General features: G+C 48.7%; 3 protein-coding genes across 3 annotated transcripts in view; all 3 read right to left on the reverse strand.

Moving 5' to 3' along the window:
• Positions 1-206, reverse strand: part of LOC125410149 (keratin, type II cytoskeletal 71) — an 8566-nt gene extending 8360 nt beyond the window's left edge. Inside the window, exon 1 of the mRNA XM_087899329.1 lies at positions 1-206. This exon is cut by the window's left edge and continues 302 nt beyond it. Within this exon, the coding sequence (XP_087755455.1) occupies positions 1-142 (142 nt within the window). The 5' untranslated portion in view covers positions 143-206.
• A 26884-nt stretch (positions 207-27090) lies between these two features.
• LOC125410150 (keratin, type II cytoskeletal 72) lies at positions 27091-37317 on the reverse strand. Its single transcript, XM_048449540.3, has 9 exons — positions 36862-37317; positions 35493-35707; positions 33802-33862; positions 33336-33431; positions 32700-32864; positions 30954-31079; positions 28647-28867; positions 28180-28214; positions 27091-27651 (listed from the first exon to the last, which is right to left on the reverse strand). Exons 1-9 carry the CDS (start codon positions 37312-37314, stop codon positions 27461-27463), a joined length of 1563 nt encoding a protein of 520 aa, XP_048305497.2. The 5' UTR covers positions 37315-37317; the 3' UTR covers positions 27091-27460.
• A 9374-nt stretch (positions 37318-46691) lies between these two features.
• LOC125410152 (keratin, type II cytoskeletal 73) lies at positions 46692-55281 on the reverse strand. Its single transcript, XM_087899330.1, has 9 exons — positions 54749-55281; positions 53810-54024; positions 53019-53079; positions 52573-52668; positions 52016-52180; positions 49836-49961; positions 49154-49374; positions 48177-48211; positions 46692-47430 (listed from the first exon to the last, which is right to left on the reverse strand). Exons 1-9 carry the CDS (start codon positions 55190-55192, stop codon positions 47174-47176), a joined length of 1620 nt encoding a protein of 539 aa, XP_087755456.1. The 5' UTR covers positions 55193-55281; the 3' UTR covers positions 46692-47173.
• Between the last annotated feature and the right edge of the window lie 11466 nt (positions 55282-66747).

Here is a 66747-nt window from a genome sequence, read left to right on the forward strand (position 1 = left end):
AGAGACTCCGACTACCAAAGCTCCCACTGAGCCCTTTGCCTCCTGCCCGGTAAGAGGATGAACTGCCCCCAGACAACACAGCTGAGCAGCCGCTGAAGCCCCTGTTGCCAGCTCCAGACTTGCAGGTGAATTGGCGGCTCATGTTGCTTGCTGGTGGAGATGGAGTACAAGGGAAGAAGGCAAATCCCAGGAAGGTTGTACTGACTGTGGTGAGCACCAGCAGGTGCCCTTATATATGCGTGGCATTGGGCTTGCAGATGGGCAGTGGAGAGCTTAATTCGTGGGTTTGGCTTGCCTAGGAGCAAAAAGTCATTTTCTCTGTGCTGAGCCAGAGATCAGCCCTCCCCACCTCTGAAACAACATGAAACTGTCAAATTGCTAGGCTTGCAAACCTTGCTCAGGTAATTTGGGTCTTATCTAATTAACCCGCTGTTATAAGGTAATTTGCCCCAGGCCACAGCCTCCCCAGGGGAATGTCACTGGCACTCTACCATCCTTCACAGATTGTCTCTGTGGTTGGCGTCCTTGCAGGGGTTCAGGGGGCAGAGATGACACAGTCATTTTGGACAGAGTTGGCCATTCAGTACAGTATTCACAGATTCCCATAGCTTTACACCCTGTCCTAGAAAAACCCCATCTGGGAGCCATTCACCCCAAGCCTCTTGCAGACAAAAGCCTTAGAGAGAAGTGGCTCTCTTTGTTGGGGGACTGGCGTGACAGGATCCTGTCTTTAGCACTGAGCAGCCCAGGCCACAACAACTATGGGATCGTGACGAGCATGTGCGGATCACATTTTCTGGAGAACCGAATGTCCCATTGCACCTCTCAGACACCATCCATAGTCAGGCTGATGAGGGGCTGGAGGAGTGGAGGTTTTGGCCACTGAAGAAAATGAAAAGCCAAGAGCGCGGAGCTTCATGGGGACTCAGCTGGCAGTAGGTAGAGAGGACAGACACGATGGACATGGTTTGGGGAGTTAAAAGACATGCCATAGGAGTTCCACTTCATCACGCCCCTCTCCCCTGTCATGTGCATCAGCACGAATCAATCTGTCCTCAGCCACGAACACTAGCTCCAGCTACTCTGCCCAGGCCTGAGAACTCAGGAGCTGAGCCTGGCTGGTGCCATTTCTAGGGGTCTAGACTTCATACAGCTAACGTCAGAAAGCACTCAATGGGCGGATGACTGTACACCACACCAAACATGGTTTTGGTACCTGACTCCCAGAGGCTCCATCTGCGGTCCCCTCTGTCCTGGGTCACTGGTTCCAATGATGGGCCCCAGTTCTCTCCATTAATCACCCTAGTCAGCCCATGACTATCTCACCTCTGGAGAATGGACTCTCTCAAAGGTCCCTGCCAGTGTCCCATGGTGAGGTGGGGTTATCAATTTTATAGGGTCATGAAAGAAGAAAAATCTGTATACAGGCTAAACGGGGGCTCCATCTGGATTCACTGGTATGGAACCCACTCTCCCCTGCTTTCCTTTCCATTCCATTCCTTCCTCGCTGACATCAAAACAGCATCCTAACTTCTCTCCCTCCACCCTCTTTTCTCCCTGTCCCCCCTCCATCTTCCATCCATCCTTTGTTCCCCCATCTCTTACTTTCATGCTCTACCCAGACCTCCTCATGGGTCTTTCTGGACTAATACAGCTGGCGCCTGAGCCCTGCTCCCCACTCTCAGTCCTGGGGGTGCTCTTGGATGTGTGGCAAGACAATGACTGTGGACGCAGGGTCCTCAAGGCTTCTCTGAAGGTCACATCACACATCATCTCCTGTCCCTTTTGTAAACATAGCAGAGCTTCCCCAGATGTCCCCAGAACTTCCTCAGAGGCCACCTAGCATGCTTCTCTCCTTTCCTCCCACCTCTGTCCCCTTCATTCCATTACCCTTCGGACATCTGTGCGATGCTGGAGGGTTTTTCAGTGCTCTCAGAGTACAGCCCTGGCACAGCATCGCTGTTAACAGCATTGCCAGTTATACATTCCCTGATACATATGGCAGCACCCCAGCCCAGTCAGCAGTGTCCCCCATCCTCTGCCCCTCCCCACTCTCTGTTTCCTGGTTCTCCTGGCTGCCCATGGACATCTCATTCACTGGTCTCTTCTTCAGTGCCCTCCCTCACGTTGCCAAGCTGTTCCCACACATCCCTGCCCACTTTCCTCACCACCTTCTGACCCACATCCATATTGCTGAAACCCTGGTTTCTGGCTTGGCCTGTCTTTTCTGTGCTCTGGTCCTCTGTCAATGACATATGGGCAATGTGTATGGGAAATGGTGTCTTCCGGGTATGGTGGGGATCCCAGAAGCTACGATGCCTCCCTCTGTGGGCTCCTTGCATCCCAGGATCAGGCCCCTCCCAGTGGGCAGCCCCTTGCTGGAGACACACCAAACAGCAGAGATGGGATGTTGGACGGTTTGCTACCTAGAGAAGCACCAGATGGAAACCCAGACCCCAGAAACTCGATTTGTTCTCTACCACATTTGGCCTTTCTGGTCTCAGCTTCTCCCAGGGAGAATGGGACAATAGACTTTAATGCAAGAGTGGCAAGGATTGCACATGTTATTTGATGCAAAGCACTCCCTAAGGCCTGAAACATTCTTAATGTCCAATAACCGGTGTCAGTTACTAAAAGGCCAGAGGCTCGGCCTGCCTTCCCTCCTTCCTCTCCAGTGTGGCCTCCACATCAGCACATTCCCATACACTGTCATCAGATGCTGAGGACAGGGAAGGGGTGGTGACCCTACACACCCCAGGCTCTCCCAGACCACTGCTGCTGCTCCCAGAAAATTGACCATTACAAATAATAGACACAGACAATCAAGTGGTTGCCAAGTATAAAACTCAGTACGAAGCACTTTATAGGCATGATGTCACATCTATTGGTGTTGATTCATTTATCAAATGTTTGTTGGACTTATAACCAACTTTTGATGGGAATGGTCCAAAGTCCCCTGACTCCGAAGAGCTTATCTTGGTGTGTTTGCCCTACAAAAGCAAGTATCCCTGAGAGAAACAACTCAGTAGGTTATTACCAAGTCATTTACACAGTAGCATGAATGAGTTAATCAGATACTGGCCATGAGGAGTGACCCACCCCTGTTGTTGATGAGGATGATAAAGAAGAGGGGAAGCAAGAGTTCTGGACCACCCACAGGAAGGGTGGGCCCAGATCAGGTACCAGGATGTTCACATTTTGCTAGAGGGTAAAGGGAGGGAATGAAGGAAACCAGAATGGAGCCCCAGTTCACCAGTGCACAAAGGCTCTGTCCCTGCATTAGCTGAAATCTGGAAAGAGTTGGGGACCAGAGAAAACAGACCCCTGCTTTGAGAATCCCATGGCCTTGTGGTGAGGACCTTACACGCTTGTCCCCAAGCATAGACTCTCTGACAGAACTGACTTTTGAGTGGTCCTCAGATAGCCATGAGTGTCTAAGGGCCACAGCATTGTTCACCTGTAAAATGGGAAGACTATGAGGTCATAAGATAAAACCTGAATATACCAGGGAGATCTTTCCTTGATACCAGGGCATTAAAAGAAAAGGCAGATGGCTTATCAAATCAGCTTTCTCTCTCTCTCTCTCTCTCTCTCTCTCTCTCTCTCTCTCTCTCTCTGTGTGTGTGTGTGTGTGTGTGTGTGTGTGTGTGTGTGAGAGAGAGAGAGAGAGAGAGAGAGAGACAGAGAGAGAGAGAGGGAGAGAGAGGGAGAGAGCGAGACAGAGACAGAGACAGAGAGAGACAGAGGTGTATGTGGTTATGTTGTGGGTTTGGTATGTATGGTGCTGTATTTGTGTTTGTGTGTATGTGTGTGATGTGTGTGGTTATGTTGTGTTTGTATGTGTGTGTGATGTGTGTGGTTATGTTGTGTTTGGTGTGATGTGTGTGGATGTGTGTGTGGCTTATCAAATCAGGTTTATCTCTTTCTGTCGCATTTGTATGTGTATGTATATGTGTATGTGGTGTGTGGTTATGTGGTATTTGTTTGTGTGTGTGGTGTGTGGTTATGTTGTGTGCTTGGTGGTGATGGGGTGTGTGTGTGTGTGTGTGTGTATGTCTTATCAAATCAGCTTTATCTCTCTCGCATGTGTATGTGTGTGTGTGTATGTGTGGCATGTGGTTATGTGGTGTTTGTATGTGTGTGTGTGGCTTATCAAATCAGCTTTATCTGTGTATTATATTGATGCATACTCAGCTCTCCTATTTTGTTTATATGAGTAAACTGATGTTTTTCCTGCATCTGTGCTTCCATGTGTGTGGTGACAATTAGGATGCCACGTTCACTGGAGCCCCATGGCGTTGATTGGTGTATCTGCTGACCCTTTCCAGAGGTCTTGGGTCAGCAAGCATCTTAAGAGAAAACCTCTGAGGCTGAAGCTTTAGGGTTGGAGAAGGGAATGAACAAAGAGGAGAGGCTTGGGGAACTAAACACACGTGAACAGCCTGCGGGAGGGGCTTGGATTTCAATCTTTCAAGGGAAGAAGGGTTTACTGACCCTTAAGAAGTAGGGAAAGCATCCCAAGATGCTGAGGGTCAGGTCATTTGTGAAGGAACGACCCACTAGACTGAAGTGGTCATGAGCAGAGGGTGATCTTGGGTACAGGAACTCCAAGTCTCAGACTGTGTATACGTCAGGGAGTCATTGAAGGCGTTGCGTGTGGGAGAGTGTGGGTCAGACTGGGGATAGGAAAGGCTAGAGGCACCAGGAGAGGGGCAGGTGGCTCTCCAAGCAAAGTAATTATCCAAAATTAGAGAAAATGAGCTGGGCTATTTGGATGAGATCAGCTCGGGCCCTCCCAACCCTCCTCGGCAGAGCAACCAGGTCAGGAGTGTGTTATCTGTGAATCCCCAAGAGTGGTCTCCTTGCACTCTTGTACGGGTTCAGGTAGGCAGTGCCCTCACCCTGAGCCAGCTAGAGGGACTTCGGACCCCAGGATATGACCACAGTCAGACTACTTGAAGGGCAGGAGGGGTGTTCAGCCGATTTTTTACTTAAAAGGCCAAAGGTGAGCTCATCCGGGGAACTGGAGTATAAAGGATAGAGGACTGTAGTCATTGGTGAAGAGATGCTATTAAGGACAGCGTTGTCCCCTGCTATCACCCTTGGCTCTCTGGCTGGGGCACTTCCTTTGAGCATGGTTGGTCATCTTCTTTGCCCAGCTCCACACCTCTGACCTAGTGTGTAGACTTGGGACTCGGAGGACCTCATGCCACTGTCTCACTTGGGCCACTCATTACCTATGTAACAGCGGGCAGAGCGTCTACCTTCCTATGCCCCTCTTACTACATCTCTGAGGAGGGGAACACCACCACCTGGTCCACCTATTCCCCGAGGTGGATGGAAGGTGCCTTGTAAACAATAATAATGAAGATGGAATGCCTGGCTAACACTTAGTCAGGGTTCACTCTGCCAGCCACGGTTCTAAGCACCTCACATATATTAATTCATTTAACCCTCACAACCACCCTGAAGGCTACACTGTTGTTATCCCCACTTCGTAAATGAGATAGCAATGCCCAAGGAAGTTAGGCAATTTCCTCGAGGTTGCACAGCGGGTGAGTAGCTGCACCGTGACTCGGCTGCCAGAAGAGTGGCTGCAGTCTGTGACCTGGGTTTCTCATAGCCTGACTTCTGAAACATAGACACCTGGAGTAGATGCTTGTCCTCCAGAAAACCCCCACAGCCTCTGGGGAGGCTCTCTGTTTTAGGTCTGACTGACGAACCACATTGGTGAACACCGAGCTGTTCAGATCCTGTCCCTCTCATCCCCGAGTGCTTCTGTCTCTAACTCCAGTGGTCTCATTTCATGTCTCTTCCATGTATTCTTGCTCAATAATAGTCCTGGGAGAGGAGGCAGTGACTCCAGTCAGTGGCAAGGTAAGGGAATCATTCCTCCATCCAACTTCCCCGAGACTGTGACAGGATGCCCTCCCAAATGATTCACTCAGCATGTATCAGGCAGCCTCTCCGTGCTGGCATCCACCACACACAGGATAAGGGAAGACACAGCCTGCCTTGGAGGACTTCTCAGTCCAGGAAACCTTGGGTCTCCTCTACTGAATCCCAAATGGAAAGAAGGTTCTGACAGGGGTTGGATTGTGTGCTCACATTACCTGGCTGAACTTCAGCAAGACTGGGCCTTAAATACCTGATCTAAAGGGCTGGGAAGGTAGCTCAATTGTGAGCAGCTGAGTTCAGAACTGGAGCCCCAGCATGAAAAGCCAGACCTGGTGGGCAGACAAAGGAGCATCCGAGGAGCTTGCTGGCCAGTCAGTACAGCTAAATCCGATAGATAAACTCCAAGTTCAAGGAGAGGCCCTGCCTCAGTAATTAAATAGATAGATAAGGTGGATAGCTTAGACAAAGACACGTGCCATTGAAATCTCTGATTTCAGTTCCTTCGCCTGTAACCCCACACGACAGTCCTCATATTTATTTTATAACTTTGTGTGTATGAGCGTTTTCCCTGTGTGTGTATGATGGCGTGCCACACGAATGCCCAGTGCCCACTGAGGTCAGAGAGGGCATAGGATCCCTAGAACTGAAGCACACATGGTTGGGAGCCACCATGTGGGGGTAGGAATGGAACCTTGGTCCTCTGAAGAGCCGCAAGCGCTCTCAAGCACTGAGCCGACTCTAACCTCTCTGCCAGGCACATGCGCTTCGACAAAGTGCGTGGCAGACAGAGGCAGGAGGACCAACAGGGAGCGCTTCAGACCAGACAGGGCTGCATAGTGAGACCCTGTCTCAAAACAAAACAAAAGCACAAAACATTCCAACTCCTCTGCATCCTAACCAGTAGCTGTTACCTCCTGTTTTTTAATATTATAATTGTCTTAGAAGGTATAAATTACAGATTTTCTCCCCCTTTCCTAATAGCTAGTTATGTTGATCATATTTCCATGTGCTCATTGGTCATATGTATACTTTCTGTAAATGATAATTCATTAAACTCCTTTGCTCATTTCTTTTTAAAAAACTTTATTTGTGTGCGCACACATGTGAACACAGATGACTGAAGAGGCCAGAGGTGTTGGATCCCCTGGGACTGAAATTATAGGTGTTTATGAATTGTCTACTGTGGGTGCTGGAAATCAAGTTCTGGAAGAACTGAATGTGCTCTTAACTGCTGAGCCATGTCTGCGGTCCCTTTCCACGTTCTTAGCTAGGGTGTCCTTGTCTTGTGGAGTTGTAAGGATTCCTTTCATACTCTGAACACTGGAGCTACTAGAGAAATAATTTGTACAGTTTTTCTCCTCCTGTAGGTTGCTTTTTCACTTCATCTCTCACCTCCCCCTCACATTTTCATTTCTGGGGACGGGGTCTTACTTTGTACCCCATGGTGGCCTTGAACTCGGCTTCTTGAATGTGAGGCAGCAGCAGCACCACCGTGCCTGGCTCGCCCCACTTTCCTGGCAGTGTGAGTTATGTCCTGCACATCGAGGAGGAGGGAGAATGATAAGACTCGGGGAGCTCTTGAAATGTGTCAGACCCAAAGGCACAGAAATGAGGCCACCCCACAATTCTCCAGTCGTAAACTATCTCTGTGGAGTTGACTACAAACTGGTCAGATCAGAAAGCTTCAGAGACATAACTTTCCTGGTTCATTACCTCTGCTGGGATGGACTTTTTTTCCTTTTTTATTGACTTTTATTGAGCTCTACATTTTTCTCTGCTCCCCTCCCTGCCTATTCCCTCCCCCTTCAGCCCTCCCCCAAGGTCCCCATGCTCTTACTCAGGAGATCTTGTCTTTGTCTACATCCCATGTAGATTAGGTCTATGTAAGTCTCTCTTAGTGTCCTCTTTGTTGTCTAAGTTCTATGGGATTGGTGACATAGATGCCCTTGAGTTAGTCTTGCTTTTATATGTAACCCTCTTTCATCCTCCTTTTTTGTAACCCCAGCAAAGCCCCTGGTTCACTAAGTTAGACTCAGAGGAACTGCTTCTTTGGTCTGTCATCAGGCCCTATCTGAGGTGAGATGTTCATATGTCCCAAGGAAAAGCCTTGGCTTAAAGCCTTATGACATTGCTGGCCATCCTGGTTCATCTCTGTTATCCCAGGGCTTGAGAGAAGAGTGATGTGAGCTCAAGGCTAGCCTGGGCTATAGAGGACTCGCCTCAAACAAAACAGAATGAAACAAAGCAACATTTTTTAAAGATTTTTTAAATTTCTTTAATGTTCAGGAAGTCCAATAGTTTATCTGTTTTGCCTAATCCACTCCTGATCCTTGAGTTTTGCAAATTTACCTTTGTATTTTCTTCTAGAAGTTTAATACTTCTCGCTGTTGCATTTATGTGCTCTAATACGCTTGATTCATTTTGCAGATGATGCGAGAGGCCCAAGTGCATGACTTTGAGTGGTTCTATCTCTTCCAGCAACCCAAAGTGACCTCCTGAGCAGTCCCCTGAGTTGACCTCTAGCCTACACAATAGGGTTGTGCACACATCCAGGTGGGTCACGTTGTCGTTAGACAGTGGAGTGTTTGGAAAGATTGACAGACTGTCAGATGTGCACCTCTGACATTTCTCCAAAGCACTTTATTGAACATTCAGCAGAAATTTAGAGTCCTTAGGCCATGCAAAGGAGGGATGAGATGGTTCCATCCTTCACACAGTAAAGCTTGACTTCAGGATGAGTAGGACCATCCAGAGGCAAGATTAAGCCCACCCACTAACTCAGTTTATAGCCATAGCACTCCAGAGTCACAAGGTCCTGGAAGTCACTGGCCCAGACAGAAGTCCGAGGACTAAACATAGCCACCGTCTTCACAGAAGCCAACATAATCTACTGCCCTTGTCGAGTAGGAAATCCTACAGTCAGTAGTTACCCACCCACTGGGGCGTGGCCTCTTATACTATTTATGCCAATGTAGAGCATGAGTCAGGCCTCTTTCCCAGCTGCAGGATTCAGTTTCTCATCTCCGTTCCAGCAGAGGATTCTGATTTGTGAGTCTACCCCTAAATAAATAACCATCTATTTCTCAGTTCTGAGCTAGTGTTGAATTTCTTTTAAGCGTCCTTCTTCATTGTGACCTTGGCATTCCTTCTCTAAAAGCGGGTGTGATTGTGAGAAGCCAGCAAAACATCATGAACCCTGCTGTTTGCAAGGTTTGAGCTGGCTTGTAGGTGTGTGATGTGGGTTAGTTCAACCACTCTGAGAAAGAGCTTCCCTATGTGTACCAAAGATGTGGCTTGTGCATTCTCTGCAGAGTTAGGTGAGAACCAGAGGCAGCACACACCGGCTCCTGACAACCTGGTACATAGTAGGTGCTTGACAGGTGGGGCAGATATTATTGATAATAAAGCTGATGGTGCAAGGTGGTTAAAAAACTTTCTCTTCCACGTGGCTCTGTGGATAGGAGCTCATCAGGGGATCTGCAAACATGTATATCTTTTTCCTGAACAATCTAGTCACTCTACAATGGCCTGGCCAATGGAACAGAGAAAGACTGCCAAAAGTCCCACCCGTTCTGAGAAGGGCAGAAAATCTAGACAATTAAGAATATGACCTCGAGGGCTGGGGAAATGGCTCAGCGATTAAGAGCACTGACTGCTCTTCCAGAGGACCCAGGTTCAATTCCCAGCACCCACATGGCAGCTCACAACTGTCTGAAAACCCAGTTCCAGGGGACCTGACACCTTCACACCAATGCACATAAAATAAAAGATAAATAAATCATAAAAAAAAGAATATGACCTCAATGCCCCTTCCGTCCTCTCTCCACATCCTTCCTCTCCACTCTGTCTGGTTGATCATAGCCTCCTTAGCTTAAGAAGATGATGGTATCTTGAGTTTCCAAAGCCTCCTGCAAACTGAAGGCAAGAAAAGCTAGAAGCTCACATGGGACCTACTGATAAGGGAAGGTTGACTGTGTCACTTAGAATTTAAAGTAAATAATGGATGGTCAGGTGTACTAGAGACAGTCCTAAAACTCGGGGATGGAGGGTTCAAGTGTAATGGTTATCTCTGGGCAGAAGCACAGATATTCTTCTCCAGGCACTGAGGTGAGTGGGGCGGTGGGCGTATCAAATGGTCTTCTTGGCCAGGGTACCAACAGCGCTCTTGTCCTGGGAGTCCCTGAGGTCTCCTGCTCTTGCTCCTCTGGTCTTGGTCTGGCTGTTTCGAGGGCTATTGGGGCTGCCTGCTGCATTGCCAGTCCCCGAGTCAGAGAGCATGGAGCTTGAATGACAGTCCTAGGAACCATAGCTGCTGATGACAGCTGAGGAGAAGTGACAACAGCTAGAGTGACCGGCACCTCTGACGATGTCCTGCTCATCCCACAACAATCCCCAAAAGTCAATGTGCAAAGCCAATGCAGCGGGTGAGGCCTTGTCATGTGCCAAAATGCATGGTGGGGGAACCACATAGAATAGACATGGCGCCTGCCTTCTGGAATGTCCTGGGGAAGTGACCATCCGCAAGCCTTTCTCGAGACAGCAGTGTCCCAGGAGATGGAGAGCAAAAGAGAGATGGGTGTGAACTTCAGTCACTTTTTCCAGGGGCCAAAGATGGGAACAGTTTCTCTGATACCAGAGAACAGGAACAGAAACTTCTCGGTGAAGCAAGATGGCGATTGGAGGTGCGTCCCCGAGCCCCCTGACCCCTGGCTTCCTCAGCCCAACCCATCTCTAGGATACTCACAAATGCTCATGGAGGATGGGTTCTCACCAGATATCCTGCAATACAGAAAGTTAAGGTAAGACCACTCAGGAGGCTGAGTGGATCACTATAATTTTTATTATGGGAGGATCACCATAATTTTTGAGGCCAGCCTGGGCAACAGAGAAAGACCCTTCATTAAATGAACAAACCAAACAAAAATGAATAAAATTTCAGTGATTCAGCCGAGTCTCGTGGACTCCTGCTTTCCTATGAATGTTAGTCTACTTCGTTCTTTTAGCAACACATGGGGATTTAAATCTCCGTTCTATTGATGGGGAAATAGAGACATGTCATGATCTACTGGGACCATATTGCTAGCATGGGGCAATCTGTCTGTCTGCACAACTCCATTTCGTCACCACACAGCTAATCTCTGACACCCCCCTGTAGAGGCAAACCACAGCTGCCCTCACCTATGGTGTGGCCAGCACTGTCTGCCTCATCTTTTTTCCCTCATATGTCCCCTCAGCCAGAGAAACCTTATCTGTTTCTCCCTTGGCACCATGGCTTGCCCTCCAGCACCCCCACCTGCACTCCTCGCCCTCCAGCAGCTTGCGGTAGGTGGCGATCTCCATGTCCAGTGCCAGCTTCATACTCATCAGCTCCTAATACTCGCGCATCATCCGAGCCAGCTCCTCCTTGGCCTGGTGCAGGGCGCCCTCCAGCTCATTCAGCTTGGCCCGGGCATCCTTGAGGGCACAGTCGCCTCACTGCTCGGCATCAGCAATGGTCATCCAGATTGAAGCACTGGGGAGTGAAGAACAGAGACACCTGACTGTCAGAACATAAAATACAATCAGATTACACCAAGTGTGATTGTTAACATCAGTAACTTGATAGAACCACCCAGAAGACAAGGCTCTGGTTGTGCCTGAGGGATCATCTTGATTGGGTTGGTTCAAGTGAGATGACCCACCCTAAACGTGGGCAGTACCATTCCCTGGGCTTCGGTTCTGGATGGCCTATGAGCTCAGGCATTCATCATCTTAACATTCATCTTCTGGACTGCACACGGAGCTTGACAGCTGACATCATGCTGGACTGTGCTCTCCACTGTGCCACCATGTTGGACTATGTTGTCCCACAGTGCTGCCATGTTGGACTCTGTTGTCCCACCGTGCCACCATGTTGAACTATGCTCTCCCACAGCAGCCAAAATAAGCTCTTTCTCCCTTGAGTTGCTTATCACAAGAACAGGAAAAATAGCTAAGACAGTGGTAAGGTATCACAAGTAGCCTCGCTGTGCAGATGGGAGCACATGCAGGAAGCAGCTTCAAAGTCAGCCCTAGGGCCTGGGCCTGGGCCTGCGCTTTCCATTGCAGATGAATGTTTAAAGCTGTTGGCTGGGAGATAGCAGAGAAGGTAAAATCAATACTTTCCAAGCATGAGGACTTGTGTTCAAATCCCTAGAGCACACATCAAAAGCTAGGTTTGGCCATGCACCCACTTAAAACCCAAGAGCTGTGGTCCAGGCGAGGCAGGGAGGATCACTGAGGCTTACTGACAAACAGCTTAGCTACAAGTTCAGTGGGAGACTCTATCTCAAAACGGTAAGACAAAGTGATAAATCAGGATGTTGACTTTCATCAACAAAGGGATGTGGATGCCTGTCCACATGTGTATAGACACACTTACACACACTACATTCACACATATACATGCCCACATATTTTTTAGAAGTCAGAAAACTGAGGCATTACAACAGGACCCTTGGGAGCTGCAGCAAGTCAGCAGAGTAGGAAGAAATCCCAACCATGATGAAGTTGCCTAGAACCTGAAGGGAAGGCCATCGTGACTGCAGGACCAGAAGAATCATTCCTGAGATGCTCACCACAGTCAGGTTGCTGCTATAAGACACCTCCCCTCTGCACTTGCTAGTACCAAGGCAGTGCGTGGTGGAGCCCTGTACTCTGCAGGGAGCTTTATCTAGCTCCCCGAATGCTCCCCTGTACGACCTAGATAGGCAAGGTAGATGTTCCATAAAGTAGCCCTGACTTACAGTCACAGGCTGGGATGCTGGACTCTGAAGAAGTCCCCAGACTTCTGTGATTTCAAGGGCTACCAGGAGGGCATCTATAATGGAGTACGTAAGTCAGTCAATCATAGTTTAAAAGGTGCACCTGTGCCCTGCCCCTCCATGTCACATGAGGTCCTGGAAATGCAAGAAGAAGAGTCAATGACAACCTATTACTAACAGTGTTGATGTGGCTTCTCAGAGGGTCCCTGAAAGGAGCACACACACACACTGACACATATACACATATATTCACTGGCACACACTCATAGACACACATTCACATGCACACATATACATACTGACACACATACACACACTCATACATACGCTCATATATATACACACTCATACACACATACACTGACACATACACACATATATACTGGCACACCCATATACACACATTCACATAACACACTCACATATACACATACACACACACTCTTACACACACCCACATACATACACACTCATACACACATGCACTGACACATGCACACATATATACTGGCACACCTATATACACACATTCACATAACACACATATACACATACACACTGACACATATACACTTACACTCATATACATACACACTCACACATACACTGACACATGAACACATATATACACTGACACACACACATACATACACTCACATACACACACACACTCACACGGAATTTAGGAATTTCTGTCTTCAGGTGAGACCAGGGCAAAACAAAGGGTCCTGTGGCACAGGTGGGAGAATCCAGGGGACTTCACCAGAACCAAGTCCCTTCACGAGGACAGGAATGCAGGTTGGCCACAGAGGGCCCTGTCTTATCCTGTGTACCCAATCACTTGGGAGAAGGAGGCCCAAAGCCTGTTCTCGGAGGGTCACACACAACAGACATGGGACGAGTGTGTTGGACACAGAAAGAAAACAAAAAGACAACGCAAGGCTACCTAGAGCACCCAGGCTCCAGCCCTGTCCTGTAAATGAAGATCTAGGGGAGGGAAAGTCGCTATTCCTTTTCTGCCCTACTGTCCTGTCTGTACAGTGGGTAAGCCAGACATAGATCTTCCCAAAACTATGCTGGTGAGAAAGAGGGCCTATGGTTGTCCTGGGACTCTCAAACCCAAGAGGGAGACCTGCTTCTTCCTTGAGGGAGGGCAGCCCTGTGTCTTCATCACAGGAGTGGAACTGAGCCTCTCATTCTTCTCACCTGCTTCTTCACATTAGCGATATCACAGCGGACCCTCTGGATAAGCCGGTTCAGCTCCAACATCTCATTCCTGGTGTGCTTCAGATTGTCCCCACGGCAGCCAGCCGCAGCTGCAGCTCCTGGATCTAGTGTCCCAGAGCAGGAAGATGGGGATGAGATGGAGGAACTGACTGGTCCCGGGAGAACACACCTACTCCGGGAAGCTTGAGGTGACCCAGGGGCCCTTCCAGCTCTGACGTCTCCTGTCCTGAGTCTTTCCCAGGGTAAGCAGGGACAGGGTGAGAGTTCTGACCTCCTCTTTGTCATCCTGTATTCGGAGAGGCACCTCTGCCCTGGCATCACAGATACAGCCTCTTTCTAAGGCTAATCCTCTCCCGCAGAACTTTCCCAGGCACAGGTTAGAGGGGGTTACAGGTGGGACTGAGGTGTTTCGGGGAGACTAGTGACTTTCCTCTACCTATGCCTAGTTCTGTAGGAAAGAAGTGGAAGCCCTGTGGACAGGAACACGGGACAGGAGAGGACAGTGAGACTGAACTACACCTGCCATCCTTGCCTGGTGGTGCTATTGTTGAGATTGGGAGTATCCCCCGAAAGCCCACGTGTAACATCTTGCTTCATTCAGCTTGACACCATTGAGATGTAAGTCCTAGTAAGAAGGTTAGGCCACTGCAGACATGCTCTTGAAAGTGCTATTGGAAACTGAGGGAGTTTCCTCTCTCTGCTCAGAGCAACTCTCTCTGCTTCCTGGGTGCCCGGATGCCATGAAGTGAGCTGCTCCATGATGTACTATGCGTCCCTGGGCCAAGCATCCCCAGACAGAAACCTCTACAACCATGAACCAAACAAACCTCCACTGGCCGTAAGTTGATCTTTCTCACCATTTTGTTACAGAAATGAGAAGTTGGCACTTTAAAGGCTATGAAAATGGGCTAGAGAGAAACACCTAGAGGGTCTCACCCATCGCCTAAGCGCCTAGAGGGTCTCACCCTTCACCTAAGCACCTAGAGGGTCTCACCCGTCACCTAAGCACCTAGAGGGTCTCACCCGTCGCCTAAGCACCTAGAGAGTCTTACCCGTCACCTAAGCACCTAGAGGGTCTTACCCATCACCTAAGCTGTTAGTCGGGGATCCTCCAATACCCGCATGTGTAGCAGAAAGGAACTCAGGGCTTTCACTCCTCCCCACCTGGCCCCAGCTCACCCACTGGGATTCTGTTCCAATGCATGTGTGCTCCTTCCCTGTGCCACTATTCCCCCATTCTATTAAATCCATCTGTTTTACAATGGGAGTGTCGCAGTCCATGCTTCCCCAAGAACTAGCTGTCTCTCCCTGTTGGATTTGTGCATCCATACTAATTTGGTAGCACTGCTCAGGACTTCTGGATAGAATGCCATTGGTCCCAACTCTCAGCATTTCTATGATGTTGGTGGAGAGACCCTTCCTAGGAAGGAAAGAGGGTCCCCTTCTCCACCAGTACTCACCTTAGTCTGATGCAGCGCCTCAGCTTCAGCCTTGCTCTTCAGGGCAATCTCCTCATAGTGGGCACGGACCTCAACAATGATGCTGTCCAGGTCCAGATCCCGATTGTTGTCCTTGGACAGGATGACAGAGGTGTCACTGGTGTGAGTCTGCAGCTGGGCAAGCTCCTGGATTGGGGTTAGAAACAGAGTTACGGTCCCCAGATCCTCACCTCTTCTCTGTCAGGCTTCTAGGTCTGTGGTCTCTGGCAGAGCCGGCCATGCTAGTCTCTGCCTGCAACTGTGTGTGAGGTGGTCTCGAGTCCCTCCCGCTGGTGTTCCTTTGGGAAGGTCAGGGGCTTTCAGCTAGAGAGGCAGAAATGTGGAGAATAGGTGTGCACTCACTGCGTCATACAGACGCTTGAGAAATTCCATGTCTTTGCCCAGAGAGTCCACTTTGGCTTGAAGTTCCACTTTGACTATGTAGGCTGCATCTGCATCCTGCCGAGAGGCCCCATAGACATCATCAATACATCCCTTACCCCTTATCCCTTATCCCTCCAAGCGCCCAGCCTCTGCTGCTGCCCTGTCCTGTAGCCATCTGACTTTCAGCATGTTGAGGTGGTCACTCAACATCAGTATTTCTCAGACTGTCCTTTGGGAAGAGAGGAGAGAACAGGGCCAGTCTTCCTTTGTTTCACCTGGAGAACAGGCAATCTAGAGAGTCACTTGCAGGAAGTGCCACACAGGAAGACCAGTCTGAGCCATGTTCTCCCAGTATCCTCACCAGGACTTCCTCCTGTCTCTTTCTATCCAGTTCCTTTCTCTCCAACTTGCTGGAAGCCATAACTCTAGTCCCACTCAAATTCAACCCCTAGACCTTCTCCAGGCATCCTGGATGATCCCAAGCAGAACTACTTAGCATACAGGTGTAAAAGAGACCAAAAACCTGTGGTTGCTTCTGAGTTTGCCTTCTTGGAGCAGTCCAGTAGCACGACACTGGAGCACAATACCAGAGCACAAGAAGGCTGTCTTCTTTTATCCCCACAGACGCCCGGAAAGGGATGTCCCTCCACTATCTCCTTCCCCTGCTGAAGGGCTGGGGCAGTTTGCAGAGCACAGATCTCCAAGCCTTTGAGCAACAAAACCTTTAGATAGAAAGTGGAATATGCTGCCCTTGCATGCTGCAGTGGTCTAATTTGGAGTTTATCTGTTCCCTAATTAGGGACCTGCAGAGTTATCCCCCTCAGCAGTCTCCTAGCTTTACCTTTCCAGTGACGTCTCCTTCCCGCTTATCTGTCAACAAGGCACAGGGAAATGGCTGCCTTCATCCAAGGAGGGGTCCCTAACATCCCAGGTTTCTCTTGCCCCCTGTCTCCTGCCACCTGATCTTTTTGAGGAACAGGGTGCTTAGAAAGGAGGGGGCATTGTTCTCACAGATCTAGCTAGATCAACAAGGGGGTCCACGGTATCATCGTTTGGCTTATGCTGAACATCCCATCAGTAGGACAGGGTAGAGGTGGGAGCCAGTGTCATTCTCACCCCTGCCTGCACGAGCACTCTGTGGACTTCCTCTGTTGGGCAGGAAGTGCCTGCTTATGTTGACTTCAAAGATACAGCAGCAGAAGCCTCTCAGGCAGCTGCAGTGCTGGGGTTATCTGTCCATCCTGCGTTCAGGCAGGAGGTGGACAGCAGCCAGCCTCTAATTGTGTAGAACACATCCTGATAAAGTTAGTCAGGGGTATAAATTTCTACAATTTCACTCCTGGGCCCCCAATTCTGCCAATTCTCTGACCACTTCTAGGAGTTGCTCCATTTTAGAATAGAGAACATTGGCCCTTGAGAAGCCAGGGAGTCCTGGTGAGTGCAAACTTTTTGGGAGTATCTCAGAGTAAGGCATCTGGGTGCTGTCCCAGCCCAGGGCACTGTCCCCTACCTGTGAGTGAGTGCACTGGGGAGGTCTGACAAGCTCTGACTGGGCAGAGGGTGGTAGAGTAGCTTCCTCTGATGAGAAGGCCATGGAGAGGGGAGGAGGGACAAACCAGGGGAGAGGAAAGAGGAGAGAGGCAAGAGCCACCTCAGAGGAGCGCCCCCAGGAATGGTTCTCACATCAACCCTGAAGCAGAGGTAAGTGCTCCCTCTCAGGGGCCCTGTATCCTAGAGCTCCTAGCAGAACCCCACCTGGAAGCTCAGGGAATCTAACAGACAGGATGGCTTTGCCTGGAGATTTCTAAGCCAGATTCCTTTTCTGATATGGAAATGTCAATAAACCGTGTGAGGTCCTTGACCTGGAATGACCAGTGTATACCGGGACTAGGAAGCAGAGTCTGCACCAGGAACTGATGAGAAAACTAGACGTCTTACTGGGCCCTCAAAATGGGGCACTGACAAAACAGTCCATGCAGAGAAGACTTGGGGTACACAGCAGCAGGTTTCCGGGTGCCAGTGAACATACTGTAGAAGAGATGTGAGTTCTCAAACACAAATCCACATGACACCCTCTTCAGAGGCTCAGGGACCATCGTGGGAGAGGAGAGCAGGAAGACTATAACAGTGAGAGGTCAGAGAGGTCAGAGCAGAACAGTGCCTCCTGGATATGACAGGATGGCCGCATTCAGGAACTCAGCAGCTGGGGCTGCTGGCTGAAGATCAAGTCTTTCAACATTCTGGCTTGGGGTGGGAAGGGATCATGAGCTCAAACTCCTGACTACGAGTTGTAGACAGTTGAGTTTCTGGGGCCTGTCTAGAGGTATTTGGGTTTCTTCAAGGGTGTGGCTCCTAAGAGGTCCACCCTGCTCTAGTGAATGACTCCACGCCCACAGGTGTATTGGTAGTCAATTGTTATAAAAAATGGAGTTGATTTTTATTTTAAAAATATGGCATGAAGTTACAGGGTAAGAGTGTGAGGCTAGATTAGGGAGGAGTTAAGGGTGGTATAATCAAAATACATTGTATAAAGATCTCAAAGAATTGATTTTTAAAAATAACGAGTGATGTCCACCCACACTCCTCAGAGCAGCAGCAGGCTAGGGGGTCTAGGAAGGGGATCTGGGTCCTGGCACCCTTCATGTTCCTTCCCAAAGAAGTCCTGAGTGTGCCCCATGCAGTCTCCACCTGGGATGGTCAACTGTGGTGACGTGAAGTTAGGGGGAGGCAGAAGACACAGCAGGGCTGTGATTGGTGGATCTTGGTTGGGGCCACTGGCTCCTTCCCTGCCAGGATAAATAGATCTTGGCTGTCATTGCCATTGGCGTGTGTGTGTGTGTGTGTGTGTGTGAGAGAGAGAGAGAGAGAGAGAGAGAGAGAGAGAGAGAGACCAGAATAGACACATTTTGTCTGAGTAGAGACAAAGGTGCCCCCCTGACTCCTAGGAGATGCAGTGCTGGAATCGGCTTTGGACTAAGGATCTCCTCTAGCCCCCCACCCCCGACGTAACACTGCCCCTCCCCCACACATGTGCACCACATGGGCTATCCTTCAGTTGCTCACAGTCATCTTCATCCCCCCGTAAGTGCACTGGAGTAGTAAGACGCTAAAGCCTGGAGACACTAAGTCCGTCGATGGGTATGGGATCGAGAGCCTACTGTGTGTGCACTGTATATTAGACTCCAAAGGGGAGCTGTCCAAGCTGGAGGCCACAGAAGAGACGTAAGCGGAATGTGTTCTGTGATAGTTGTTACAGTTTTATCTCCACCTGCCTGTGTTAATGAGTGACTCAGACAAACTGTGTCTGTCCCGAAGACCACACACACACGCACACGCATACACACTCACACGCACGCACACACACACACACACACACACACACACACACACACGCACGCAACAATAACAATTATGATGACAAACAAGATCTATTTGTCCCAGACAGGGAAGAAGCCAACAGCCTAAAATGAGAGTCTGTCAAGTCTAGCTGAGCAAATGTAAATGTTTTGGGGTTACTATGGGAGCACAGATAACTCGAGGGCACATGTACCACTGGAAAAAAACCCAGCTCAGTCTTTTGCTCCCTCTTATGCTGTAGCAGTTGGAATGCCAGGCGGGGGGGGAGGGGGGAAGAGGACAAGATAATGACTTCATGAGGCTGTCAATGTATTTTGAGTGTCTTTTGTCATGGGTTTTGTGACCTCCCTCTCTCGCTGAGAAAATGTCAACAGTCCTGATCTCCTGAGGGTTTGTGTCGGTACTCAGAGCTGCTCTGTGTCTGGTGGCGAAGGTCATGTTCTGCTGGGAGGAAACAGTCCACCAGACAGCTATTGCTGAAATTGGGATTCTTCAAGTAATTACTTTCAAGTGCGCTTTTTGTAGGAAGCTGGGCTTTCTGGTGAGAGTCGGGATCTAGAAGGCTGGGTAGCCTGTAAGGTGCAGCGGGTCCTCCTCTCCCTGGAGGCAGTGGAGAGTCACACGAGAACCTCCAGGGACAGCCTCACAGAGCCTGTGCTGTCAGGAGGCTCGGCATTGTCCGAGAACTTCAGGAGATGCAGGGACCCTAGAAAGTTTCAAAGAAACTGAGTCCATTGAGTTCTAATCTGTCACCATGTTGATACAGAATATTCTGGGAAAACAAAAATCCAATCCTGGAAGTGCGTCCCAGCAGAGAACAGCAGAAAGGAGGACCCAATGGGATAGCACATCAGCCCCAAGGGAGTGAAGCTGAGGTCAGGTCTGTCTGCTTTGCAGGGGATAATGAAGGTCATCTTCCTCTAACCCTTTGATCTATTGACTGTCATTGTACCCAAACAGCCACCCTGGGCAGATTCTGAGAGAGGGTCTGGCGCTCAGTCTCTCATTGCCCCATACCAGGCGAGTGCAGTGCCGAAACCCAGCCCCACTGCCTAGCCTCAACATGGAGAACCCCGTTTCTGCCCTCTTGACCCCAAATCGGGCATCTTTCCCCCGTTGTTGCCTTGCTCCCTCTCCAAGCTCATCACCTTCTTAACACAAGCGTCTTTAGCTGCTGTAGGATTCAATCCCATGGGCAAAGGTGCATGCACCTAGAGGCACGTGATCTGGGCTCGGGACCCAGGTGGTAAGTCAGAGAGGGAGTGGCCGAGGGGGCAGTGAGTGGGAACTCTGGGTACAGATCAGACAAGAGGACGGGACTGTTCTGTAAAGTAAAACTACCTAGTTGAGCCAAGAGCAAGGCACGGTTCAGGAGACTGGACTTCAGGCCTGTCTCCTGGGAATGCCTCGGTGCTAACCATCTGAACATCCCCGCTCTGCTGCAGAGAAAGGCCTTTGACTCTTGGTGGGAGTGTGTGGAAAGAAAGGTGTCTTTCCCACGCTTCCCAGCAAGGGCACTGTAGGAAGTTCTGAGAGACCAGCTATGGAAAAGGAGTGGCTGCTAGGTTTCAGGTCACAACCACACTTCCTGGGTGCACTAAGTGGGAACACACCACACAATGTGTTGACACATGGCCATGAGAAATAGGAATCTTGACCATGATGACCACTTGACTTGAATGTCACTCAGCACGGTGACTACACCAGAATGCACATCCAAGCTCACTAGGGCTCTGGCTCAGGAGCCTTGCCCCCGCTCAGCATCTATGGAATTATTTTTATTTTCCCAGTCTGGATATCCTTTAGCTTCAAAAAATCCTGCCCTTGGTCTCACTAAGGTCCTCCTAGTTGTTTCTTCCTCCCACGCGTGCTCCTACATCCACAGCCTTAACTACTGGTGCACAGACCCTTGGTCTCTGCTAAAGATGAAGCGCTCTTCCCCGCTCTAAAAGCAAAGTTCTCTGAGGCCTGCGCAGCCCCACCCACCACCTGCCCGGCCATCACAGGCATTTTCTCCCAGCTCACATGCTCTCAGGTATGTCCAGGGCAAGTGTAGTCTTGCTCTGAGAAAGAGGAGATTTCTTCCCCTCTCTTGTTCCAAAATACCACGGGGGCCCCACTCAGGTACTGGCTCATCCGTCTCTTTGTCCCACAATCCCTCCACCCTCAGTCCCTCCGAGAGATGTGTGTAAGATCCCTTCTTACTCTGGCCTTCATAGAGAAACTTTGGTATGATTCTTTCTCAAAGAACAAAAGGGCGGGGGGAGGGAGCAGCCTTGATCTTTTGATCATGTCTGGGAAGTCTGATGCCTGATCCACCTCTTCCTTTGCCCATTTGCAGAGTAAACAAGCCCAGCTCTGCTGCGGGCTGTAATTAAGCCAAGTCATCACTAATGACATGCTCTCTATCTCCCACCATCCCTGTCCAAACAGGAAGAAGAAGTTCTGCCCCATCTCATCCCTAGGGAGGTGCTGGGGTGGTGGGCCAGGCCTGTGGGGACACGTGCTTCAGGTGTGGAGGGAATGGCCGGCCCCCTCTCTGGACCAACATTGTAATGGAGCCTGCCAGACTTGGAGATAGAATCGGGAAGTGGATGGGAGCTGGGGAGACATCCCCGGTTAGGCCCAAGGTACAGGGCACCAGATAATACATGACAAGGTGAGAACTGGGAGGAAAATCACAAAAGTAAGATATCAAGGAAAAACTAAGAGTGTTGCAGGGGAGCGGGTCTGAAAAGGCCTGCTCAGGGAAGCTGAGACTGAAGACGGGGGCTGCACGCCAAGGCTGGCAACAGAAGGTGAACCAAGCCCTCAGAGTTCATAAACACGGGGACAGTCCACCTGCTGACTTCAGGAAATCCCATCTCTGTACAGTGAGAGACCCGAGCCCCACCCCCACAGAAGAAAACTGGTCATAGAATTAGAGGCCGGAGCAGGTAGTGCTTGAGATCACTAGATGCTGGCAACTGGAACCCGGGGCCACATCAACTCCTCCCACTGTAACCTGAAAAATCCTACCCACTCTTCCAACAGCAGTGGCAGAGGAGACAGATAACCAGGGAACTAAGTCTTCCCTTCCCTGGTGATCCAGGGTCCCAAGGAGGCAAGTGGAGATTTGTGACTGGCTGAGAGTCGGGACGCCCACTGCCAGATCAGAAAGAAGCTTATAAAATGAGCCAGGAGGTGCTGAGCTGAGCAGGGGGAACGGCACCCGCCAGAGACTGGGGAGTGAGAGTCAGTGAACCCCAGGACCGTCCACACCAGTTGTTTCCCGAATAGTGAGGAGCATAGGAAGGACAGTGCCTAGGGGAGCCAGGAGCCCTGGGAAGAAACTTCTGGGGCCGAGGAGAATGCAGTAGGACTGGAACAGATAGAGCGGGGACTGGAATGAAACTTGCCTGCTGGGCACACCTTGGTGAAACACGGAACTACCGCTTGCCCGAAGCTTGCGAGGCACTAGCTACCGGAGTCAGCTCTTTGAACATTTGAACTCATCTCACTCTCTCACCAATCCTTTCTCTTTTTCCCACTGCAAAAGTGAAGAAACAAGCAAACAAAAAGCCGGCATACTGAGTTGCCCATGTCAGTCATTAGTAGCCAAAGTAACAAATGCCAGGCGTCAGATTCACTGCTGGCTGCAGTGTGGCCTTTCCACCTGAATGACACTCCTGCCCCCTCTAGCCCAGAACGCTGCAGTTCAGGTCCTCGGCTGGCTTTCTTCTGGCACTTGGTGCCTCATCTGTAGTTCCAGCTAGAAGGACCTGGAACCCCAAAAATCTGGATCTAAAAATCCCACACCTTGGGGGAATGGATGGTGGGGGGTAAAAAGAAGGGTTTGGGCCATGAGTCTCCTAGGGGAGGTCCACCTCAACACAGGACATGGTGTGGATGTTTCAGCAGGCAGGAGGGGTTAGGGAGCACCCTCAGCCCTATGGCGGTGCTGGAAACAGCTGCCAAGTCAGAGTGTGACAATGACAGGCAGTGCAAAGGAATTGTCTTTCACCCGGGCATCATGGCAGGTAGTTGAAGTGATTGAGTCCTGGAGACCTACAAAATCTTTACAAAGCTCCCTCATAACGTTCTACACACCCCTCCAGGAAGCCTTCTAAGATCGTCTATGTGCACCTCTGCTGTGCACTGACTGTGCCTTGTTAGTGCTGTTATTCCCGATTTATCTGCTTTGAGAAGCAGTTGTTCAAAGACTGCCCTTGTAGCCAGGGCTGGGGCTGGCATGCAGTGCCAGAGGGGCTTGGAGGAGGGAATGCTGCTGAGTGACAGGCCTCCCAAACTCCCAGGACCTCTGACACAGCACCAAGATTCTCAGGCACCTGTTGATGAGAAGCTGTGTGAAGGAATAGCTTAAGGTGAGGAGGTTCGGAAAGAGGGAACTGCCTCCTTTCCCCTTCTGTGAGAGGAGAGGGAGGGAGGAGGAGGGGAGACAGGAGACAGGGCCCTGGCAACTCAGAGTTTGGGACCAGTCTAGGCAGGCCAGGGAGCCAAGCAGCACCTCCTCCAGAGAGGCACTGGCCTGATCCAGAATTATCCCCCAGCTTCGCTGTAGTCTTTTCTCAGGGACACAGTTGGTGCAGTACCAGGATCTGCTGGCAGAGGGCAGTGTGTGCACAGATAAGAGATACCAGAAGTGTTTGTACCTCCTTGATGGATGCGAATGAATGCTCTTGAGACAGACACAATGTTTCACAGCCCACAGTCCAGATCCGCCAGGTTCAGCTGCGGCCATACTCCCGGGGCCTGAACCAACCAATACACATCTGACAAACACAGAGAGCCCCACAAACTCAAGTATAGTCCTGTGGACAGGGTGTGGTGCTGAGAACCTGGAATCGCAGCATTCTGGGGACAGAGACAGGAGGATCATGGCAAGCCAGCTACATAGGATGTTCCAAACTGGACAGTGTCACTCAGCAAAACTCTTTCCAAACGAAGTTACCAACCAACCAGATCCTGCGATGACACATTGCATGTTCAGGTCAGCAAGCAGCAAGACTGTATGTCCAGGTCCCACAGTGGGGAAACAAGGCTGAAAAACTCCTGCCACTTTATAATGGTCTAGCTACCAAAGCACAGGGTAGGACTGAGAGTTGACAATAAGGCTGCCACACACACCTGCAGCACTGTCACGTGTAAAATGCTGCAGCTCACACACACTTACGAGCCACAGCAATGCTTGACAAGACGGCAGATGAATGTCTCTGGTTTCTGTGTGGCTACACTGTGTGCTGGGGCACCCCAGAAACACCTTGTGCAGCTGTGTCTAGCACAACTCTTTGTGGGGTCAACTGGCCACGTAACAAGGGTTGAGCTGCACTGTCCAGAGGTACCCCAGAAACAGCTGTGTGCAGCTGTGTCTAGCACAACTCTTTGTGGGGTCAGCTGGCCACATTACAAGGGTTGAGCTGCACTGTCCAGGTGGGTGTAAGCACACTCTGATGTTTGCACAGTGACACAGACACCTAGCAACACTTTTCTCTAAAGAGTGTCTTCATTACACAAAAAAGTAGTGGGGTGTCCTCCACGGCGAGATCTCTGACAAGTATGGCTGTGTATGAACTAGAAGCACAGACTTCAGAACCTCACTGGGCTTCGATGTCCATTGATGCCCCTCCTCGTTATGTGATTCCTGGTGAGCTACTTAACTTCCCTAGAAAATGCTCCGGTAGGGCTGAAATGAGTTACTGGTACATAGAAAGCAAAAGGCCAGTTAAGGGTAAACCCGTTTTACAAGGACATAGTTTTGCACTGGACCACAACTGACAATTAAGAGGAGTGAAATTCAAAGGCAGAGTGCTAGATCCGAAAGGACCATTAGCCTGAAAGTCTTTGATTTGCCTCTTTCCCAAGGATCAGGTTAGCATTTGATGATATCAAAAGGCCCCAACTTGAAGAATAAATTATGTAAGTTGTGTCTATGTGGATATGTAAGAAACATAAACCTATTAACCCCGGTGTTTTATCACTTGTGTGCCAGGCATTGAGACATTTGTGTTATATTGGCTTCTTTCTCCCCAGTCATGAGGACTCCACTAAGTAGCACATTCATGCAGAATATGTATCCTGAGTTGAGTCACACTTTAGGGCCCCTGGAATAAGGGGGTGTTGAGGGGTTGAGGAGGAGCAAGCATGAACTGCAACATAGGTCCAGAGGAGTGTCAGAGCGGTGCAGATTCCACCTAGGCCCTGCTGCTCCCCAGGACTGTGAGCAGACCACCCATCCCCTTCCCTTCAGCGTGCTCCTCCTAAACATGGGGCGGGGGGAGGGGGCAGGGAGCTTGCAGGGCTAGCAGCTGGAATGTTACTTCTCTTTTCAGGCTGGGTGGCTTGATGGGTTCTGCTTGAGGAACTGAGCACCGCAGGCACTGAGAGGGAATGGAATTTCATCAAACTTCAGACAAATGGAAACTAGGCAATGCCCCCTGGGCATGAAGAGCCTGGTCTGCTAAGTGACGGCTGATGGACAAGGGAGGGTGGGGCACACAGGAGAAGACAGGTCATAGGGAACCTGAATGCCACCCTTCAACAAGACAGGCCTGTCCATTAGAACTGTGTTCAAATCAGTTGGCTAACCACCCGAGAAACAAGCGTTCTTGTAGAAGTACAGGTGCCTATGAAGATCACACGCCATGATGGCATGTTACACGCTGCCTTGTTGGTGCTGGATTTTCCTGTCCCCAGTAGACTGTGAGCCCTGCTGGTCTCTGCTTATGCTATTTGCCTTGGTATCCCCAGTGCCAGGACAATGGCTCACTCAATACTTGTTACACAAGCCACTACGGTTTTGTGCACACAATGGGATCAGATACATCCAGAAGCTCCCATATGCATGAGCTTCCTTGCGTGTGCTAGAAGAAAGTGGGGCCACTTTGGGGGAGAAAGGAAGGGCCACTGTGACACCTCTAGACAGAGCAAGGGAAGCATCAGGGTATTAAAGATGCTGAGTGACAAGCCTCGCTAAGGCTCTGGTGGTCCTACGTGGGGTGGGGGGTGGGGTGATATCACACATCTCATACGTGACAACATGGGAAATGTTGAGCCCTCCCTGCAGCTGCAGCAGTGATAAGTCTCAGCTGTTTAAAGGATCAGCTCCTCCCTGATGCCCACCTGACTAGAACCAGATGGCAAAGACCATGTGTGGTTGATTGCCCAGAGTAGAGCAAGAGTCAGATACCCCCAAAAGTTAGGCCAATGTAAGATTGACATTCGGGCAACACATAGACAGTGAAACCAAAGGGACATGTTTGTACATGCTTGCTCCCACTTATTTCATACTGAAATTTGATTCTACAGTGGGAACTTTGGAATTTGACTGAGTCTTGGAGACACTGCCCTATCCTTGGATTAATGGCTTTCTTTGGAGACTAGATTAAGTGTATCTAGAACAGGTTAGAAAGTGGGCCTGACATCTCCCCTTGCTTGTCCTTGAACACAGGCTCCCTCTGTATACTACCACTTCCCCTGTCTGCATTTTCATGATGCTGTGATCCAGCACAAGGCCATCACCAGAAGATGGACAGATGCTGGTACCATGCTCTCAGTTACCCAAGTTACCTCCAGACCTGTGAGCCAAAATAAGCTACTTGACAGAAGGTCCTTTTGTGTGTGTGGGGGGGGGGGTATTTGACTTATGGGTCGAGAGGGTTACAGTCCATCAGACTTGCTCATGGCATTGGAGCCTGTTGCGTAGACTCCTCAGATGGTGTCTGAACGCAACGTAGAGAGAAGGCTGGTGCCCAAGGTAGGTAAAATCTTTAAGGCCTATGTGACCTACCTCTACCAACCAGGTCCCATCTCTACAGAATCCACAGACCTCAAAACGATGCCACAAGCTGGGGACCAGTTATTCACAGCATGAGCTTATGGGGTGGCAAACCATAATACCCAATCTCAAATATTCCATTATAGCAACATAAAGTAGACTAGAATGATGTCATCAGTCAATCATTTATTGCAGGAGATGTAGAAAATTAGACAGAATCCTCATCAAAGGACAAAGAGGGATGGTCCCTTGACAGCAAAGGCTGAAGAAGACACAGAACAGAGGGGCTTGGAGTAGGCTGCAGGGAACATCTTGGGTCTGTGCTTCATTTCTGCATGTGAGTCAGCCACACAATAAAAGGGAGTGGGAGAAAGGCCACTGAGAGAGCCCATGACAGGCCTTCCTGCACCAGACAGTTCCTGCACTGAGGAAAACAGGGCTGAGGAACAGGTTGGGATTTCAGTGATAGAGAAAACACTTCCCAACTTGGAAAGGGACCCAAGGAAAAAGAAGGAGAAGAATGAGGCCCACAGCCTCCTCACGGCATGGCCCCCTGTCTGTCATCTGGAGGCCTTTTTGGTTGCACAGTTGCTGCCTGAGGCTTTGGCTGAGGGATCTTTGAGTTCACTGCCACAGCTGCCTTTGGTCTTGACCTCCAGGGCCAGAGGTCTGTAGTTGTAACTGCTCGAGGAACCAAAGTCCACACTGAAGCCAGCACCTCCTGGTCCCGCATTGGTACTGCTAATGACAGCTGAGACAGAAGACAGAAGGCCCAGCCCCTGTTAGTCCACACCCTGGTCAGAGCCCTTCACGATGGAGACACTCTGGCCACTCCCTTAGCTTGCTCCCTTTCTCTTAGTTTACCAATGTATCTTTGTAAGCACCAATCATAGCTGTTGCTTCATCTTATCTGCACGTAACCCCGAATATCCAATCTTTTTGGCAAGTGGTCTGGGTCTCTATAACAGCAGAAGATGAGAAGTATGCAAAGGAGGATGGCCACGCATCCTGGGCTCAGGGGAAGAGCTGCCTCAAGCATCATTTGCAGCCCACTTTCGGAACGTTGCTGTTGGGAACCATCGGACTGCTTTCTTTCCTGTTCCAGCATCGTTCTCCAGCCACTGCTTCTCTCACTGAAGCAGACCCCTCTCCCTTTCTATCCTTACCCCATCCTCACCCACTCCCTGGGATTCCAATCTATCTTTTGTGCCATGGAATCGGAGCTACCTAGGCCCCTGATAAGGTAACCAAAAACAGACCAAGACATGCTGATACTTACAAAGGCTCACAAAATTTGGGTATTCACCAGCCATCCTACAGAGAGAGAACAAACAGGTAAGCCCACCATATAACAATCACCCCATCTACTCACGGGGTCACCTCTAAGATTAAGCCCCAGAGCAAGCCCCAGCCCCCAGTCCATTCCCGAGCTGTCTCTGAGGGGCACTCTGCTTCGAACTTGGATGGCCCTGGGAGTTCTTCTCCCTCTCCCATCCGAGAGCCACGAAGAGTCAGGGGACTTTCTAATATTAGTGGCATTGACACTTGCTCTCCCATGGCCTTTTAGGGATTTTACAAGTCAGTCCTTCTTGCTGTATAATTTGTGTCTTCCCTACCACAAGGCAAGCATGTTTGTCGTGTGTTGTCACTTCTGTAGGACACAAACACAGCCCAGTTGTCTTTGGCTTCCTTCTAAAGCCACGTTTCCCTGACAAGGTGAGTGCTGCTCAGAGCTGCTCCCCTCACCAGCTCTCCTCGCCCTCCAGCAGCTTGCGGTAGGTAGCGATCTCCAAGTCCAGGGCCAGCTTGACGTTCATGAGATCCTGGTGTTCCCGCATCATCCGGGCCAGCTCTTCCTTGGCCTGCTGCAGGGCGCCCTCCAGCTGGTCTAGCTTGGCTCGGGCATCCTTGAGGGCACAGTCGCCTCTCTGTTCAGCGTCAGCAATGGCCGTCTCCAGGTTGGAGCACTGAAGAACAGACAGATTCAGCACTTTGGATCAGCCTTCCTCTCCTGATGCTGACTGGTAACAAATGTTTTGGGATCTCGCTGGATGGTCACTGGAGGTTGAGTCTATCTTGCTGTGACCCCAGGCGCCATCCACCTTACCCCCTCTACCACCACCACCCATGCCTCAGTCTCTAAACGTAATCATCTTTCCCTGAGAGGAGGACATAGAGAAGATGGGCTCTCTAGGTATGTGCCCCTGGCTCTGCCCTACTTGATTTGAAACCATCAGCTGTCAGATTTTAAAGACAGTCTGAATGAAAGTCTTCCCGTGGCTACAGTTCAGCAGTGCCCATAAATCCCGAGGGAGAAATGGTATCTAGTAAGTTACTCTAAGTAAAGTACCTGCCTACTAAATCTACCACAATTTCAGCCTACCCCACCCACTCTGCAGAGACTCTTAAGAAGGGACAAGAACAGGCTTTGAAGAGGCCTTTGCGTTAGGAATCTTGCAATCTGCTGGGGTCGGGGCTGGATGTTTACATGTGTAAGGGCTCTGGGGGGCTTCTTGAGTCTTTTAGTTTGAGGACGTTTGGGTCATTCTGCTAAGGCTTTGGTAGAGTCTAAATTCAGCCTACTCTTTTTGGGGTACCACCTTCCTATCAAAGTTTGCTTTATAGTGAAGAAATGGCAGTTACTGACTCCAAAAGGACTTCTAGATTTTTCCTTAGCTGTCACCTCCTCTGATTAGCAGCCCACAGATCTGCTGACACCCACAGAATTTTGGATGAGTGGCTCAGCCTGGAGGAGACTCCCAGGACCAAGCGGCCTCACCATAGGAAATCATAGCTCATCCTCAGGACCAGAGGGGCCTAGTCATGCAGGAGGGTGACATGAATTTGGCCAAACTGTCCTTTGCTCTTTGGCAGGGTAATTTGGGGAATGTCAAAAGTCTGGGCCTTGTGAAGGGCTGAGTCGAAGGACATGAGATCGGCAGACTACAAACACTGAGAGACTCAGTGGGCTTCTTCCTCAGTGGAAGGGAGAGAAGGGGAGATGAGCCCCTCGGCTAGGAGCCTCAGAGGATACAACATGAAATGGGTGTCACAGAGATCTGCACAGAGACATCTTCCCTGACAGCCAGAACACAGTGCCATTCGAATCTAAAAGGTGACGGTAGGAAGGACAATCCCACACCCTCACTGGAGCCCAGGCTTCTCCACAGTGGCTTTGAACTAAGATAGCTCTGTTATTCTTGCCCAATTGTGAACATACAGAATTGCATCAAGTAGACGCCAGTCTGTTACTGAAAGTACCTTTAATATTGCATTTTTTGTGCATGTCTATCAGTCTTAAATTAAAAAATCCATAAGTTCTTATTTCATCCAGAGATCATAAACACAATGAACACAGATATTGTGTGTGTGTGTGTGTGTGTGTGTGTGTGTGTGTGTGTGTGCTCACACTCATGTGCAGACTGAAGAGGTGGAGGATGGGGAAAATCTGACCTGCCTGAGAGGCTCTCAATTGCTTGACTGGTTTCCGTACCCACAAATGATGGCTTCAGAATCACAGGCATGGCACCAGTGAGATTTCCATCAAATGCTCGCAGAAAGGAGGATAGTGGGCGCAGTTCACACCTCACGACACCGTGAGGAAGGCCGCAGCTATGCAGAGCGCTGGGCTAAGGCCAGGGCAGAAGGCCGCTGCCTCCCTCCCCATTCCATCTACAGCTGACCACAGGTTACACTTCCTCTAGCAATGCCGAAACCAAGTTGACCGCCATCTCCTACCTGATGGTGTCTCTGCTCCAAACTACCCTTGCCTGTTGCTCCAGGTAGGCAGGCCCCTCCCTATACTAGAGGCAACACCTTTTCCTTGACTTCCCCTCTCCCTCTGCCCTTCACCCTGGAGAGATCTCACTTCCTCATAGAACTTCCCTTGGGACCTCACCTGACCCTAGTCCAGTGGCTCCCACATCACTTACAGCATGTGCTATGCGTGTAGAATGCTGTGCCTGTCCACACAGCCCAGTCTGTCCCACCTGATGATGACTCCAAGACTGGTGCTGAGCAAACCCGTGTGCTGCCTCTTTGCATAGAACCCACCTGTTTCTTCACGTTCCCTATCTCTGAGTGGATCCTCTGGATCAGCCTGTTGATCTCTGTGATATCAGCCTTGATGAGTTTGAGGTCATCCCCATGCTGGCCTGCTGTGGCCTGCAGCTCTTGGATCTGAGGTAGTATCAGAAGGGAAGAGTGCAAGGTGGTTAAGGACTTACCAACTTAGGAGCACTCAGCACGAGGTGGGGTGCCCAGTACAGAGGGAGTGCTCCTTAGCATAGGGTGGGGTGCTCAGCAAGAGGGGAGTGCTCCTCTGCATGGAGTGGGGTGCTCAGCAGAGGGGAGTGCTCCTCAGCATGGGGTGAGATGCTCAGCACAGAGGGGAGTGCTCCTCAGCATGGGATGGGATGCTCAGCACAAGGGGAGTGCTCCTCAGCACGAGGTGGGGTGCTCAGTACAGAGAAGCATGCTCCTCAGCATATGGTGGGGTGCTCAGCACAGAACTGAGTGCTCCTCAGCATGGGGTGGGGTGCTCAGCACAGAGGGGAGTGCTCCTCAGCATGGGCTGGGGTGCTCAGCACAGAGGGGAGTGCTCCTCAGCATGGGGTGGGGTGCTCAGCACAGAGACGAATGCTCCTCAGCATGGGCTGGGGTGCTCAGCACAGAGGGGAGTGCTTCTCAGCATGGGGTGGGGTGTTCAGCATAGAGAGGCATGCTCCTCAGCTTATGGTGGGGTGCTCAGCACATAGGGGAGTGCTCCTCAGCATGGGGTGGGGTGCTCAGCACAGAGGGGAGTGCTCTTCAGCATGTAGTAGGATACTCAGTGCCTGCAGTTTCCTTGCTGAGTCAGCATAAGCACCAGCCAAGAAGGGCGGGAGAGTGGCAGGAAGTGGAAAAGCAGCTACTCCTTCTACCTAAAGGAAGATCCTGCTCTAGTTTGATGTGGGATTCCCCTCTGTGTGCTATGAATATGTTTTATTACCATTGGTTATTAAAGAAGCTGTTTTGACCAATGGCTTAGTAGAGTAAAGCCAGGCGGCAAATCTGAACAGAGATATAGAGAGAAAATAGATGGAGTCAGAGACGTAGCTGCCGAAGGAGAAGGATGCCAGTCGCCACGTAAAACCTTACCAGTAGATCACAGCCTAGTGGTGATACACATATTAATAGAAATGGGTTTATTTATGATATGAGTTAGCTAAAAATATGCATAAGCTATTAGCCAAACAGTGTTGTAATTATTATAGTTTCTGTGTGATTATTCGGGTCTGAGCAGCTGGGAAACAAACAAGCAGCCTCTGCCTACACCAGCTCAGCAGGGCCCTTGAGTTTTCTGTCCTTGTTTCACCAAAGTGGGAAACAAGAAGCAAAGCTGGGGTGTGTGGATTATTCACAGACTTATGAGGGCTGTAACTGGCACAGCTTCATCTGCCACACAGGGTCATGGTGAGGGAAGGGACTGTGGTTGTCCCTAAGGTATACTAAGACCTTCTGACTTCCCAGGCCACATACCTATGTGGCCCAGTTCCCAAAACTAAGCTCATATATACGTTCAGGCCCTCGTGTGCACATACACACTCACAAACATATACACACGTGCACACAAAGAACACAATGGGTGTGCTCAGAGGTCTCTGCTCACTGCACACAAGGCTCACCTTACAAAGGTACATGTTCTCTATACATCCAGGCCCACATGTGCACACACACAATCACAAGCACATGTATACATGCGCACTGAGAACACAATGATTGTGCTCAGAGGTCTCTGCACACTGCGACCAGGCTCACCTTACACTGGTACATGTTCTCTGTCTCAGTCTTGCTCTTCACAGCAATCTCCTCATACTGGGCTCGAACCTCAGTGAGGATGCTGTCCAGGTCCAGCTGCCGGTTGTTGTCCATGGACAGGATGACGGATGTATCGCTGATATGGGACTGCATCTGAGCAATCTCCTGGTGACCAGTGGAGGGGTGTTAGAGCTCCCCAAGAGGATAGCACTTCCCCTGACCCTCCCTGGCTACCTTCAGCTTCAGTCCCAGGTGATTGGCACCTTGTTTGTATCCCACTTGTACTCAGCTCCCCCCCCATTCTTCTTCAAAGCCAGCAACGCTAACCATGGCACTCAATGCCACAAGGGAGTCACGTGCCACTTTTCCCTTCCCAGATTTCCTTTCTCCAGAGACGTTCCCTGCAGGCCCAGGCAGGGTTCGCAAGCCTCCCTCTACTCTCCCAAAGTTCCTTCATGTGATGCTTCCATGCCAAGCCATGGCCATGCCAAGGGACAGTGGTCTCTGTCATCACAGTCTCCTCAGAGCTGATCTGGCTCCATGACAGCCCTCAGTATTGCCTCAGAGAATGTCAGCCACGCCAAGACAAAGGCTTTCCCATTCCAGCCCCCTGAGGAAGGCCAGTGAAGTCCTTACCCCTTCATACAGGACCTTGAAGAATTTGATGTCATTTGTCAAGGTATCCACCTTGACCTGGAGCTCCACCTTGTTCATGTAAGCAGCGTCCACATCCTGAGGACACAGACGATGATCAGGCTGCCTTCTCGAGCCTGTCCACCCCTTCCTCGACGCCCTCCCTGCTATTTGGAGTGGAGTTTCTTTAACCCTTCATTTTCTTCACCTTGTGCTTCAAGATACTAACTCATATGAATTCCAAGGCCGCAGTAGAAATGCAGCAGAATGTCTGGGATGTACGCTGGATGCTAGGTTTGCAGGTTCTAAGCACCCAAGGCTCTTCCCTTAGCAGAAGGAATGGAGACGACAGAGTCCCTAGGAACTGAGCTGCCCCAAGGGTCCCTGCCCTTGCCCTGTGCACATCCCTATGGCAGACGGTTGGAAAGGCTCTAACTTTCTTCCTACCCCAGCTGCACCCTACCCTCACCTTCTTCAGTACCACGAACTCATTCTCAGCAGCAGTACGCCTGTTAATCTCCACCTCGTACCTGTTAGAGAAAACAGCCTTGCTCTTGGGACAGTTCAGGTCTGCAGACTTCCACCTCTGCGTGGCTACAGTGTTTATTTACTCCAGGGCAAACAGCCTCCCCAGGAAGGAATACTGCTTCAGAGAGTATTGTTTTTTTCTAGCTCCTTTGTCCATATACAGTCTACCCTGACATGATTTGCCCGAGACAGCACTGGCTTGGGGACATGAGGATCCACTGCTCTTCCCTTCACAAGTGGTCTCCTCCATGTTGCAGGAGAAAAGTTCGCCCACCCACACGCCCATCCCCATTAACGTGAAGTGACACCAGTTTACCAAGTCGAAGCACGACTCTCACTTTGAAACTATGCCACCAGGTTCAGACTTCCATTTCAGGCAAAGCAAGGTCTTAGAAAAGTGTTTGGATGAGCCCAGGATGTTTTTTATGTGGATATATTGTAGACTGAGAAAGTAGCATTGTTAACTTTTTTATTTAAAAAGCTCAAAATGGTAAAATTTTGTTATACATTAAAAGGAGGGGATCTAATGCTTGAAAATAGCTCCATCTGTGTATTTAAATATAAGTAACACTTTGCAGCTCTTCATACATGCCTAAGATATGTCACTGCCAGCCCCTCCACCCAGATCGATGTGAGTTAGAAAGCTGAGTGATTTAAGGTGTAAATGGGGGCTGGGGCTGTAGCCCAGTGGTCGCACATTGGACTAGCGTGTAGGGGCACTTGGCTCCATCCCCTAATATAACTAAACAAACAAACAAAGTTAATATGCCTGGGATGCTGAGACTGCCCCGTTTGTCTAATGATGTTGGATAGACATAAAGAAAGCAGTTCATACAACATATCCCAGATTCCAAGCTGTGCTCCCTGCCCCGCCTCTGCAGGCTCTGCTCAGATCTCCACCTGAGACCCAGCCCCATCCGGATTCCATTGCTCTCAGTTAACCTGTACTCATTGCAACCATTTGGAAGCATTTCTGTAAGCCTGAGCCTATAGTCTCTCTGTGGTCAGGGCAATCGCCAGCTCTCCATGGGGGTCTCTGTGCAGAGCTCGGGCCAGGCTTCTGGCTGAGGGGACTGCAGAAAAGGGTGGTCAGGACGTTCAGATGTGGAACAAGAAAAATATTTCAACACTGACCATCTCCACCCCTTGAAATTAGGGCAGCTGGTGCCTGACCCTACAAACCTGGCACCTCGAAGCAAACTTTCCAAATACCAAGTTCGTGTCCCTCCTTGCTCTCAGTCTGGCTTCAAAGACATTCTCAATTTTCCTTAAAGATGAGATTGCATGGGATATGTCCACTTCAAGATGAACTAAGTTTTAAAATTCCGTATTGCTTAGTTTTAAATTTTGTTCCAGGGAAGAACTGTCATAGAAAACCTTAGTTAGGGGAACTCAAAAAGCCATTTGGGCTAAGCAGAGGAGTTTCAGCCAGTGCTCTTTGTTCTAGTCTTCCACTTCCCAGGCTAGAAACTGGACAGACTTCCTGAACAACACAATGGATCTACAATTTTCCAACCCCATTTATGCGTCTCTTCCTTAGGATATGAGAGAAATACCCATGGTCCCAACGAAGGAGCTAAAGCTTGGGGAGCCATCTTGGCCGCTCCCAGCCGCACCTCCACCCCCACTCACCTCTTCTTGCAGTCCTCCACCACTTCCCGCATGTTCCTCAGCTCCGAGTCCAGCCTCACCCTGTCCCCGGACAGCGTCTCCAGCTGCTTCTGCAGATTGCTGATGTAGCTCTCATGAACCGGCTCCAGGCTCCTCTTGGAGTTGTTCAGATCCAGCTGCTGCAGCAGCTCCCACTTGGTCTCCAGCACCTGGTTCTGCTGCTCCAGGAAGCGCACCTGCAACCCAGAGGCGGTCATGGCCCACAGTTCCCTATGCTACTGCCTTCTGAGAGTGGAACAGAGCAAATAATGGTTTATCCGAGGGACCCTTCAGCCAGGGGCACATGGGATCTGAAAGGTCAAGGGAAGACCGTCTATGAGAGTGCAAGAGCCAAGCTTGAGCAATGGTGTCATCTGCCTGGCAAGTGGCCATGTGACTGGCTCAGTTTCTCTTGCTAAAGATGCTGAGAGCCGGGGAGTGGGGAAGGACAATGCTCCCTTTCTCTTAGATCTTGGATGCTATTGGTTGATTTTTCAGTTTGTTCAAAGCCAGTTCTCACATATTTCAGTATTCCTCCTATTTGCTCTGCTGCTGAGCTCTGCTGGTGAGCCATTCCCTTTTACCTGCCTCTGAGCTTAGGGTAGAGGGAAAGACGCTTGAGTAGGGAGTTAGGAGCGAAAAGTCATTGACTGTTCCACCAATGTGGGTTTAGTTCTCATCATTCCAGGCCTTAATTCCTTCGTGTGAAACCAAAAGAGAAGCAGAGGTCTCAAGCTGATAAGTTAATGCGGAAACCCAGGAGTACAATAATCTCTCCACAATGCCAACTGTCACTATGTCCCTAACACCCTCATGGCCGAGCCCTCTTATAGGGGTCCAGGTGAGAGAAACCCATTTCTTGTCCCTTTCCCATCCACTAGGCTCCCTGCCACTGACCCCCAACAATGACACTTTCCGGGTTACCCATTGCTGAACACTTTGTTATGTCTTCTCTGTAAATATCCCTAAGCCTGACTTGAATTTTTTGACCTTTTTCTCTCCCCTCTTCTGGAAATCTGCCCTCCCTCCTTTTACTTCCGTGTCTTATGACACTCCCTAGTCTTCGTCCCTCTAGTGCCCCTCTTCTGGATGTGGATCCCCAGGTGTCTTGTCCCACATGAAAGGATAAGGTTCCCCTTCACTGGGTGAGTGTGCCAGGCCCTGTCCTAAGCACACTAATCCTTCGGTCCCAGTGATTTCTCACTGGGGTAAGATACATTATTGAGCCCCTTTGACAGATGCTGGAAAGGAGACTAGCCCAGTTCTCAGGCATCAGCGGCAGAGCGAATACACTGTGGTGCTCGCCAATGTCAATGCAGGCCTAGCAGATGCCGAAGCACGAAGCACGCACCTTGTCGATGAAGGAGGCGAACTTGTTATTCAGGGCCTTGATCTGCTCTCGCTCCTGCGCGCGCACCTTCTGGATCTCTGGGTCCAGATCCAAATTGAGTGGGGTCAGCAGGCTCTTGTTGACGATGACCTGGGGGATGCCGCCGGGTGGGCACACGGATGGAAACGTGGGCCCCAGTCCTGCGCTGCCGAAGATGGTGCCCACGAAGCCTCCAGGACGCCCACCGCTCGCCCCTCCATGGCCCAGAGCAAAGCCGCCGCTCCGCCCGGCAGAGCTCAACGCCAGCCGCCGGCCGCCCCCCATGCAGAACAGGCTCCTGCTGCCAAAAGCTGCACCCTTAACCCCGGCCCGGACTGAGGCATGGCTGCCGCTGAACCGGCCCGAGATGACAGCAGAGCAGCCACTGAAGCCCAGGCGCTCGGTTCCAGGATAGAGGGTCAACTGGCGGCTCATAGTTGGCAGTGGACAAGGACCGGCACAGCGGCAGCAGACAGGCCTTGGGGCACGGATGCAGCTGCACTTCTGGTCCAGCTCGCCCCTTAAATAGTCCTGCTTGGTCTGGCAGGATGGAGACAGATAATTTGTATGTCGAAAACCTCTTTTGGATCACTGGATGGGGGGAGGACTCTTGGGTCCTTCATTTAGGAAATTACCATTCACTTGCAAAGATTTCCGACTCTTCCACTTCACCTGTCCATGAATCCCCCTATAAAACGACCCAGAACCCTGAATTTCCTGTGCTCATCTCCTGCATTATAATAATTTCACCACCTTATCTCCAGAGGCTTCTCTGCAATTATATAGGTCATCACTACCAAGATCTTCGGTAGAAAATTCCAGAGGATCTGGCTTGTGGAGGGAGAGCTGGGGAAAGAGCACTGAGTGGAGCAGATGTCCAGGTTGGCTCTGCTGCAGAAACTTCCCATATGATTGACAGCCAACCTGGTTTAATTCTTCCCTCCCCGACTTCTGGGACTCAGAGCAGGCCTTGGTACCAGGAGCGCTGAGGATGACTTTGGAAGAAACAGGTGCCTCAAATCCAGCTCTTAGTTATGCCTCAGAGCCTGTGTTCCCCTTGGGGCATCCTGGGGTGACCAGGCAGTCCCTGGGGGAAACTGACACGGCCTCCAGTGAGTGAGTCTATCAGAGGGCATAATAACAGCCAAGCTGTTTGCCCACGTTGTGCAGTGTGATGTGGTTATTGGGAGGTGTGAAGATGGCGGCGCCAGGCAAAGATGGACAGATAGAGAAAGCCAGGGTGTCCTCCTGGGGAAGAAGTGGAATAGAGAAAGCCAGGGTGTCCTCCTGGGGAAGAAGTGGGATGGGGAAAGCCGAGGTGCCCTCCTGGGGATGAAGTGGGCTTTCTGTGTTGTCAGAGGAGGGGCTGGGATCCAATTGGCCCTTAAAAAACTCCAGGCTGTGCTTCTCAAAGTTTTGTTATTTCAGTTTCACTCCCGATTAAATTTTTGCCTGTTTTCCCCACAACAAGAACAAGAGTTTATCAGTTCCAGCATCAAGAACAGAAAAGTGGGAAAGATGTTTAAAGCCAATTGGTGTAAGCCATTGGCTCACAAAAGTCACCTTTGTGGTCACTCTTTTTTCTGAAAACTAAGACAGAGACATGCATCCCTCTTGGGCTAGGTCTCCTCTTCCCCAGATAGGGAACAGGTAAAATGACCTTTGCCTGCCTCCCCCTGGGGGTTCCACTGATGGATGAATCAGGAACTCCCCACCCCTGCTCTACCTTCATTACAGATGGTGGAGAGACACAGGTGACACATGTGGCTTCAGAGACATCTGATGTGTGGGGATGTGGGCAGATCAAAGGAGGCTGAGGCCCAGGCTGGGGGGAGGGCGGTTCTGGCACCTGCCTCTGATAGCAGGCTGCTGTGTCACCTCGGGCCCTGGAGGCAACACGTGGTGTTCATTTTTTGGTCGAGTTTCCCCTAGAGGTTGGTGTGTACCAAGGAAGAAATGTCTCCCTCCAAGACCAGGTCCACAACAAAAGGTGAATGGAGCCATTCTGGAATGATGCTTACAAACGGACTGTGTAAACTGGCTCTCCAATGCCCGGAACACCGTTCTTGAGAAATTAACAAGTACCATGTGAGAAAAGTGTCAGGGTGGAGGATTTTAGGTTTAGCAAAAGGTTAGGCAGATAGATGTCTTGTGCAAGACTCGCTAGTTTATTACCGCACTTAGTGACAGAGGATTTTCAAGGCAGTGAGAACGCTCAGCGGGTATAGCAAGAGGACCTCAGTTCGGATCTCCAGTAATCACACAAATGCCAGTGGATTCACCATGTGTGGTATGCAGAGACAAGAGATTCCTAGGGCAGGCTGGCTAGTTAGCCTAACCTAATCAGGGGATCTGGAGTAAAGTAAGAGACCCTCCCTCAACATATGCAGTAGAGTTATCAGGTAAAAACATGTGACATCAACCTCTGGACTCCATTCACACACATGTACATGCAAAACACAAGCAAACAAACAAAACCAAAATATCCAACCCTAATAGTGAACTCTGGACTCCGATGGCAATTATATATAAACCATATCAAGCGCATCACTCTGGTGGGGGTGCTGATGGTGGGGAGGCTGTGAATGTAGAGGACATGTGGGAAATTGCTGTACCCGCCTCTCCATGAACCTTACAGTTTTCTTTAAAAAAAATCAAACCCAAGAGAGGCATGGTAGCGCATGCCTTCAATCCCAGCACTTAAGAGGCAGAGGCAGGCTGAGGCAGGTGGATCCATGTAAGCTCAAGGCCAGTAGGGTCTACACAGTGAGTTCCAGGATAGTCAAGGCTACACAGAGAGAACCTGTCTCAAAAAAAGAAATCAAACCCAGCGTGAGTAAATAAAAGGATGGGTGGCATCAGCGGCGTTAACGGCAGCAAACGTACCCGTGCTTTCGGCAGCCAAAGGGCACGACAAGCCTGGAACTTTTCCACATGCAGTGAGGTTATGAAGGGTTGACTTTTTCAACTTTTTAATATTTATGACTTGTCAAATATAAGCAGAAAATATTTTTATAAATGGAGTACTTTTAAATAAAACCAGAGAATAGAAAGAGAAAAAGTTGATCTTTATATCAGACATAAAATACTCCCCTTATTCACAAAAGAAAGTCTCAGGGTTTCCAGAGCCTTTTTATCCAAAGAATTCACTCTGGCTAAATATGTTATGGAAACCAGAGCTTCAAGGTTCCCCACATGAAGTGATGAACATTAAATGTATTTAAATGACCCAAATCCAGAATGATTGGCATTGCCTCCTTGTAGTGTTGATCGTATTGGTAAATTGTCTTGTGCTACTCGAGTTCACCGGGAAGTTGGGTCTAGAAAGGGTCCCTCCTCATTTCAGATCCAAGCGTGTTCATCTCAAATTGTCCCCCCTCCTTGTCCAGGGATGGGCCACTCAAATGGATGAGCAAAACAGCTGAGTCTCCCAGAGAATAACTAAAAGGTCAGCCATTTCCACCTGAGGGTTACTGTGGTTTGTTCCAGGATATAAAAATCCCTGGAGTGGGAATGGGAAGCCGGGAGTTGAGCCATGCAATGCTCATCCACGGTGGAAAAGTTCAGTCAGGAACTCCAGCTGGCTGCCTCAACTTCCCCAGTCATTTCTGCTGGATGTTGTTGAGTGCCCAATTTGATATTATCTATCTGCCCCTTTCTATGTAAGTACTTAAAAGCCTTTCTTGATCACTGTTACACCTGAGGCTCTACCCTGGGAACCCCAGCTGATTGTCTGTTTCCCAGTTGACTTCTGCTGCATGTGTTTAAGCCGGTTTGATGACGTCATCTTCTGTTTGCACTCTCAGTTTGGGGCTATTCTAGTCAACCGTGCTGGATGCTGTAAGTGCCTGATTTGGTAATGTTTGTTATCTACCTGCTGCATTCTCTATCAGCTACTTGCTATGTGTTCTTTTGTTTGATATACATAATGAATTTACACATTCAATTGAAAAATGTAGCTACCATATAGATAATTCTCCAAGCTGCAGAAAATTCCTCTTAGCAGCCATTAAAAAGACCTATAACATAAGCCTCAGTAGCTTATGGTAATGTGCCCAGGGTTACTGTTGAAACCAAAAGGAAAGAATGCATGGATTCTGCAGCGTGTGCCCAGCGTCTCCCAGCTCTGGACAAAGACAAAGGAACTCTCAGACTGGTAATGGATATGTCAACTGAGGCAGCTTGTTTCAGAGACTCTCGGGCAATGCCAGATAACCTCAATTTCCTCTTTATCTCCCAGCATCCTTTGGGGTTCCAGTGGTGTTTGGAATCATGGGCTAGGATTTGCCATTGAGAAGTGAGTTTGAAAAGAGCCACATCTCGGGTGATAAAGCCTTTAGGAGCCTTGGTGCCCTTTTCTTCTATCTCAGTGACCTTGGAAGCCATGTATCCCATGTGCCCCAGCTGAGAGAAGCCTAAGTGAGAGCCATCACTGAAAGAGTCATGGAGATAGTTCCCCTAGCCTGCTGCAGACGGTGGGTGAGAGATTAAACCTTTCGGATTAAGCTGAGATGTTCAGATTCCAGAGTTTGTCTACTGAGGCTGTCAGCATTGATTTTTTTGCATTTAAGCAAAGAAGACAGATAGCAAAAATTTTTCCATGATGGGGGGTGGGAGAATTCAAGACAGGGTTTCTTTGCATAGCCCTGGCTGTCCTAGAATTTGCTCTGTAGACCAGGTTGGCCTCTGCCTCCTGAATGCTGGGATTAAAGGCGTGTGCCACCACTGCCCAGCAGAATTATCTTTTACTCTTCTTTATCCTAAATTCGTGCTCATTGTATAATCTGATTTCTGCTAGATCTCCTCCACTTCCCTCTTCACCTAAGCCTCTTGGAATAGAGGCTCATGATTCCCAGAGCCACTGTTTGTGGGGCATTCTAAGCACAGGCACTGAGAGAAACGACTCTCAAACACTACCCCTGTTAAATTTAATTCTCAAGGCAACTTCAGATGGTAACTACTGTTACTAACCACATATCAGACAAGGAATCTGAGACCATGGAGCAAAAGTACCCTGAGTTACAGTCAGGGACCAGGTCCTACTGATCCAGGCTCATCTGGCAGCCGAGAGGTTGATTCTCTCTCACACTTTGCAGGAGAAAATCATGGCTCTCCACAGAAAAGAAAGGCTCCCTCTAATCCCTGCTGCTGCCTCCTGGCTTCAGGGGTTGTCACACCCCTCAGCTGAGCCCCTTCTGTCTCACTGGCCACGGTCCAGCAACAAGAAACAAATTTGCCCCCTCACCCAAGTGCCTCTGCTCGCATATTCACTCCTCCCTGTCTCCCACCCAGGAAACCTGTGGAAGCCTGCCCTGCCTCCCCTCAGTGGCTCCTCACTGCCAGGGTGGCCACTGGGTCTTGTTGTTTCCTCACTGGGGTGTGGCTACCTTTCCTCGTGGTCATATCTCTCTACAGGACAGACACAGTGTTTCTTCATCCCTGTATTTCATGTGTTAACACATGTAGTAAGCAAATGTCTTGTCTCAAGACTTGCTATGGTCCATTAGCTTGCTGAAGGATTTGTAGAGCAGTGAAATAACTCTGTGTTTTGCCATGATGGTAGACACATGTCATTATGTGTTTGTTCAAATCCATAAAATGCCCAATATGAAGAATGAACTGTGTGTCAACTCTGGTCTAAACTATCAGACTGCCCATTTTTGCTGCCCTGGAGAATTTATTCCTGGGACTAGCTATTGGAAAATTCAGTTGTATTATCCTGGTGATGTTTAATCTTTGTTATCAATCTGAAAAGATTTAATCACCACGGAAACGTATCACTGTGTGCCTTTAAGAATGTTTCCAGAAAGGTTTGACTGAAGGTAGAAGAGAACGCCAAATGCAGGCGGAGTCACCCTATTGGCTGAGGTCTCAGGCTGTATAAAGGGAGAAAAGAGCTAAATGACAGCATCTTCCCCTTCTCTCTTCTCTCTGCTTCCTGACTACAGTGGCAATGTGACCACCCACCTTCCGCCATCACACCTGCCCTGCCATAGTAGCCTGTGCCCCTTCTTTCTGCTTCCATTCTTTCTTCTTCCCTCTTTCCTTTTCTCCTTTCTTCCTCCTCCTTCCCTTCTTCCCTCCTTCCTTTCCCCTTACCTTCCTTCTCCTTCCCTCCTTCCTCTTCCTTTCCTCCTTCACTTCCTCCTCCTTCCCTCCTTCTCTCCTCCCCTTCTTCCCTTCAATTGCTTCTTGCCAGGAATACAGTCAGAGCAATCAGAAAAGGTATCTAACACAATTCCTAATGAGATGGTCTCACCCAGGCATTGATTTTGTGAATTGTTTTCCTAGTTCCCACACACCGTTCATAAGTCAAGCTTTTGAAGCAAGGAGATGGCAGGCTTCTGCTGCCACTTGCATCAACTTACGATGTCTTGACACAATATGCCATGAATTTCACATGATCTCTTCTTACTGTCTCATTCCAGCTAATATCAGAAGTATCATTCTGCCTCCTTTAGAGACAAAGAAACAAAGCTCATGTGAGCTGAGAGTTTTGCTCAGGATCACCAATTAGTTGCAGAATCAGAATTCAAAATTCCTAGCTCTGTTCTTGAAGTCTGTTTTCTCCCTGTATGGTGGTTTGAAAGAAAATGGCCCCCAAAGGGATCGACACTATTAGGAGGCGTGGCCTTGTTGGGGGAAATGTGTCACTGTGGGTGCAGGCTTTGAGATCTCTTTTGCTCAAACTTGTCTCAGTGTGGCAGTCAGTCAACTTGCTATTGCCTGCAAGATGTAGGACTCTCAGCTCCAGCACCACATCTGCCTGCAGGTTGCCATGCTCCCTGCCATGATGATAATGGACTGGACCTCTGAAACTGTAAGCGAGCCACTCCAATTAAATGTTTTCTTTTTAAGAGTTGCCATGGTCATGGTGTCTCTTCAGAGCAATGGAAAATCCTAACTAAGACAACAGTTGGTACCAGTGATTGGAGTATTGCCGTGATAGGCCTGACTACGCTTTCACATGGAGTGATATGGACTTTGGCACTTCGGGTTAGGATAGCAGTAGAATGTTTTAATCACTGCCTAACAGGACATACTAGTAGGAGCATGGAAAACAATGGTGCTGATAATGATTTGAAATGTAGGGAGCTGGCTCAGGGGTCTTGAGAGAAGAATTTTATAATATTGTCTAGAAATCATTCTTGTGATAGTTTGGTGAAGAAAGTGGTTGCCTTTTGCCCTCTTGTTAAAAGAGTGAACTTGAGGCTAAATCGCAGAGTTTCAGACTAATTCTATTGGCAGAGGAAATCTCAAAACAGCCTTGCATAGATGCTTTCATGTGGATACTAGGGGTAACTCCAATGAAGATATATAACAAGGAGAAAGTCGAGCAAGGAAAAATATTTGAGGAGAAAAGGGCACCAGAAAGTGGAGTAGAGCTAAATTCTTTATTCAAGGAAATAAATGAATTAACAAGTGGAATAAAGGGAGTAGTGACCTCAGGGCAAGAATCCTCCCAGCTAAATTTCCCACTTGTGAAAAGGAACTAAAGGAAAGCATAGAGCCTAATGTGGGAGGGCGTATCTTTAATCCCAACACTGGGAAGGCAGAGGCTAGCAAATCTCTGGTTTTGAGACCAGTCTGGTCTGCAGAGCAAGTTTCAGGACAGCTGAGCTTAGGCAGTGAAAGACAGAAATCTGGTGAAGATGTAACTGAGTGAGGGGGCCATGTTCCCACCCCAATAGGCAGCAAAACTTGGCAGCTTTGGCCACGTGGTTCTGGCTTTAGAGTTAAAGATAAAAGAAAGGAGTTATATAATAAAGCTGCTGAGGTCAGGCGTGCAGGGTGTCCCTCAATGGAGGCCCAGAGAGGCCATTGCATGAAGCTGTGAAGTTGAAGCATGAATTGCCTTGGAGACCCCAAGATATTAAAGACACCAGAGCTGTGGGATACCTGCCGAGAGAGCTGCTAACAGGGAGTGAAACCAGCCCAAGAGAAAGAAGTGTGTGGCAGTCAAAAAAGCTGAACAGAGTTGGAGATGTGGAGAGTGTTTTGCTATCAGACATGGAGATGCAGAGTTTGGAGTTTGCCCAGTTGTTTGGTCTTGCTTTGGTCCAGTACTTCCTACTTCCTTGCTATTCTCCCCTCCCTGTGTTTTGGAATGGTAATGTATATCCTGTGCCATTTTATGTTGGAAGTATGTGATCTGTTTTTTGATTTTGATTTTTTTTCAGGTGATTACAGTTGAGAGATTGCCATACATTTCAGAAGACTTTGAACTTGGAAATAAGTTAGAGACTATAGACTTTTGAAGTTTGACTAAATGTATTTTTGCACTTTGGGGACCAAGGAGTATAATGTGGTGGTTTGAAAGAAGGTGGCCCCCAAAGGGAGTGGTGGTATTAGAAGGAGTGACCTTGCAGAGGAAGTGTGTCACTGTGGGGGCGGGCTTTGCTCCAGCTTCCCTCGGTGTGACAGTTGACTTCTTGCTGCCTTCTGGTCATGATGTAGCAGTCTCAGCTCCAGCATGTCTGCCTGCACACCACCATGCTCCCATCATGCATCCATCATGATAATGGGCTGAACCTCTGAAACTGTTAAGGAAGCCACCCCAATTAAATGTTTTTATTAGAGTTGCTGTGGTCATGGTGTCTCTTCACAGCAATAGAAACCCTAACTAAACACCTGAACCTGCAGGGCTCCTGTTCAGATGCCACCATGAGCCTCCACCTGAATGTCACCAGTCTTGTATTTGCATTTGTATTCTCGTTCATCTGACAATATTCCTGCTCCCTAAGGACCTAGGAGACATCTCTGAGCACACAGTGATCTGTAAACAAAGTGATGTGTGTATAGTGTGAATTCTAATTGGTCTTCATAATAAAAACCCAGAGTCAGAGACAGGGGTTAATGCTGAAAGGTCAGAGAAGCAGAGAAACCACTCACTAGTCCTCACCTCTACTGAATTCTCAGAACCAAGGGGGGCAAGATCCTGTCTCTATGAATCCTCATACTGAATGCCTTGAGCTCCTGTCTCCTCCTGCCTTATATTCCTCTCTCCACTCAGTCAAACCCTTCGTGTCTCTGCCTTCCAAGTGCTGGGAGAAAAGGCATGTGACTCCCAAGTACTAGGATTAAAAGTGTGAGCCACCACTGCTTGGCTCTGTTTCTGTTAGTGGTCTTGAACTAACAGAGATTCTTCTGCCTCTGTCTCCCAAGTGCTGGGATTAAAGGTCTACCTGGCCTCTATGGCTAACTAGTGTGGGTAGCTCCCCACTCTGATCTTCAGGAAAGCTTTATTTGCTACAGCCCAAACAAAATATCACCATACACATGTAATTGAGATGACCATTTACTTAAGCACAAACACACACACACACACATGCCCATCCTTGACTTGGTGCAAATTTTTACTAAGGACCACCAGGACCTGGGTCATTTCTTCAAAGAGGAATCTACCTTTGGGGTTTTTAATCAGAAAACATAACAAATCTTAGGCTTTCCAGAATTGGCTGTGCCTCTTGAACAACTTTAAGTCCTGCTGCCAGACATTGACTCCTCCTGTGAGTCTGTATGCTGCTAAACATTATATACCTGACTGTTGCCTGAGAAAAGGAGGCTCAGAATACACACCTGTGGGGTGTGGACAACGCTGGGTACCAGTGCAGGTGCTGGGGTCCAGGCAGGTTAGTGGGGACCCAGCCTGTGCAGGGTCTAATTCATGCAAACCAAACAATACTTAGGATTCATGAAATGGAGGAAGCTCAGATGCCAGAGGTTTTCTTTCATTCAGCAAGCACTCCGCATACAGAAGGGAGGGGTCTGAAATGAGGATTTCTTCAGGAAAGAGGCAATGTGGCCATACATGAGTTTTATAAGTTTATTAGTGGAACTCAGGAACAGAGAGATGGGGCCTAAATAAGGGACTCCTGGGCCTAAAACAGACAGAGATCATGCCAGATGCAACTATGGCCAGGTGTTTGCTCTAGGCTGGGCTTGTTCCTGCAGGACGTCCATCAGCACATTCCAAGTCTCGTGTGCCTAGATTGTCGGCCTAGAGAGAACCTTCATCTGCAAGGGGAAATGCAGGCAGAGGGGTCAGGGCCTCATGAAGTATGGAAGGCTAAGAGAAGTGGTTTCTTTGCACTTGGGCAGAAAGATGCATGAGCAACTTCCTCAAATCCTGACGCTGGTTAATAAAGACTAAGCGGGATTACTAGAGAGGAGAAGGCGATGTTGGTAATAAAGAAAAGCAAGAACTGAGTGATGGTGAATAGAACAGAAGGGTTTCCCAGAAGAGAATACAGAGAAAACCAAGGCTGGGCAGATGCGAGGATTAAGTGTCGGCTTATCGCATGGTTTTCTTTGTAGGTGAGCCCAAAGCCAAGTTCTTCCCTGAAACATCCTTAAATTCACTTGCGCTACCCAGTCTGGCCTTGGTCTCTCCACGGGGGCTGCAAGTTCCACCACCAGTGACACAGCCCCCAGACAGTATGCTGTAGCCCCCTCCAACAGAGCTGGTCCGGTAGCCATAGTTGCCAGTGCTACTGAATCCAAAACTGGCCCCTGCACCGACGGCCCCAGGATTGGAGCTGCTGATAACAGCTGTAAAAGAACGGGAGGAAAGGGATCAGTGGGCATTTCAGGACAGAAGCGGCCTGAAGTCCCTTCCAGCTTCCAGCCCACCCAGCTCAAAGATCTCCAACCTAACTAAAGCCCTCACGTGGACCCCAAGTTTACGTTTAGTGACACATAACTCAATCCTGAACAAATCAAGCTCTGAGGAAAACAGCTCAGATGGTACAGAATCCCCGGTCAGGCACCTGCTCTTTCTCGGATGAATAAGAAATAACAAGGTTGCCCCAAAAGGATAGGGATGCCCAAGCATAAGCCGTGTTCTTGCATTAACCTGAGAAGGCACACTTAAATTCTTCCACTGTACTTCCAGTGGCTTGAGTTAGGGTGCTTGCGCTGCCGCTCCTTATGAAGAGAGCGACTGAGTCTTGGGGGCCAGTGATAGCACTGCTCTGTGCTCCATGACTGCATAGGAGTGGACAGGTGACCCTGGACTCAGTTTCCCCTCATGCATAACAGTGTGGGCGTGGGTAGCAGGAGAGGGTAGGTATCTACAGAGTTCTATCCCAGCAGAGACAGAATTTCTGGAGAAAGTGGTGATTGTGCAAAGCAGGGTTGTGAAAAGCTAACTCTACTGGTGAAGCAGTAGCTCAGGGTGGTGGAGGCGGGAGGGAGAGCCCAGGATGCTCTCAGTGGTCACGGTGGCAAGCACCCCCTCGTTCACTTTGTGCTTGCTGACTGCCTGGAGCTATCCCCCAGAGACGTGAAATACTCACAGATGCTCACGGCACTGGTGTGCTCCCCAGACATCCTGCACAGAGAAAACACAGGGAGTCTCCATCACAATTAGAATCCTGAGCTGAGCTCCCATTCACTGGACACGGGCCAGAGCCACCAGTTGACTGGGCTCCACCTCCACCAGCCACCAGGCGGTCAGAAAGTGTTAACAACCTCTGTCTCAAGACTTGAACCTCGGAATCTTGCCCTCCTGCCCTCCCCAGTCTACCTTCCCCACTTCAGACATATGAGGGCTGCAGTCTTGGGGCTCCCATGTTAACACCACCGCCGGGGCCCCTCTCCACGTGTGGAGTTTTTCTTGAGCCCATTCTTGACTGCTAGGTAGCTGAGGTCTGAGTAAGTAGAGGCATGGAATACAGACCAAATAAAGTAGCAATGAATGAAACTCTCGTGTGGCTTTAGACTAGTCTCAGGATTTCCAAACACCAATGTCCTGTGTCCCCCTAACTGGACTGGACCAGCCCACATTGTACAGCCCACATTGTTATCAATGTATTTTTAGCTGGCTGCCTTTTATAGGAAAAAATGCATTTCTCTTAAAAGAAGGTTTTATACCACAATGGACAAAACTAGAATTATATAACCAAATAAGAAAAGAAATGCCACTAAAGAATAAATACAGTGAAAAATAAAGCAAGTTAGCTGGAGGAGGGGAGCGAGATGGTGCTATCTGCTCAGAGGCTGAAGTTAGGACCCACCAAGAACACAAGGTATTTGTAAGGGCCACCAAGGGAGGCCTTGAAGCTGGCAACACTAAGCTGAAACACTCTGAGGAGCTGAAGGGAAATTTAAAGGACACTGCTGTCACACTGTGTGGCTGGAAATCGCTCTGGGACTTGTTTGTGGTTGAACTGGAAAGCATCCATCTACAGCCCCTCCTGTGTCCACACCCCGTGGTCTAGGAACCGGATTGGGGTGGCGGTTGTAAAGGTTCTCTCGGCGCCTCTGCTGTCACCTGCACTCCTCGCCCTCCAGCAGCTTGCGGTAGGTGGCGATCTCAATGTCCAGGGCCAGCTTCACACTCATCAGCTCCTGGTACTCGCGCATCATCCGAGCCAGCTCCTCCTTGGCCTGGTGCAGGGCGCCCTCCAGCTCATCCAGCTTGGCCCGGGCATCCTTGAGGGCACTGTCTCCTCGCTGCTCAGCATCAGCAATGGCCATCTCCAGATTGGAGCACTGAGAGACAGGAGGTGGCATTCCCCTTGAGTTCTGAGGTACCTGGGTCCTACTTTATTCCCATATGCATGTGCTAATGGCGACGGCAGGAGCGTGGGGGGTGCTATTCTGTCCTGCTCCACTTCCTGGAATGTAGGAATGTATCTGGCAGTGAGGACCTTCACCTGTCCCCAGGAAGTGTGCTTTCTCAGTCTTGTAACTTTGGGGGAAACCCTACAATGGTTCTAGACTTTAGAAGGGGAACAAAATGGGGGAGGAGATCAGGCTTCCCTGAGGAAGAAGGGATTTCTAGGACAGAGTACAAAGAGAAGGAGACAGGGCAGGAAAAGCCTCCCAACCTTCCCTGGGGTGTGTAGGAGCCCATCAGGACTCCCAGCCTTCCCTGGGGTGTGTAGGAGCCCATCAGGACTCCCAGCCTTCCCTGGGGTGTGTAGGAGCCCATCAGGGTCCCTGTTACTCACTTGCTTCTTCACATTCTCAATTTCTGATCGCAGTCTCTGGATGAGCCGGGTCAGCTCAGAGATCTCATTCCTGGTGTGCTTGAGGTCATCCCCATGGCGGCCGGCTGCCAGCTGCAGCTCCTGGAACTGTCGGGGGAGGTAGTAAGGCATACACATGTGTACATATGACTTGGGATTGTCTGTGCTTACTCTGGAACAGAAACCGCACCTGCGCTTGGGGCCGCGTGGCAGAGGAGAGAAGGGACACCCTCCCCATCCCCAGCTTCATAGCCTCCCTGTCTTTAATCATCTGTCCCTGGAAGTATTCATTTCCCTTAAGCCTGGCCGATCTTCCTGAGGGTTGGATTTGGCACAGGACTCTTGGAAGCCCCACCTCTCCGCACTGCGTCTTTGTGAGATGCCTCCCCAGCTACGGCCCTCTCGGCCTGTAGCCCCTTCAAAGTGAAGATTCAAGGCATCAGGGCGCTCACTTCATGACCCTGCCTTCATTCATCTGCTCGGCTTTGCCAAACAGTCCTTTAATATCCGCTCTTAAACACTCTCATGCTCTTGTGCCTCTGAGGGAGTAGGAGCGTCTCTCTCCTCCAGAACCCTTCCCCACATGCTCTCTTCCTTAAGTAGCTGTAACTAGGCCAGGTCAGGAGGCCTTCCCTAGTCCTCTGATTAGGCGCAGTTCTATTCCTGTGATCCTAGGCTTTAGCAGTCAGACCTCACTGACACGTTTTCGTACCTTCCTCAGTGGTTGGGTTTTAGTGTGTATAGCACAATGTCCCTCCAGTGCCCAAGAGAAAGATCTGATGAGTGAGTAGGCGGCTGGATGGCTGAGGAGCCAGTCAGTGGGGTTTTCCCACTTCCCCTTCTCCCTGTCAGCATAGGCTATACGGACCATCTTATGGTTCGAGGAAGGAGGGTGAACTTAGCATTGAATATCAGCCATGAATCTCTGTCACCTTGTGCCATTTGGGTTTTCCATTGAATAGTCAGCAGAGAGTATCCTAGCTCAATCTCATAATTCAACTTGAAGGGAAAACAGAGCAGGTGTGGTCTTTGGCACTTCAGGGTGGTGTATTTATTGCCTTGCCTCCTTTCCTGAATGTTCAGCCCTGATGTGGTTTAGCACCATCAGAAGTGACAGCACCATCACCTCTTACCTACCGAGTGCTCTTGGTGAGTCTCCTGCACCTGTAGCGCTCACTTACTCATCTCACAATGGTGATGGTGAAAACCAGTCTCACAACACTGGTCAGCACCCAGCCCTCTCGCTAAGCCCATGGTGAAGTGGAGGTACCAATAACCCAAGCTGCAAATGGTCTCTAAACCCATCTGTGAGACTCGTCTTATTCTTCCAGGAAGGACTGTGGAGTTGAAGACTGTGTTTGGGTGCTGGATCCTGATCACCCAAGGGGGTTAAATCATGTGGCCATTCTTAACCCTGACTTAAGAGAGTAGATGGAGAAGGAACTGGGACCAGGTCACTAGTCTGAGACTTCATCAAAAAGTCTAGGCCTGTGTTGTCCCTTAGGCCCTGAAGGCTAACCCTTCCCCAACAGGCTAAACCTCTCCATCCGAGGCTGGGAAAGAGATGGGGAAGGAGAGATAAGGTCTCCTGGGGGTGATTTATCAAGAGAAAGAGCCCAGAGAAGAGCAAGGAACAATTAGAAAGTTACCATCATGATCAGAGAAACCAGATTATCCAAGAGTCACCTCCCACCCACACCCACGGGGAAGCTAAGATGTGAAGGATAGCAACGCCCTCTTCATCCTTGGAGGTGGACTTGAACGAAAAAGTGGGGGTTGCCTGATCGCAGATCGCACTGAAGAGGCCTGTGATTCACTGTAATAACAGAGCTGAGATGCTGACATCTACACGCCCCTCCCCCAAGGGTACTTCCGAGCTCTCTGCCTCCAGAAAGCAGGTCCTGCCCTATCCCGCCTAGTCTTGCATTAGGATGCCTCATTTGCTTCTTGCACTTTGTACCCTGAAATGAATGCTGCTGGTTTAAGAGAAGCCTAGGGACAGAGCTGTCTTCTCCTGTCTCACTTCCCACAATGCCAAGGTCAATGTCACATTCCCAGCTAGCTGGAGGCCATGGTGAGTTATGGAACATAAAAAACTGAGTCCAAACCAGATCGCCCTACACACACGTTGCTGGGGAGGTGTACAGAGGTGTCCACCCTACCTTGGTCTGGTACACCATCTCGGCCTCGGCCTTGCTCTTCAGGGCGATATCCTCATACTGAGCACGGACTTCGGCAATGATGCTGTCCAGGTCCAGGTTGCGGTTGTTGTCCATGGACAGGATGACAGATGTGTCACTGATGTGGGACTGCATCTGAGCAATCTCCTAAGGAGAAGAAGGATGCATGACACGCCTATCATAACCAGGGAAAGGTGGCAAAATGATATCCCGGTAGAATAGCTCCAGGGACACCCAAAACCGGCACAAGTAGCATCTCCTAAAGCCCAAGATCAGAGCCCAGTATTGCTTTGAAAAACTTTCCAGTAGCTGTAAAGCCAACTGAGAAGAAAATCCACATGTCTGTCCCAAGAGAGGGCAAGAGGAAGGAAAGCGGAGGAAAATAGCCTGGCCAGCTGTCACCCAGTCTCTGAACTGCAAAGCCCTCAGCACCCAAATGCTGGAAGACTCCTGGGCTCTTTTAAACGGACTGATAAACAGGTACCTTATCATCACAAGTCCTTCCCGAATTCAGAGCTAGAGACGAGGGCAAGCCTTACCCCTTCGTACAGACACTTGAGGAACTTGATCTCTCCGTCCAGGGCATCCACCTTGGCCTGCAGCTCCACCTTGCTCATGTATGCTGCATCCACATCCTAAAGAAAATCCACACTTCCTACTGACCGATATCCCTTATAACCCCCATCCTGTCCCAGGGAGAGACTCAAGACACCAGGGAGGAGCTTGACTTCAGCCCAGACTCACAGTGAGAGAGGGTACAGACCCTGTTCCTCTCCAGTGACTTGTCTGAGACGTGGTGGCCATCCACAGCTGAACGCTTGTTCATTTACACAGCCGTGAAGAAGATGGCTAAGTGACCTGTGCTAGCAAGCAGCAGTGTCTACGACCCATGCAGCCAGCCTCTGCCTCCGGCTTGTCAGCCCCAGGCCCTTTGCCCTTGCCCCTGCAGCCACCATGGGGGATGGAGGCCAGGTGTCCTGCTCACCTTCTTAAGCACTACAAATTCATTCTCAGCGGTTGTACGCTTGTTTATTTCTTCTTCATACCTGCGAGAAAAGCGTCAGTGAACAGGGGCTGCGTGGGCCCGTGTTTGTGCACCTATATCTGTGTGTTCTCACTGAGAAATTCAAGATGGCTGAATTGTGGATCCTGAAGCAGGTGCTTTCAGTTGTCCTGGCTTGGTAGGGCTGCTTGGCTGGGTATCAATAGGGACCTGTGCTTGGTAGCTGGAGAATTTGGGCCTAGGTTTCTTCTGACAGCTAGGGAGTGAGTCCATTTTTCCTCCTTCTCTTCAGCATCCAAATCACAGGAACAGGACATACCACTCCAACCTGAGATGGACGTTCAGGGCTAGAACTACCCGCACCCAGGTGAAGAAAGAATGGCTCGGGTGTTCAGGACCCAGAGAGAGGAGAAGCTCAATTGGAGTTCTACGTCTTGCTCTTCTGGGGTTTCCTTGGAGCTTGGGACACCCTGGGTAAGCTCAGGAACTGAAGTTCTGTGTTGAACACATACAAGTTCTCTCTCTAGAGAGGTAAGGAAGCAACACATGAAAGAGAAACTGCCTTCAAGGGCATCCCCGGCACTACCCAGCAGGTTGAGTATCCGCAGTCCAGCCTGTTTGGTTATGCCCATGAAGGCTCTATCTTGTCGGGTGAACTCAGATGGCTTGTTCCACCCGAGTTCAGTCCCCCTGAGGCCAGATGCTGAAGTCCCAGGACCTGCTTAGACAGCCCCGCCCCAGGCGCCAGTCAGAGACATCGTGTCCTCACTCACCTCTTCTTGCAGTCCTCCACAGCATCCCGCATGCCCCTCAGCTCCGAGTCCAGCCTCACCCTGTCCCCAGACAGCGTGTCCAGCTGCTTCTGCAGGCTGCTGATGTGGGCCTCGTACACAGGCTCCAGGTTCTTCCTGCAGTTGTTCAGGTCCAGCTGCTGCAGCAGCTCCCACTTGGTCTCCAGCACCTGGTTCTGCTGCTCCAGGAAGCGCACCTGCAACCCAAACCACAGTCCACTGCCCTCTCTACAGTCAACAGGGAGGAAGGGGTGGGAGACTTTCTTCCCAGGGGAAAAGGACAGGTTTTGATCTGCTGTGTGACCTTCAAAGGTGAGCTCTGAGAGAAAAATGACACCCAAGAACCCCCCTCCCCCAGCAATCCTCAGTCTAGCAGCCAGGGGGCAGCTCTGAAGGTCGTGAGGAGCCCAATAAGCGTTTATCTCCAACCTGTTACAATGCTGGCTGCTTGTCTCCTGCCCAAGTTTAAACCTGCTAGGTAAGTATTGATGGGCTGCAGGAAGGTCTCCCTGTGGCTAGCTCTTAGATGTGAATTTGCCAACCAGCTTCCCAGAGTGGGCCTGGGGACTGGGTCTGTTTGCCTGCTCTCTCTCCACATCTGTGGCTTCTCCCATCCTAACTGACTCTCCTCTGCCTTCTAAGTCCCACTGGCTCTGCCCCCACTTAGCCACTTCTTTACCAAGAGTTCTCTTGCTCTACTTCCTAGAAACCTTCCAAATAAAGCTGTCTCAAGCTCCTTGCAAGCCTTTGGTCCTGTCCTTCGGTACTGATGTCTAAGATATGGTCTGTTTCCTCTCTACTCTGTCCTGGATTATGTCTGTATCCTGGGAAAGGGTCCCATCATCCTCTCTCCAGACAGCCCCCCCCAAAGAGCAGTGAAAGTGCAGAAAGAAGGGAGTACTTAGCTATCAGCTGACCCACCTTGTCGATGAAGGAGGCAAACTTGTTGTTTAGAGCCTTGATCTGCTCCCGCTCCTGCGCGCGCACCTTCTGGATCTCCGGGTCCAATTCCACATTGAGTGGGGCCAGCAAGCTCTTGTTGACAGTGACCTGGTGGATGCCTCCCGGCACACACAGGGATGGGTTTGAAGGCCCCAGAGCCCCACTGCCAAACATACTGCCTGCAAAGCCACTCGCCCTATTCCGTCCAAACCCATATCCCCCTGTGCGTCCGCTAACGCCAGCCACATTGAAGGAGATGCTCCTGGCACCCCTCAGGCTGTAGAGGCTCCGACTGCTGAAGCCCCCACTGAGCCCTTTGCCCCCTGCCCGGTAAGAAGATGAACTGCTGGAGAGCACAGCTGAGCAGCCACTGAAGCCCCTGTTGGCAGCTCCAGGCTTGCAGGTGAACTGGCGGTTCATCATGGAGAAGCCACAGAGTGGGTTTGCGATGCACAACCTTCCCAAAGAGACAGCGACACTGTTTACCGACTTGTGATTTCGGCCTTCCCCTTTATAGAGCTCAAGAGAACGATTGCCCTAATTGGTGGGTTTAGTTTGCCTGGAAGGAAAAAAATCATTTTCTCCTATCAAAATCAGAGACATGGGGTAACTTAAAAACTCCCAAAGTGCTGGCTTGCAAGTCTTCTGCATGTAATTGAGTCTTATCTTATTAGCATGGGGTAATTAGCTGGCCATATTATCCCCAGAAAATCTTGGCTAGGAAGCTTGTCCTGATCCCTACCGTACTTCTTCAGAAGGCTGGGAGAGTGGGAGGGCTGAAGGAGACTGCTAATTGTCAGTGTCTTCTCTGAGAAACCCTGCACCTGGGCCAGCACCAGCTCACCTGATTCAGGGACCCTGACTGTCGCTTTCATGTGGTTAGGAAGTCCCAAGGCCTGGCTTTCCAAGGCTGCCAGAGATGGTTCTCAGGTCCGACTTGCCAGGGGTGCAGAATGGGAAACGATCTAAATCTAGACTCCACCCTCTGGCAGTGAAGCTCATGCTGCACCCTCGGGGTAGGTCCCTTGCTCCCCTGTGCCAGCCTGGTGCCTGCCTGCCTCCACCTGTATACACAGACTTCCACCCCAGTCTTGGAGCCTCAGAGTGACGTCATTACCACTGTGTATAATGATGGACACAGACGCAACATTTTGCAGTGTAGAGTGCTCCTTGCACATAGCATGCTCCATCTGGAATGTCTGCAGAGAGACGGTAACAGTCTCCATTTCATAAGCAGGAAAGCTGAGGCTTGGAAAGTTGAGGGCCTCATTCCTGTAGCAAGCATTTCATAAATCCTTTCTCTGTAAGAATCTCAGAGGATGAAAATCACCAAGAAACACACAGGCTTTGAAGAAGGGCATTCCCCTCTGGATACTATAAATATATTTCATTACCATTGGTTAATGAAGAAGCTGCTTTGGTCCATGGCAGGGCAGAAGATAGCAAGGCAGGACATCCAAGCAGGGACAGAGGAAGAAAGAAGGCGGAGTCAGGTCAGACGCCTGTCAGTCACTGAGGAAATAAGATGTAAAAAAATGAGCTAACACCATGGCCACGTAGCAATACATAGACTAATTGAAATGAGTTAATTTAAGATATAAGCGCTAGCTAGAAATATGCCTAAGTCATCAGCCAAACAGTGTTATAATTAATATAGTTTCTGTGTGATTATTTGGGTCTGGGAGGCCGGAAAATGAAAGCATAGTCTCTACTTAGAATCTCTGCCGCAAGGATTTCCCTTTTGGACTTCTGACTCCATGTTCTGAGCCACACGGGCCTTTCCATGAGCCCACCCGAATGGCCAAACAGCTGCTGCTTCCTTAGCCCAGACATCCACTCAGTCGGTTAGCAAACGTCTGAGCCTGAGCACCCCAGCTGTTGTGCTGTGTTCTGGAATCCTGAACTAAGAAGACCAAACATAGCTCGGAATTCTAGGAGGCAGTCAAATTATCATTTGACCCCTGACGCTGCCAATGCATGTGACCCAAGAGTTTCACAATCCCCAAATCTCAGATATAACCACAGTCAGTGATTTCCTCCTTAAACACAGCATCCCACTGGTGGGGCACCTGACTGCAGCTTCTGCATTGGCGATGAAGTGCCCCAACATTGTTGCACCAAGCAAATGCAGCCTTCTTTATGCAACATAGCTCTTCTCTAGTATGAAAAACCATTTCCCTACATGTTCCCAGCTTCACCACAGGCAATGGCCACTGACAATTGCTTTTTAATCTTTTCTCTGATCATAATAGAGGTTCTTGTCCTCCCCAAGCTCCCTCACGAGAGAGACAGAATGCATACAGACAGAGACAACAGTGTCCTGGTGCAGATGCTGAACACTGCAGCCATGCCCACCCTGAAAGCCCTGAGTGATTCCTATGGCAAGCCCTGAAAACCCTCCCTGGCTTATTGACCCCTCTTCAACCACTCATCTCTGCCCAGGAATGGGGCCCAATACTCAGGTCCAACCAGTGTTAGTATTTAAAAATTGCCAAAAACGATGACATTCCCATGCAGTCTGTTAGATCAGTGGAGTGGAGTGGAGACAAAGCAGACAGGCAGCCTTCTAAAGGAAACAGGACGCAGACCCAATCACAGGGAGCCGAGACCCACGGCTCATGAATTTATAGAACATCATAGTCATGCTGTACCTCACTTCAAGCTGGACTCTGCCGACTGTGTGGTCCCGGGACATGATTGCTTCTGCCGTGTCCTTCCTTCATCCCTAGGAAGGAAACATATATGAGTTAGGCCTCCAGGAGTGAGGACTGCATGGCAGCCCTGCAGAAGCAACAGCACCCAAAGGTGACTTTGGATGGTTCAAGGAAAACGTCTGTAGGTTATGTGGGGTGGGGGAGAGATGGTAGTTGTGTCTACTGAACATGCTGATGGTTGCTAGCTAAAGTTAGAAAGTATTGGGATCCAGGGCTTTTTGGAGAGCTCAGATGAAAGGACAAAGGTGTTCTGGATAGTTTTATGTCAATTCGACACAAGCCAAAGTCATCTAAGAGGAGGGAACCTCAATTAAGAAAATGCCCCTCACAGGGATGGAGCCATCCATGGCTCCGCAGTTAAGATCACTGACTGCTCTTCAAGGGGACCTGGTTTCAATTCCCGGCACCCACAAGGAGGCTAAAATTGTCTGTAAGTCTAAGATCTGACACTCTCACACAGACATGCATGCACCAAATGCACCAGATTTAAAAATAAAATAAATAAATTTTTAGAAAGAAAGAAAGATAATGCCTCCATAATATTCAGCTGCAGACAATCCTGTAGGGCATTTCTTAATTAGTGATTGATGCAGGAGGGCCCTACCCATTGTGGATGGTGCCACCCTAGGATGGTGGTCCTGAATTCTGTAAGAAAGCAGGCTGAACAAGCCACAAGGAACAAGTCAGTAAGTAGCACCCTGTGGTGGTATTTTCTTTGTGATCTAACAAATAAAGCTTGCCTGAAGATCAGAGTGCAGAGCTAGCTATACTAGCTAGCCAAAAGAGGTCAGGCAATGATGTCACACACTTAGTCCCAGCTCTGGGGAGCCAGAAGCAGATGGATCTCTGTTAGTTCAAGACCACCTTGGGCCACATGAAATTGATCCAGTCTAAAAGAGACACAGAGCCAGGTAATGATGGCTCACACCTTTGATCCCAGTACTTGGGAGTCACACACCTTTAATCCGAGCACTAGGAAGGTGAGGCAGGAAGGGACATGGCTGGGCCAAGATAGGAATATAGGGAGGAAATAGGAGCTCAGAGCAGTCTGAGGATGCAGTTTGTGTGGAAGCTCACAGAAGTGGATCCATTCTACCTTAACTCTCCTGATCAGAGAATTCAGTTGTGTTCTTGCTCCTTCAAGGTTGTATGAAAGAAGGTTTGACCCAAGGTGTGACTGCTAACTCGATGGCCTAGCCTGTGGTTACCTGATGTTTTGCATATTAAGAAGGTAATTACTTTGTTTGTGCCTTGTATCATGGTAAAGAAGGCTTTTGCCTTCCCCTTTCTGTTTGGATTGGAGTCCATAAAGGCTATGAGAACTAAATGCAAGGCGAATCTCAATAGTTACTGGATGCCCTCCCGATTCTATCAGTTGTCTCTTGCCTGTTTCTTTCTCAATCCTCACTCTTCCCCACAATGGTCGAGCTGGACATGGCAAGCCTGTGCATGCTGTCCGAGGATTTGTAGAGACAGGATCGCCCCTTTGGTCTGAGCATTGGCTTCTCTGATTCTTTAGCTTTCTCCCTCTGATTGCTGACTCCTAGTTTTTATTATTAAGACCAATTAGTGCTACAGCTCCCTTCCAGTGGTCTCTGCATCAGCTCCTGCCTCCAGGTTAGAGCTCCTGCTGGAGTTCCTGCCCTGATTTAATCTGGAAGTGCAGGCAAAATAAGCCCTTCCTCCCCAAGTTGCTTTTGGCTGTGGTGTTTTATCACAGCAATAGTAACCCTAGCTAAGACAAAAGGAAATGCTAGTCCTGTGTGCTTGCCCCAGGGGCAGAATTGATAAGATCCAGTCTGGAACTGGTAGAGCCTTGAAGGAGTTAAGGTTTTGGTTCCTGGGAACCCAGCTCCTACTCCTCACCAGGCAAGGGCTGTGGTAATCAGGCAACTATGTCTGAGGTGTCCTGTGTTTCCCTCACCAACGTTGCTTGATTTAGCTTTGTGTTGACCTTGGCACGTATTCCCTTTCAAACAGTATATCAGGTGCTATACTTCGTAATAAACTTGCCTGGCATAAGCTTTAAGCTTACACCCGATATCCTGGTTCCAGTTTTTGTCTTCTGTATTTTATCCCAAGTCCTCGCCTTCACACCTCAAAGTTTGGAAGCCTTATTCCTTTGGGTTCAAGTAAAGAGAGAAAATTCCTATCGCTGGAGATGCCTCATGCTTGGTTTCAGGGCGTGTTGAATTCAAACTGAGGCTGAACTGGAAGGTCCCTTTCTTCTGACTGGCTTTCACAGTGCTGAAAGGCACCAGTGCAGACTCTAGGGGAAACTGTCACTAACAGTGCTGCCCACAGATGAAATAGTAACCCAGCTGTTGACTGTTGTGGGTGCAACCCACTGCTTTCTGTTTGGACTTTAGGCCTTCCCACAAGAGGAAACTCACATCTAGTTCCAGAAGTCGGGACAAAAGACAGTAGCTGGGGAGATCATATTCCCTAGGAGAAGGCCACCATTATTGTTCAATGTATGGACCACATCTGACAGGTTACTTTCTAAATGTAGTAAGAGGAGCAGCAGGCCACTTCCCACTGCCCAGCTCCCGGCTTAGACCCCAAAATAACAACCCACAAATTGTATTCATTTAAATACAACCTGGCCCATTAGTTCTAGTCTCTTACTGACTAACTCTCACATCTTGATTCAACCCATTTCTAATAATCTGTATGTCACCACGTGGTCGTGGCTTACCAGGAAAGATTCAGCATGTCTGACCTGGAAGCTTCATGGCAGGCAGCTCTCTGTCTCTCCCTCCTTTCTCCCAGCATTCTGTGCTGTCTACTCCACCTATCTAAGTTTTGCCCTATCAAAAGGCCAAGGCAGTTTTCTTTATTCAACCAATGAAGCAACACATAGAAAGAAGACCCTCCTACACCATTTCCCCCTTTTCTGTTTTACATCCAGAGATCAATGCTGCTATCAGCCTGACTTGATTGTGGAAGGAAATTCGGTTTTGCAGAAAGTGGTTACACTACAGAAACTTACACTGATCAAGCTCTTAAGAATTCTTGGTTGTTGCTGTAGCATAATGGCCCTGTAATCAACCATAGAGGGCAGAAAATAATTAAGCATCTACATCACCCTCTCCAAAGGTCAGAGAACATTGTGGAAGAGGAGGATGGACAGAAAAAGAAGTGGAGCATTGTGTAGTTATTTCCTCTGAACTAAAACATTCTCTCCTAGATGGAGGCTCATTAAGATTCAAGAAGTAATCAAGCATGGTAGCATACACCTTTTTATCTCTGCACTTTGGAGGCAGAAGCAAATGGATCTCTGAGAGTTCCAGGTCAGTCAGGGCTATATTGTGAGACCTTGTCTCAAAATAAAGAAATAAAGACAAGAAAAAAAGATTTAGGAAATAATTGAAACTTAGAAGGCCCAAGAAATAAGTGAAACTCACAGGTCTTAGAAAGATCCTGAAGCTTACAGGACTCAAAGGGTCCTTTCCCAGGGTTATATAAGCAGTTAAATCAATGGAGAGAAGATACTGAGCAACCAAGCTACCTACATGTTGTGCCAAGAGTCCCGGAGATATAACTGTCACAGATCATCACTCATGTAGGGGTGAACTTTTCTGCAATGCAGTTACCCTTGAGTCACCCATGGGTCTGTAAGTAAACCACTAAACTGACTGATTCACTAAGACTATCTGACATGGATATCCTCCTATGCTTTACCTCCTGCCCCAGCTTTCTGCAGTCCAGAACCTGGGTCAGGGAACAGCACACCCTGCTCATTGCACTTTCTTCACACTCCTTCCCCTCCCCTGCCACACTTAGAATAACAAACATGCTGACTGCATGCTGGGGCAGGGGAGTCATTAGCATTCTTACCCAGAGGTGCGTGACAGGCAGGATATGCTCAAGTGCTGGTCGCAGTATAACTGTTAGGATGGTAACCACCCCCTTTCTGCTTAGATTGGAGGCCCACTGACCATAAAGAACTCATTAGAACTGTAACCCTAGTTAAAAGGCCACAGATGGGAAGGTCATAGGCCCTAAGTGGGGAAAACCTACTGCTGCTGCTTTGATAAGGGAACATGTTGTCAAGCTATCTCTCAAAGGTTGATTTTCATACCCATAGAGTAGTGCTGCTCTCAGCCACCGTCAGAGATGCTTCTTTTTACAGTGGGCAGAGATAAGTGCAGAGACCCCTAGCTGGTCAGCATGCTAAGAATACTAAGCATACCAAAAAGACTGTAGAATGCTCAGCCCTAAGCAGGACTCTCCCCCCCTCTCTGTCCCTCCATCCCTACTTTCCTCCCTCCCTCCCACTCCTTCTCCATCCTTCCTTCTTCCTCTTCCCCACCACACACCACAATACAGGGAATACTGAAGAAGAGGGAGTGGAGAATGTAAAAGCCATAAGGTTTTTATGAAGGAGTACTGTCTTCTAGATGTCATGACCACTGTAATCATGACGCATAGGGTATGAAGGAGTACTGTCTTCTGGATATGACATGACCACTGTAATCATGACACGTAGCAGTTGTGGTCATCTAGGCCAGATCTGCAGGACACTGTGGCTGTCAGGGTGGAGGAGGAGAGCATAAGGCCCTATACCTAGGCTAAATAGCTATTTCACTGCTGGAGGAAAGAGACTCTTATTTTAGGGTGCGGCCATTGATAAGTTGACTGTGATTCCACATCCATGCACATGCAAGCAACTCTAATTAATTTCAGTGGGCTGTAAGAAATAATACAGAAATAGATAGTAACAGGGAGACATTTGGAACAAGGGTTCTAGAGGAAATGTGATAAGAGAAAATAGCGGGTGAATATTATCAAAATGCATTATAGATCTATATGAAATTATAATAGAATAAGTAAAAATAATTTTAAAATATGATTTTTAAAAAGCCAGAAAGATGGCCCAGTGGGTTAAGACACTTAGCTCGAAGCCTGAGGATCTGAGTTCAATTCCCAGGGCCCACATGGTACAAGAGAACTGACTTAAAATATTGTACTCTGACCTCCACACACCCACACATACATAAACACACACACACACACACACACTCACAAATAAATAAACAGGCTGAAGAGAAAACTCAGAGGTTAAGAACACTTGCTACCTTTGAGAGGATCCAGGTCAATCCCTAGCTCACAACCACCTGCATCTCCAGCTCCCAGGGATCTAACACCCTCTTCTGACTCCATGAGTGTGAGGCTTGCACATTATACACATATGTACATGCAGGCAAAACACTCACCCATATAAGATAAACAAATCCTAAAAGTTACCAAAGTAAATGCAATAAAAGCTTTTAACGAAATAAACTAATATTATACAATAAGCAGGTATTAGTCTGTAAAATACAAGCAACCTCGCCTCATCAAGCTTCAGAGTTCAGTGTGGGAGGTGAAACTGCCCTTTAGAAGACAGCCAAGGGGGCAGAGAAGGTGGCTCAGTCAACACAGGGCTTTCCTGAGTTGGCCCAGAATTCAGGTAAAGATCCAGGTGTGGTGATCAGCTGTGGCGGGATGGGAGGCAGAGACGGGTAAATTGTGGGAGCCTAGACTACTTGTCAAAGTTCCAGGTCAACGAAAGACCTCCCTTCCACAAAAGTGGAAAGAATCTAAGAAATGATTCCTGAGGTGCTCCAAAGACCTTCATGTATTCAAGAACACACACACACACACACACATACATACATACATACATACATACATACATACATACATACATACAGAGTGGGTGCGGGGGAGGAACTATAACAAGGTAGGTCGAGAACTTTAACTCTTTTGGTCACTCACTAGCCATTTGTCCAGCTGCCTGAGTGAGTGTTTTGGGCTTGGGCTTCTCTATCCACTGATTGCATAGGCCAGGGAAGTAAGACTATCCCACAGACCAATGCCTTCGTCTCTGACCCTGATTCTCCTCTTTTCCCTGAGACCGCAGACCTGGAAGCAGCCACTTGAGATAACACACACACACACACACACACACACACACACACACACACACACACTTGGCAGAATTTAGCACAACTTCTCCTAGACCAAGCTAAGCTATCCTAATTCTGTGCCTTCTCTACTCAGTCAGGCTCTGTGTTATGACTCAAATGAACTAAACAGACATCTATAGAATACCCCAGACAAACAGAAAAGAGTATATCTTCTTCTCAGCACCTCATGGAACTTTCTCAAAAATTGACCATACTCGGTAACAAAACAAACCTCAACAAATACAGAAAAATTGGAATAACCCAATGTACTTTATCAGATTACCATGCTTTAAAACTAAAAGTCAACAGCAATACTAATTCCAGAAAACCCACAAACACATGGAAATTAAACAATGCTCACCTGAATCATCAATGGGTCAAGGAAGAAATAAAGGGAGAAATTAAAGACTTCCTAAAATTCAATGAAAATGACCACACATCATACCCAAATTTATGGAACACAATGAAAGCAGTGTTAGGAGGAAAGTTCATAACAATAATGTCTACATAAAGAAGCTGGAAAAATCCCACACTAGTGAATTAACAGAACCATTTGAAAACTTTAAAACAAAAAGAAGCAAATTCACCTAAGAGAACTAGATGGCAGGAAATGATCCAATTGAGAGCTGAAATCAACAAAATGAAAACAAAGAAAACAATACAAAGAATCAATGAGACAAAGAGTTGGTTTTTTGAGAAAATCAACAAAATAGACAAACCTTTATCCAAACTAAACTAACCAAAAGGAAGAGAGAGAATATCCAAATTAACAAAATCAGAAATTAAAAGGGGGGCATAAAAACAGACATGGAGGAAATACAGAGAATCATCAGGTCATATTTCAAAAACCTGTACTCCACAAAATTGGAAAGCTTAAAGGAAATGGACAACTTTCTGGATAAACATCACTTACCAAAATTAAATCAAGACCAGAAAACAAATTAAACAGACCTATAACTGATGAAGAAATAGAAACAGTCATCAAAAATCTCCCAACCAAAAAAAGGCCAGGACTAGATGGTTTCAGCTCAGATTTCTACAAGATTTTCAAAGAAGAATGAATACCAATACTCCTCAAATTACTCCACACAATAGAAACAGAGGGAACATTGCCAAACTCTTTTTATGAGGCAACAACTACCCTGGTAACCAAACCACAGAAAGACATTACTAAGAAAGAAAATTACAGACCAATATCACTCATAGACATTGATGCAGAAATACTAAATAAATTACTGGCAAATAGAATCCAAGAACACATCAGAACCATCTTTCACCATGACTAGGTCGGCTTTATCCCACAGATGCAGAGATGGTTGCACATACGAAAATCTGTCAACGTAATTCACCATATAAACAAGCTGAAAAATGAAAACCACATGATCATCTCATTAGATGCCGAAAAAGCTTTCGACAAAATACAACATCCCTTCATGATAAAGGTCTTGGAGAGAGCAGGGATTCAAGGAACATACCTTTATAATCATAATTAAGGCAATATGCAGCAAGCCAACAGCCAACATCAAACTAAATGGAGAGAAACTCACTGCGATCCCACTGAAATCAGGAACAAGACAAGGTTTCCATTCTCTCCATATCTATTCAATATAGTTCTTGAGGTCCGAGCTAGAGCAATAAGAAAACAAAAGGAGATCAAAGGGATACAAATTGGAAAAGAAGTCAAACTCTCACTATTTGCTGATGATATGATAGTTTACATAAGCGACCCCAAAAATTCTACCAAGAAACTTCTACAACTCATAAACACTTTAAATAATGTTGCAGGATACAAAATTAACTAATAAAAATCAATATTCTTCCTCTACACAGATGATAAAAGGGCTGAGAAATAAATCAGAAAAACATCACCCTTTACAATAGCCACAAATAGCATAAAATATGTCGGAATAACTCTAACAAAACAAGTGGAAGACTTGTATGACAAGAACTTTAAATCTTTGAAGAAAGAAATTGAAGAAGATACCAGAAAGTGGAAAGATCTGCCATGCTCTTGGGTAGATAGAATTAACATAGTAAAAATGGCAATCTTACCAAAAGCAATCTACAGATTCAATGCAATGCCCAGCAAAATCCCAGCAAAATTCTTCACATAACTCGAAAGAACAGTACTCAACTTCATATGGAAAAGCAAAATACCCAGGATAGCCAAAACAATTCTGTACAATAAAGGAACTTCTGAAGGCATCAAAATCTGTGACTTCAAACTCTTCTACAGAGCTACAGTACCGCAAACAACCTGGTATTGGCATAAAAACAGACAGGAGGAACAATGGAACCGAACTGAAGACCAAGATATTAATCAACACACTTTTGAACACCTGATTTTGACAAAGAAGCAAAAAAAGCATCAAATGGAAAAAAAAGAAAGCATATTTAACAAATGGTCCTGGCATAACTGGATATTAACACGTAGAAGAATGAAAATAGACCCATATCTATCACCATGCACAAAACTCAAGTCCAAATGGATCAAAGACTTCAACATAAACCCAACCCCACTGAACCTTATAGAAGAGAAAATGGGAAGGACACTTGAATGTATTGGTACGGAGACCACTTCCTAAATGTAACCCCAGCAGCACAGACAATGAGAGAAACAATTAATAAATGCAACCTCCTGAAACTGAAAAGCTTCTATCAACAAGACAAAACAACAGCCTACAGAATGGGAAAAGATCTTCACCAAGAGGTCTAATCTCCAAAATATACAAAGAACTCAAGAAATTGGTCACCAAAAGATCACATAATCCAATAAAAAAATTGGAGTACAGACCTAAACAGAGAACTCTCAACAGAGGAATCTAAAATGACTGAAAGACACTTAAGGAAATGTTCAACATCCTTAGTCATCAGAGAAATGCAAATTAAAACAACTCTGAGATTCCATCTTATACCTGGAAGAATGGCCAAGATCAAAAACACTGATTACAACTTATGTTGGAGAGTGTGGGGAAACGGGAACACTTCTGCATTGCTGGTGGGAATGCAAGCTGGTACAGGCCCTTTGGACGTCAGTAGGGTGATTTCTCAGAAAATTAGTAGATAACCTTTTTCAAGACCCAGTAATACCACTTTTGGGTATATATCCAAAGGATGGTCAATCGTGCCACAAGCACATGTGCTCAACTATGTTCAAAACAGCTTTGTTCATCATAGCCAGAACCTGGAAACAACCTAAATGCCCTTCGACCAAACAATAGATAAGGAAAACGTGGTACATTTACACAATGGAGTACTACACAGCAGAAAAAAATAACAACATTTTGAATTTTGCAGGCAAATGGATGGA

This window comes from Myodes glareolus, chromosome 19 (assembly GCF_982192425.1).
Source record: "Myodes glareolus chromosome 19, mMyoGla1.1, whole genome shotgun sequence".
Classification (NCBI taxonomy): Eukaryota; Metazoa; Chordata; class Mammalia; order Rodentia; family Cricetidae; genus Myodes; species Myodes glareolus.

Excerpts from the sequence above, each read along its gene's own strand:
- LOC125410150 (XM_048449540.3), bottom strand. The coding sequence starts at position 37,314 with ATGAGCCGCCAGTTGACCCTCTATCCTGGAACCGAGCGCCTGGGCTTC. Across the intron at positions 35,708-36,861 it reads TCGCCTCCTTCATCGACAAG|GTGCGCTTCCTGGAGCAGCA; the intron begins GTGCGTGCTTCG and ends TCTGGGTTGCAG. Across the intron at positions 27,652-28,179 it reads CCCAAATTTTGTGAGCCTTT|CTGTCATTAGCAGTACCAAT; the intron begins GTAAGTATCAGC and ends CTTCTGTCTCAG.
- LOC125410152 (XM_087899330.1), bottom strand. The coding sequence starts at position 55,192 with ATGATGAACCGCCAGTTCACCTGCAAGCCTGGAGCTGCCAACAGGGGC. Across the intron at positions 54,025-54,748 it reads TTGCCTCCTTCATCGACAAG|GTGCGCTTCCTGGAGCAGCA; the intron begins GTGGGTCAGCTG and ends TTTGGGTTGCAG. Across the intron at positions 53,080-53,809 it reads GTGGAGGACTGCAAGAAGAG|GTATGAAGAAGAAATAAACA; the intron begins GTGAGTGAGGAC and ends CTTTTCTCGCAG.